The 72,089-nt window shown below is 37.3% G+C and overlaps 1 protein-coding gene and 1 pseudogene across 1 annotated transcript; one reads left to right on the top strand and one right to left on the bottom strand.

The window, feature by feature from the left end:
• The first annotated feature begins 30,091 nt into the window (after positions 1-30,091).
• On the top strand, positions 30,092-30,940 carry LOC149015972 (polygalacturonase-1 non-catalytic subunit beta pseudogene; annotated as a pseudogene).
• A 27,212-nt stretch (positions 30,941-58,152) lies between these two features.
• Positions 58,153-70,087, bottom strand: LOC149015971 (pentatricopeptide repeat-containing protein At4g35850, mitochondrial-like). Its single transcript, XM_089156026.1, has 5 exons — positions 69,856-70,087; positions 65,507-65,572; positions 65,327-65,404; positions 65,075-65,176; positions 58,153-58,654 (listed from the first exon to the last, which is right to left on the bottom strand). The coding sequence occupies exons 1-5, from the start codon at positions 69,871-69,873 to the stop codon at positions 58,562-58,564; spliced, it is 357 nt and encodes a 118-aa protein (XP_089012152.1). The 5' UTR covers positions 69,874-70,087; the 3' UTR covers positions 58,153-58,561.
• Positions 70,088-72,089: the final 2,002 nt, after the last annotated feature.

The following is a 72,089-nucleotide window of genomic DNA, read 5'->3' as shown; positions in this document are numbered from 1 at the left end:
CTGACTTCGACCGCCATGGTAGAGCTTGTTTTTATTCGTTTTCTCATGTAATTGGCGTAGCTTTGCTTGCTTTCTTTTTGGTTGGCGGAACATTCTCCTATTCCCTTTTTTGTTGGGAATTTCATCTTCATGTGTAAGGATGATACTACCGCCTCCAGGGTACAAAGGGTTGGTCGTCCTAAGATCATATTATAAGCTGACAAATCTCGGACGACCATAAAATTTGTTTGGATGACCTTGTCTCTGGGGTGTTCACCGATACGAAGATTTAATCTGATGGTGCCCTCTGCTCGGGTTGAGGTTCCTGTAAAACCGTATAAGTGCGTCCCACAGGGGATCAGCATTTTCTTGTCTAGTTGCAATTTATAAAAAGCCTCCAATGACAAGATATCTGCTGATGATCCTGTATCTACTAGGACTCTATGGACTTCTGTTCCGGCCATAGTGACTTTGATGACAAGGGCATCGTCGTGGGGAGTGTTTACCCCCTGTTTATCTTTGGATGAGAAGGTGAACGGTTCTGAAGTGATCTTCTCACCTAGTTTCTTAAGCTCGGCATTCCCCACATATCGTGCTTTTCTTTTGGCTTGTCTACTTGATTCCTCAGTTGGGCCACTGAACACGGTAAATATTGGTGGTCGTTTTTGATTGTCTCCTCCTTCCCGTGGTTGGGACTTGTTTTGGCATATTTCTTTGCTTGGAGATCTATGCCTCTTCCTACCCCCTTCTATTTGCTTTTGATCAAGCTGGGTAGGTAGGAGGTATTTCATAAGCCGCCCTTGATCGATGATTCTGTCAATTTCCTCTTTTAGTTGTCGACAATCATCTGTCCAGTGTCCGTGATCTTTGTGGAAGTTGCAATATTTGCTTTTGTCTCGATTTCCTGGACGAGAATGTAGCTTTTCGGGCCGCTGGAAAATTCCTCGATCTTTAATCTGCATCAGGATTTTTGATCTTCTCATGGCCGGTAACCTTTCATATTCAGGTCGACCATCCCTGATCGAGTCTATGGTCGGTCTTCTGACAGGTTGGTACTTTTCTTTGTATGTTCTTGTCTCCATGGTTGGATGCTCCTTCTTTCGAGATTCAATTGTTTTTGATATCTCCGCTTGCTTGTGGCATCGTTCACGGAGATCGTCATACGTTTCAGGCATATCATTCAAAAGTCTCTCAAGTAGGCCTTCATGGCTAAGTCCTTGATACAAGGCGTGGAAGGCTATCTTTTCATCCAGATTTTCAATCTGCGTGGTCAATTTATTGAATCTCTCAAGGAAATTTCTAATGGACACCGTTCGCCCTTGTTTTACAGCGAACAAGGTTTCTTCTCTCTTTTTGGTTTCTACTCCGCTTTGGAAACGCAATAAGAAAGTCCGACCTAGATGTTCGAAACTTTTTATTGTGCCATGGGGCAGAGCTTGGTACCAATCTAATGCAGCTCCAGTCAGTGATGCTGAGAAACTGCGGCACATAGCTGCTTCATTATGTCTAGAAGTAGACATGACAGACTTATAGTGGGTGATGTGATGTTTAGGACACTTCGATCCGTCGTACGCTTTGAAGGTCGGGCATTTGAAACCTATTGGCATCTCTGCTTCCGAGACGCTTTTGATGAAAGGGTCCTCCTTTAAGACGGCATATAGCTCTTCTTTTCCCAGTTTTAGGACTTTTTTGACCGTCTCGTCAAGGTCGGTGATGCGCTTATTCATCTCGTCATCCCGCTTCTTTGAACCATTATGATTCTTTTTGTCCTTTGCGGCTTTTTCTGGATCTGTGCTGCTTCCTCGATCTTCGTCGTCTTCGACTGGAGGATTCTTTTCTGGAATAACCTCTTTCGAGGCTCGAGATTTTGCCAGCTCTTTTTGAGATTGTTGAGGGATCTGATCGATCACTGGTGGTCGGTCACGCCTGCTCCCCTCGGGACTTCTTTGTTTTTTCTGAGAATCTGCTTCGGGAGCAATTACGTGTTGCATGGCCATCTTGATCAACTCACCTAAGGATGAGATTTCTTTTCTCATCTCAACTTGTTCCTTTTGAACCTCGACAATTTGATGCGTTGTCGCATATTGATTTGCTTGAGTGTCTGGAAGAGTTGGAGAATCTTGCTGAATCTGGAGTTTGGGAATTTTTTCCCTTCCAACCTGGTCGACCTCCTTTTCTCCGCCAGACACCTCTTCGATTACCAAACCTGATCTCGTCTTCATATTAGCTTTTTGATCAAGTTCCCACCAACGACCCCCATTTTTTGCCGCACAATCCTGTTCGTCCCTTCAGCCGGTTGAACCTGCAAAGATGAGCTCGACCGTGGAGGTCGAGTTTTCACCTCCGACGATCTAGTTATAAATCCGACTAAGGAAGGCAAGAAAGTAATGAACAATGATAATATGAATAGTGATAATTCTATTCAGCGTACCTTTCTCCTGTGCTCCTTTACCTTTTTATAGATTTTCTACGTATGAGTTTGAATGGAACTAAAACCTTAGTAAGTCGGTGGTAGTACGACTCTTAGTGTTTGAGTGGAACTCAAACTTTAGTAAGTCGGTGGTAATACGACTCTTGATGATTGAGTGGAACTCAAACTTTAGTAAGTCGGTATAGAGGCGAATCTTCCTGAGTACGATTTATTGCCTTACCGACCTCACTTGGTCTGGTTCGTATTTGACCGACCTGGTTGGTCTACCCAATCAGATTGATCTTTCTGACCTGGATCGGGTTAAACCGAACTGGTTTAGTATGGTTCATATTTTCCATTATCATTAGCGTTTGACATTTACTAAAAAAATCTTGAGCATTTGATATTCTCTTCCGACAGCCCTCAACTACTTTTCCTTATCTTCCTCTTCCTCTCATCTATTAATAAGATGAATGTATTTACTATTTTTCCCTCTCATTATTAATGTTTTTGCTTACATCCATTTAAAAGTGTGTTAGGGTTTTACAATTTTGAAATGAATTTTTGTTGACTTTCAATATTCATTTGATATGAGAAACAATAATTTATCATGATAACAGGTCTAGTGTGAGATCAGGGCATCGAAACAACCTTTGAGTAAAAATTTATAGGGTTAAAGTTGTTTCAAAAAATTGTCCTTTGGACTTTACTTACGTAAAAACTTTTGGCACAGGGTTCGCCTTTTTCTCGATGTTCAACCAAAAATAATACATATTTTCTCATGTAATTATGATATATTTATTTAAGGTGATTATGACGGAGTTAAACTTTATATCATTCTATTATATTTTTGTTGACCTAATTATGCTATATAATGAATTTTTTTTAAAGAAACTAATATTTTACACCATTATTGTGTTTATTTTATTTACATATATCATTTTTGTATTAATTATCCAATAAACAATCTTATATTAATAAGATAGGCTTTGATTTCTTATGATTAAACCGTCTTAAATTAGTTATTAAACCAGTTGCATTGAACATGCATAATGCGTAAAATTTTTTATGTATAAGTTGATGGGCCCAATGTATCACAACTTTGATTTATTTATTTTTTCCGGTCATTCAACTTTTTATTTATTTATTTATTTATTTTTATCTCTAAGTGCCCAATTCTTAGTGTTTTTTTTTTGGTAAATCAATTTTCATTAAGAAAAGCAAAAAAACACAAGGAATCTTGAATCACAAATCTAATGGATGGCCAACATGTCCTAGTGGTAATAGACATAGCCTTCTTAGCTAAAGAGTAGACAAACATATTCTCCTCTCTAGAAACAAACCTAACATTACACTCTACAAACTCAGCAGATAAAGCAAGAATATCACAAGTGACTGTCTCCACTTCCACTGCTGGATCTATATCTTTTCATTCGATGATTACCACTAAATCCATAGAGTCCGTGTACACGGGGGCGGAATCAATATTCAACATTGGGGGGGGGGGGCAAGAATGAAAGTCCAGATAACCTTCCTGTTCATGAAGTACTAATGTTTTTTCACAATGTGAGCCTTTATAAGACTCACAGAGGGTCCCACTTTTGAATTATTTTATTATATTAAGGAATAAACTCACATATTTTGTAGGACCCACACATATTTGGAAAAATAGGTAAATTATTAATAATAATATTTTTTCAGACAAAATATAGGTAAATTAAAGCAATAATACAATATATATACATGACTTCAACCCTAAAAAGTTAGATGAAACCAAAATTTTCTTTGGTAGAAGATGCAAACCGATGGTAGTTATACCTTACTATCTATAAACATTTTATTCACAATATAAAATCAAATAGCAAAAAATTGCAGGAGAAATAAAGAAATAGAGAATATAAAATCAAATAAAAAGAAAAACCCAAAAAAAAAAAAAAGAGAAAAAAGAAACGATAAATAAATTGAGAAAGAAAAATAGTACCTAATTGTGGATTTTTGTTCGCACTTGCACGGATATCGTCCGTGCAGGCTGCAACTCCTTGCCATGTGTTAAATTATAATCTAACGATTATAAGAAAGGGTATTATAGTAATTGTACAATCTACTTATAAATAAATGTTATAATTTACAAAAGGTAACCTTAGTAACAATCCAATTCACAAAATAAACCCAAAAGCTAATCAGAAACGAGATTGTGATTGTGGAAACTCTGACGGACTGCCCTCATCACCAGTGACCAAATCCATCAAATGTGATCATGAATTTGTTCTTTCATTTCGATTTTGGGTCTGCACTTCTTTCTTTTTGTCTTATTTGAGGAGAACCACATAGAAAGAAGAGTTCTACGGTTTACCTTCCACTCGAGAGCTGCTTTGCTTGGCTCGAAATTTAGGTTTTTTTATTGGCCGCATGAAACGGTATTGGATTTTTTGACGTTATTACTTCGTGTATTTAAACTTTTATGGAGCTTCGATTTGTTCTCTTTCTCCCAATCCAGTGGTCTCTCTCAAGGGTAATATTCGAATTTGAGTTTCATGGGTTTTGTTCATCGTGTTGTGCTCTTTGTATTCTTTCACCCAAATTTCTTTTATACTGAAATAATCTTCAATCTCTTTTGCATTCATTATGGTGAATCTTTCATGATTTGTGTTTTATTCAGACCTTTTACAATCACATCAAGGTTAGGGTTTTTCAAGAGAGAAAAAAGTGTGAGTCGTAGGGCATTCGGCTAGGGTTTTCACAATAAAAAAGATAGTTGTTCGAGCTGAAATGATGAAAAAATCAAAGATATTGGAAGTTAAATTGCAAAATTGGGTCTTTAAACTAAAACGATGAAAAAATTAGAGAGATCCAGTTGTGATGGTGGGTTTTGGGAAAGGTTTAGATTTCTCGTTTCTTGTACCGTTTGGCTTTTTGGGGTTCATTAGGTGAATTTGAGTTCTTGAACGATGAGTTTTGTAAATTTTAAAGGTTCTTTTACTGTAAATGATACAATAACGAAAGTACCCTTACTTTCTAGTCGTTGGAAGAAAAATTACACGTGTCATGTTTTTGTGCCTGCGTCGGTGATATCCGCGCAGGCGCGAACAAAAATCCCCTAATTGTGGAGAAGATTTTTTTTTTCAATTTTTTCTTAATACACACTTATAAAAAGGAAAGAGAATAAATAGGAAAAAAAGAGGATATGGTATGCCTCTTTTAGCATCCGTCCGAATCCGTTTAGTAGAATCTGCTCCTGAATTCGCATCTGCATCTGTTTAGTAGTATCTGAATCATTCTGATTACTAATAGGATACGGATATGGTATGTCTCTTTCTTATCGATTATTATCCGTCCGATTAAATTATCCAATTAACTTACTTATTTGGATTTCTTATTTATTTTTTATTTTTATAAATTTTTACTTGAGATATGTGACTATTTTTGTAGGTTTTCTACTAAAAGAACTACCAAAGTTGTCGAAATCTCATATTTCAAACTTAACCTCGCAAACAAAATGGTAAAGATGTCAACAGGTAGTCGAATACTTATATTTAATTTGTATTCATGTTCATTTAGAATAATCTACTTAAGGAAATAATTATTTAGAATAATCTACTTAAGAAAATAATTATCATATTGTCATTCGAATCTGACTGAATTCGTCCAAATAGCGATAGGATATCATCCGAAATATAATAGAATGTGGATATAGTATTACCATTATCTGATCCAAATCTAATTCCTTTACACCCCTAGTTTCTAATTAAGAATGACGTTTTGAATATATAATAAAATTTTATTTTTATTTTTATTTTTATTTTTATTTTTATTTTTAAATTTCCTCTTTAACCTATGTTTATAGAAAGAGAAGAGAATATATAAGAAGAAAAGATGAAAGAGAAGAGAGGGGAGAATAAATAGGGATTGCGGAGTTAGTTTTCAATTAGGAATGATATTTATACCATTATTTTACCTTTAAAATTATTCTCAATATTGAAGGGGGCAAATAGTGATATTCCATATGTGAGACGAGAAAAAACTGAAAAATTTTAATATAAAAATTAAAAAATTAAAAAAATAATATGATTTTTAAAAAAGTTAGCCCCCCTCCCGGGCCCCACTGTGGTTCCGCTCCTGCGTGTACACTAATTTTCTTCATGATTCCTTTGTCACGAGCCCATACTAATCCTTCCCTAACTGCCATAGCTTCACCATGTAACACCTTTGTGAAGTTTGCTGGTTTTGATTCAGCATGCATCACTTGGCCAGCATAATCCCTTACAACAAAGCCCAAACCTCCCTTGCCTCCTCGACTGAACAGCCACAGCAGATCAAGACCTCATCTTTGAGCTTGTTGCTTCTCAAAATTACATCAGCAGCTGGTAGATTTTTCCCATTGAACAGTAGTTGCCTTACCATGAAGATGATCATGGGTAAATATAGATGGGTCCAACACTATGTGTGGTTCAAAAGTGTAAAAAAAAAAAAAAAAAAAAAAAACACATTGTTTTCCTGACGGGGAGGTGATCCAGACTCTAGAAATACAATCACGAATGGAATGGAACTTCCTGCTTGGCATCATTGCCCCACCCTCCTTTTCCTTTGGAGTCTTTATAGGAAATGAAATCTCCCAATAAAGCCCAAGGGGTGACTAACCAAAATTTTCATAATTCGAATATCCTTCCACAAAGGCATTTTACCACTATCGTTATTAACTCCATTAAGAAAAGTAACTTCCACTCATTTGTGCAAATAAAGAAACTATTCAGCTGAGTAAATTGATTTGAATTAGGGGTGTAAATAGATAATCAAAATCTGTTTTTGAGTTCACATTCATATCCATTAGGGTATTTGAATCTATTCAATTACTAATAGGACACAAATATGATTATAGTACCCTTTCTATTTGGACTTGTTGTCTTATTTTTTATAAATTTTTAACTTGAGATATGTAATTTTTTTTTATATATATTTTCTACTAAAATAAATATTGAAGATGTTAAGTTTTTAAAATTTCAAATCTAACTCTCACAAACAAAATGGAAAATACTGTCAACAAGTAGTCGAAAACTTTTAGTCAATCTATATTCATACCCATTTAAAAAAATCTACTTAAATAACTATCTGACTATCATTCAAATTTGACTAAATGTTGTAAACGATTAAGGGATTTGCACGCACACCAGAACTGTTGTTGTAATCACAATACTCCTTTAGAGCTGAAACGTACATGAAGTACTTTCTTTAAGGTATTTAGACACCCCGAATTGTGCAATACGGGTTCTAAAAGTGTCTTCACCCCAAGATCAGTCAACCCAAACCTTTAAGGTTGCACCCCAAAAAGGTTTACTCAAGGTATAATTAGGTTATGTTCATTGCTGCTTAACAGAATAACAGGGAGAGAGAGACCCCAAGATCAGTCAGCCTCGCTGCTGCTTAACAGAATAACAGGGAGAGAGAGAGAGAGAAAGAGGAGAAGGAATTCTGTGTGTCAAGAATGAGCACGAAATTGAGTTTATATAGAACCCCAAAGGCTGTGGGTGAAAGGGTACCTTTCAGCAAGGTACCTCCAGCTGACCTCCCTACAGGAGAGTGGCATAGCTGACCTCCCTACTGGAGAGTGGCATCTTCATGTATTCACCCAATAGTGGGCTTTCCAGAATAGCCCATGACAAACTGGGCCTTCCGGATCAAGTCCCAAGTCATATAGATACATTAATCATGGCAGGGTCACTATGGGGTTTAGGCAAATTAATAATACATGGGCTCTTACTATATATGAACCACATAATCAGATCCTCTCAACCCGATGTGGGACTAAATAAAACCATGGATAAAAGACACAATTAAAATAAATATTTATCTAAAGTTTTAAACATATTTACAACATTGAATCCTTCCGATAATCTATTATATTATCACTATCCGATTCAAATCCGGTCTGTTTACACCCTTAATTTGAACATGGGAGTGTTTGAATGCCAACACAACCATAGAGATGTCAAACGACGTAGGCACTTGATAAAATGGCCATTTTGTACAAAACAGCCGAAAAACGACCAAAACCAGATCGCTTCAACTAGATCGTTCTTCCTTCCAAAACCAGCTTTCTTCACCAAACAACCAGCCATTCTGTACAAAACAAAAAGCCCATCCACAGCCTTGAACAACATTTAAGAAAATGCCGGCAACCCAGTGTTGGATTAGCCAAGGATCCAAAGTGAGTTTGAGCATCCTGTAGTAGAGGAGCACCTCCTTCATTCCTGGCCTGGCCATTTAACAATCCAATCCAGTAAATAATGACTGTCAAAGCAGATGATAGTATTACCTTCTGATGGCTAAATATAATTCTGTTTCTGGTTTCTCAAGTCCCAAATATAGTAGCAAGTGATAATAACTCAGGGAATTCCCACACATCCCGTATCTGAGAAAAACAAATCTAAGAAATAAAAGTAAAAGAAGAGAATGTCTGAGGTGAAGTGATAAGCAAAATGCACAGGGAAACCATCCATTCATTGGGCGGATGTTCCACCCGTTAGAATTTATAAAACTGAAACGAGAGAATGTCTTGAGCAGAAGTGATAAGCAAGAAAGAATTGTGGAATGCATGATCCCTGGAACCCAAGTATCATAAGCTACAAAACTATTCTTGCCATTCCCAATGTGTTTTAAGCTGGTGGCTCTCGGTTCCGAGGCTATTTCAGATTCTAGAGCCAAACTTAGATTCTTACAAGTATTTTCATTCCAGAAGCGGCTAGAGACAGAATCCAGTTTGTTACAAACCTTTACAAGTAAAAATTTGGAATAGAAGAAGCAAGAACAGACCTTATCAGAACCCGTGTTCCTGCAGCAAAGCTATGACAGTGAGATTGGAACCAAAAAGGTACGTGAGAACCCAGATGCTCACTAGAGAGTGGCATTGGTTGTATCCTAATAAGTTTGCAAATGTCCCCCTGAAGCTGTTCCTGCACATTAGAGCTAAAATCATTGTTTTCATACGTACACTACATACCGAAGTTGCTCAACATCAATTTACAAATTCAAGTTCATAATTGTATGTTATATCTTGTTAGTGCACAGTCCATCTTCCTAGGCCCCAACCCTTTTTCCGAATAAGGTGAATGAAAATCAAATCTTGAATAGCTAAACATTTTTCATATGGTGTTTGTCAAAGAGATTGAGAAGATCAGAGCATTAGGCATGGTAACCAGTCATTTTTACTCAATGAAGCTACTCCATAGTCGATGCCATTTCTATCTAAATCAGCATGCTTAACTATTTTCACAGTTAATTTAATCTATTGTCAATCACAATTGCATAAAGGATCACATCACTCTTGATGTTAATACTGTCATCCTTTTTGATGATGGTTCATAACAGGTAGTTAAACACTCCATAATTACCTGAGGTCAATTGGGTTCATTAATATGTCTTCTCATCCTATTCTGTTGCTTGCATAATTAGATTGACATCTTGTCTTAAGCAGGACTTGTACCGGAATATTATTTCCCAGCCAAATTACTAAAGATCATTTCACCATCATTTGCAGAGTCTGGTATGAATTACATTTATTTTCCAGTTTTTGAAAGGCTAACTAAGTGATTTTTGATCGTTCAAATGTAAACAAGCTGGACTAGAGTCATTAGACTGAGGTGCATTGTTATTTGGATGACAAGAAAATTCTGTTTAGAGAAGATGATGAAACAGATATCAAGGATGATTTTAGTCATTCAAGTTGGCATGCATTCAGTTGAAGCATTGGGTTAAAATAGAAGATGAGAATGTAAAGGTTAAGCTTCTGAATCCAAATTCAAATCCACCATAACTAATTCTATATTGATCTTATCTCCAACCAATCAAGAGAGTTTGAGTTATGGTTAAAGTGTCAACAAGTTGTAGAGTTTGATTGTAAACAAGTTGTAATTCAAATTCAAATTCAAATATTCGAATTGTAATTCAAATAACATTAAGAGCAAATTGCACTGACACCCCAAAATAGAGACCTTAAAGCACTGCCACCCCACTTTATATTTGAAAAACACGTAGGTCCTATTTTGTTAGAATGATTAGTTATATTATTGTAAAGACTATTATACCCTTCTTTATCATATTTATTCTCCAATAAATCTTATTCTCATTTATAAAAAATAAAATAAAATAAAATAAAATAATTCATGGACGTTTAAAATGGTCAAAATAGCCTTACTTATATTTAAAACATTTAAAATGATTCACTCAACCCCTAGGTGGATGAAGGGATTCTCTCCCGTCACCCATCTTCTTCCCTTCCCACACCGAAAATACTCACCACCATTGAAAATCGCCTGCTACCGGCGACGACTAGATCCCCTCCCCGCCGGCGACCACATCCCGCCCTTATTTCTCACACCGTTCAAAACCCTAGATCTCTTACCATACGACCCAACAGTGAAATCACCGCAAACCAAAACCTAACAAGGAAATCACCGCAACCTTTGGATTTTCAGTTTAGGGATTCAAATTTCTCTTCTATTTGACATATTATATATGTTTTTCATTTTGAATCCCTTCTTGGTTTCACGAAGCAAAAAACCTCTTGATCTCTGCATCAACACCAAAACAAAAACAAGACCTGTATGTAGATCCCAAATCAAACTCAAGACCTGCGGAAATGGTCTGAAAAACCAGGAAAAAACTACTAAAGAATTTGCATTTCTCTTAACGCCTACGAATCAATCCCTTCTTGGTTTTAATTGATTTTGTTTTGTTCCTGACTAAAGAAAGTGTTTCGATCGATCAGGATTACAATTTAGGTTTCGTTTGTTTGTCATCTAGTTAGGGTTTTTAGCAATATAGGTTCGATCTTAATCAAGTTTGTGTTTTCTCATTACACATGCAGAGACTGTCACCCTTGAGGTCGAGAGGAAGGGTTGAAAGAGAAAGTAGAGGTGAGGGAACGATTGCGATGGTGAAGGGCATAATGATGAGGGTTTGAGATGAGGAGAGATGCAGTGGGAGGTGGAGACGGAGCTTCTCCATTCCTTGGAGACACGAGAAGTTGCTACCAGATTCAGCAGTGTCAAGCGTGTGAGAACCATGGCCTCCAACACATCTCCATGATGATGATGCTGATTCTTTTTCTTCTTGTTCTTGTTCTTGTGCCGTTGCAGCTGCTTCTTCATCTTCTTTTCTTTCCTTGTGATTATGGCCTACGTTGGACCTAACACCAACAAGCAGAGAGATAAAGGGGTTGGACCTAACACCAACAAGTAGAGAGAGAAAGGGGTAGAGGTAGAAGATGGGTGTCCCTTCACCCACCTAAGGGTTGAATCCACCTAAGGGTTGAATGAATTATTCTAATGTTTAAAATACAAGTAAGGATATTTTGGTCATTCTACATGTTTATTTGGATTTTTTATTTTTTTCCTCATATTTTGGTAAGGGTATTTTTGGAATTAAAGAAAAATAAACAATGGATTAATAGTTTCACTAACAGAATGGACTAGTATGTTTAATGAATTGGGGTGTCAGTGCTTTAAAGCCTCTATTTTGGGGTGTCAGTGACTCACGAATTTGAGTGTGGAAGAATTCTCTCTCAATTGAGTTCTCTCTCAAACGAAATTCTAACTTGCTATAAGTTTTTAATCCTTTGACCACCGTCTACATGATCCTTAGGACCTTCTCTTCTCCCCACAATGAGCGTATTTGCTTCCTCTAGCTCCACCACTGCCATGGCGCTCCTCTGATTTCACTTACCAACATCGTTTCTCTCCTACCTGTAAAGCTTGATCGTAGCAACTATCTCCTATGGAAATTGCAATTTCTCCCTTTACTTCATACACATGATCTTTATGGATATGTTGATGAAATTAATCCAGCTCCTCTGCAGACCATACCCAATCCCTCCACCACATCACCCACACCAACCTCCAATCCTAACCTTGCATATTCTCAATGGTGCAAGCAAAACCAGATGATCTTATCTTGGATCATCTCCTCCTTTTCTGAAAGTGTTCTTTCTCAAATCGTTGGTCTCACAACCTCCCATGTTGCTTGGAGTTCCCTTGAATGAACTTATGCCTCACAATCTCAAGCCCGTATAATGCAACTGAAATACCAACTCTTGCAATTCGCAAAGGCCACTCTTTTATGGCCGAGCATGTTCAGAGGATTAAATCTGTTTTTAAGCATCTCGCCGCTGCTACTCACTCAATTTCTGATGCTAATATTATCCTCACAATGCTTCTTGGCCTACGTCATGAATATAAATCCTTTGCCACCTCTATTACCTCTCGTCTTGACCCTCTTCCCCTTGATGATTTCATAGGCCTTTTACTGATCGAGAACTCTCAAAGATCAAACAAGACAACAACTTGACTTGCCTTCATCAAAAGTTAATCTATTACCAGATCAACCCCCCAAACCAAAATCGTGGCCCCTCTCATAGCTATGGTAGAGGACGAGCTCGAGGTTACTCCAATCGTGGTCGACATGCAACGCATCTTCTCCCTCTCCTCCCTACCCCTACAGTTGGTTGTTAGATTTGCAACAAAATTAATCATACAAGGGTGCAATGCTATTTTCGCTATGCACCAAGTGCCAATGCCTCCAAGTTGAATTCCTCCCCAGAAGCTATTTTGGCAGCACCCAGGACTTCATTTGATCCTTCTTGGTACCCGACTCCAGGTGCCAGTCATCATGTTACGTCCAATGTAACCGATATATATACAACAATGCTTTACCGTGGTACTGATCAACTTCACATTGGTAATGGCTTAGGTTTGCATATAAAAAAATATTGGAAGTGTTTTTCTATCAACCCCTTTATCTAAAGTGCTACATGTTCCTTCTATTTCTAAAAATTTGCTCTATGTGAGTAAATTTACACGTGATAATAATGTTTATGTGGAATTTCATCCAAGTTCTTGCTTTGTGAAGGATCTTGAAACATGGACTTTTCTACTTCAAGGATCAATTAAAGTTGGCCTCTATCGCTTCCATCCACCATCTGCATCTCCCTCTGTTCATTTGAGCGAACGTGTGTCTCAAGAAGTGTGGCATGATCGATTAGGGCATCCGTCGAATAGAACTTTGGACTTTCTCTTTCACAATTCTAGCTTGCACCAACCTTCATCTCCTTCATCAGTTTTGTGTGTCCCTTGCCAGATGGAAAAATCATATAAATTACCTTTCAAGATGAATAAATCAAGGGTCGTACCTCCATTCCAGTTATTGCACACTAATATTTTAAGCCACTCTCCGTCACCATCTACACAAGGTTATAGTTATTATATTTCCTTCTTGGATGATTACAATAGATTTACATGGCTTTTTCCACTTGTACGTCGCTCTAATGCAATTTCAGTATTCAAACAATTCTATTATCATGTAGCCAATGTCTTTCATACCAAGGTTCAATTTTTTCAATCTGATGGTGCCAAGGAATATGAATATTTTGATTACTTTTTAAAGAGAGTGGTATATCTCATCAGTACTCATGCTCCACACACTTTTGAACAGAATGGGAGAGTGGAATGGAAGCATAAACATATAATAGAAACATACCTCACTCTTATGGCTCGTGCTTTAGTCCCTTTTATTTTCTGGCCACCTGCTTTTGAAACGATCATCTTTTTAATTAACATAATGCCTACACTAGTACTTGGGAATAAATCTCTATTTCAGGTGTTATATCACAACGATCTAGATTCTTTATTTCTCAAAATCTTCGGATGTGCATGTTTTCCTTGGTTACTGATGAACACATTTATGTGTGAAATCTTATGGCATAAAGCATGCATTTTATACACTTAGAGTGGAGTTACCTTGGGTTTTATGTCGTTTTTGCAGATTTTAGGACTTTTCAAGATTTAAGCAAATATTTGGAGTTTTAGGCTTGAATCATGCTATTTTACATGTCAAGAAGTTCATCCAAATTCTCAAATGCGAAAATGGGCCCGATCTGGAGCATGATGGGCTAGAGATGTGTGATTATGGGCCAACTCCGAAATATTGAAGAGATAAAGAAGGCAAATCTGATCTACGGCTGGGATTTTAAATCAAATCTATAGAGATATTATTGAGAGAGTCCAAATGGAAAAGAGTCCTTGCATACCTCAATATCTTATTTCCTATCTTGGATTTAATTAAAGAAAGAAAAAGAGGAAAAAGAATTATATTCAGAAAGAAAAAGAGGAAAAATCCCGTTTTTGAATGCCTCTGTCCAGTTTCGATCAAACCCTTCATCGAACGGTCATCCGATGTTCGATCGTTCTGATTTTTGGAGGAGAGCTTCACGACTACTTAAACCTCAAATCCAACGGTGGAATTATGCATCTGATCTCTCTAAGTTGGCGCGATTACTACGTCAAAACCCTAATTGGCTGAGTCAGATAGAAACCCTGAGTTTTATTCAAATTCAGCCGTGCTTCATATCTCATGTAAACTCTATAAAAGGAGATCATATTCCATCAAAGGAGAACATGTTCTAGAGCTTAGTCGAAGCATTCTTTCTTCTCTCTTTAGTTTATTAAGGCTTTCTCTAGTTTTCTTTGCTTGCATTAGTGAGATTTAAATTTCTAGATTCAATGTTTAAGTTTAATCTTTTTAATGCAATTTAAGTTCAAGCTTCAAGTTCAAGTCTCAATTTTTTTAGATTTGTTTTTCTCTGGGTCTAGCAATTGCAGATTTAGATCATTCTAGATCTAGATCTGGTTGTTAGGGTTGGTTGAGATTCGAATCGTTTGTTCAATTCGCAAGTAAGTAACTTTCTTTATTAATCTTCTCTCCTCCCTCCATTCCCGCTTCTATCTACCCCTCCATATTCTTAATTTAAGATTTACTTTCAGCATTATTTATTGTTCTCCCTTCCCCTGGATCCTTGATCAGAGATGCCTACAGTCGTGCCTCTCTTTGGTTAAGGCTTCCTTTTCCTTTAATTGCTTTGTTTATTGCTTTGTTATTTACTTTCTGCCTATTCATTCATCATCTCGGACCACATAACCGGAGCAAGCCTACAGTCGTGCCTCTGCTTCTGGTGACGGGTGGTGTTGCATCTGCATTTTAGCTATTTCCTTTTCCTTTTATTGCTTTGTTTATTTCTTTGTTTATTGCATTGTTATTGTTTGCATTTTTTTTCCTGTCTTTTATTTATGCATTGATTGTGTTTAATTTATTTTTCATTTCAAATCGATTGCATTAGACATATAGATTAGGATCGTTTAGTTTAGTTAATTAGTTAACAAAAAAAAAAATTGAATCATTCCATTCTCGCATTACTATTAAGAAGTTCAATTCTAAGTGGCATATTTCCTTGAGATCGACCCGTTAGCTACACGATACCGTGCGCTTGCGGTTACTTTTAAATTTCACAGACAAGTTTTTGGCGCCGTTGCCGGGAAGGTATTAGTCCACTTTGTTTTTCTAATTCTTAGGTAAATCGAAGTGATTTAAAAATAAAAAAATAAAATTCAAAGATATTACTCTTAACTTGAGTAGAAACAAAAACGTATAGTAGTCCCATCTCTACTGCAGAATCCCCAGGATTCGATTGTAGGTGGCTCCGAAGACTATACGGATTCCCTTGTCATCAAACCTATAAGCGCTCGGCTATACGGCAACCTTACAGCTTTGGAATCATTGTTTCAATCTTTGTGGTGGGAAATTCATTACTTTCCCTTCGTTTTTGTTATTTTCTTTTCTTTTATTCTTTAGTACTTTATTTATTTTTTTTATTTAAAAAAAAAATTCTCATTCTTTCATAAGAGCCATTAATTGCATTAAGTGGTTAGTGCATGTGTGTCTGGACTCGTGATTCTACAAATAGAATTGTCCGAGTGTCTAACTTGACCATGGAAGGTCTACCTCCACCACCTCCACCTAAGAGTCTTAGGGATAGATTTTATCCTACCCGATCTGCACAACCTTCCTGTATACGTTTACCTGAAGTGAGGGGTAATAATTTTGAGCTCAAATCTCATTATCTATCTATGTTACCCCAATTTCATGGGCTACCTGATCAAGATGCATATTTGTTCCTTAGGGAGTTTGAGGAGGTTTGTGTCCTTATGAAGGTACAACAACTTACTGATGATGCCGTAAGACTACAGTTTGTTACCTTTGCATTAAAGGACCAAGCCAAAAAGTGGCTTTATAGCTTACCTAGGGATAGCATTATCACATGGGAACATTTACTGTTCTATTCTTGAAGAAATTCTTTCCTTTCTCTAAGACGAACAAAATAAAAAATGATATTCTTCAATTTCGTCAGAAACCCAATGAGTCCTTTGCTAAGATAATGGAGAGGTTTCAAAGCCTTCTCCAAGAATGCCCTCACCATGGTATAGAATTATGGCATTTATGCCAAATAATTTATGAGGGTATCGATTACCAAACAAAGCAACTTTTGGAATCAATGTGCCCCACAGGATTTACATCATTCACTGATGATTCCGAAGCTTGGAATTTTCTTTTAGACCTAGCAGATAGAACTAGAGAATGGGAGTCAACCTAAGAGTCTGAAAGGACTAGTAGGGGATATTTTGTTGATAGCCAAGTTCATAAGAAAGTACAAATAGATAACATTTTGAAAAAGTTAGACACTTTGGTAGTTAAAGCTGCACCACCAAGTTAAGCACATTTTATTGACAAATCTATTGCTATGTGTGCATGGTGTCAGTCTCCTACACATGTAATTGAGGAATGCCCTAGCTATTCTGGAGGCCAACATGAAAATGTCAGTGCGATGTTTCCAAACCCGTACAGTAACACATACAATCCTGGGTGGAAGAATCATCCTAACTTTTCATGGTCTCAAGGGCAAAACCAAAATGGATTAAGCAATTATTCCACACAAAATCACTTTGGTGCCCCTCAAAAGCAAAATGCCCAATTTTCTTATAATCCAAATATCCAATTCCCTCAAGCCCCAAATTTCCAGAATGCCAATTTAGCTAGGCCTGTCAATCCACCTATTGTGCCTTATATGCCTCACATTGCACAAAATCAATCATCACCAGGTTTCAACAGAGGTAACAATCCAGAGTTTTCTCGTCTCTCTTCCTTAGAGAAGAATATGGAAGTACTTTCCAGTACCTTCATGACTTCTATGCATAATATGGAAAAACAAATTTCCACTCTTGCAAGTGCTTTGTCTGAGCGAGAGAAAGGTAAAATGCCTAGCCAACCTGAGTTAAATCATAGGATTCAGATTCATCAAAGACCACCAAATCAAGTCAACCAAGTTGAATCCTCCCATTCTTCTTTAGCTTCAATTAATTCTGTGTCTGCATTGAGAAGTGGGAAAGGGTATTTAACAGGTGAGTCATATATTAATGAAAAGAGTGAGATAGTGACCACTGTGATGAGGAGAATGTTCAAGTATCTCCTAATGAGGGTTTGTTTGAGAAACCCATAGAAGTTGAGGATGAGCCAGTTGCTTTAGCAGTACCTAAGTTTGGAGAACCACTATCAGAAACTATGAGAAAAGAGCAAATTTCAAATGAGAATTCTTATGTTCCTAAGGCTCCTTATCCTAGTCGTCTAGTGAATAAGAAGAAGACTGCAACGATGTCTTCAAAAAGGTAGAAGTGAATATCCCTCATTTGGATGTCATATCTCAGATCCCCGCCTATGCAAAAGTGTTGAAAGATTTATGCACTTATAAAAGAATTACTAGCATTCCCAAAAAGGCGTTCTTGGCAGGTAACATTAGTTCCATAATTACTCAACCTGTAGCAGCCAAGTATAAGGATCCAGGGAGCCCCACCATAGCTTGTGTCATAGGCAATACACACATTGAACATGCTTTACTTGATCTTGGTGCAAGTGTAAATCTGTTGCCTTACCATGTTTATAAGCAACTAGGATTGGGAGAATTGAAAGCAACTAGAACTACTCTTCAAGTGGCAGATAGGTCAGTTAAGATTCCTAAAGGGATGGTTGAAGATGTTTTACTGAAAGTGGGAGAATTTATTTTTCCAGTTGATTTCATTGTGCTAGATACTAAACCTTTTTCAATCAAGGATGAAATCCCAATAATTTTAGGAAGACCATTTTTGGCTACTAGTAATGCATTAATCAATTGTCGAAATGGCCTCTTACGATTATCTTTTGGAAATCAAACTGTAGAGTTTAATATGTTCAGGATAGGGAAACAACCACAAATAGAAGAAGAGATCAATATGCTTGAGGAATCTTTTGATTTTCCTAATGATGTGATTACAAACTTTGAAATTGATTTTGATTTTGAATTTCAAGAATGTATGGATATGTTGGATGATGATAGTGAAACTTTCTTTTCTGAAGTCTTAAATTTTTGCACACCTTTAGAGCCTATTGAACCTCTATCCATCTCCATCACCACTCCCAAGCCCTCAATAATTGAACCCCCTCAGCTAGAATTGAAAGAGTTGCCTTCTAATTTAAAGTATGCTTTATTGGAACAAGATAATACTCTTCCTGTCCTTGTTGTCTCTGATTTAACTTCTGACAAAGTAGAAGAGTTGATCACACTGTTGAATGATAATAGAGAAGCATTGGGTTGGTTTGTCACTCATATCAAAGGTCTAAACTCTTCCATTGAAGAGCATCATATTCATCTTATGAAATATGCAAAACCTTCTAGAGAACCTCAACGTATGATGAGAATTTTCTTTAACATTGTGAATGTTTTTCTGGAGATCTTTAGAGATGATTTTTCGATTCACGGTTTTTCTTATTTGGAGTGCCTTCCCTATCATACATTGATATTGAAGATAAGACTAAAGCTTCCCATGATAAGCACATCTTGACTGAAAGGTATACCCCTCATTTGTCTTCTTTGTTTAGCATACATGCATTGAGGACATTGCATTACTTAAGTGTGGGGGGGGGGGGTTATAGCTGCGTTGTAGATTTTAACTTTGACTTTTGGTTATTATACATATTCTTTCAATTGCTATGATGTGTGAAATGAGAGTGATTTTGGTACTCATCATGAACACATAAAAACCCTGTTGAGAGGAAGGTAACTTGTATATATGTTGAGATGAAACTTTCCTTAGAAAAATAAAAGGCCCTTAACTTAAGGCGTTGAACCATCTATGAGTTTTGTGGGTCCTTGTTTCTTTGGCTAGAAGTTGAGATCAATTTTGTGTATGGCATGACAAAAGAAGAAAAAGAAAGAAAAAGGAAAAAAGAAAAAAAAAAGAGTAGAAAGTAAAAGTTGAATTCCTTGGAACTAGACAAGGCACTCCGACTAAGGAATCGAGGTGACTTGATCGAAACTCTTAGGAAGGAGATTATTGAAAAGAACTCTCGCATCACTGTCTATGTGGGCATATGTAAAGCAAAGCTACAAAGTAACTTGGGTTTCTGGTGTCTGCTCCACCATGTTATTCAAGCCAACCGTAGTGGAGTAATGTAGAGTTCACTACTCAAAAGCAAAAAAAAAAAAAAAAAAAAAAAAAAAAGAGAAATAAATACAAGTGTCATCAATGCCTTGGTAAAATTGTTTGGTCAAAAATACTTCAAAACCTTAGTCCTTGGTCCCCTTACTTTATGAGTGGTTTTGCTTAAAGGAGAGTGTACTTGAAAGATATAAGGTGAGTTTTTGATTGAGATATATGCTAAGTCTCAAGAATCAATATGGGGTAATAAAGTTCAAGTGTGTGGGATCTTAAATCATTGGTGAGAAAATTGTCATAGCTATTGATCTTGTATGAGTACTTACCAATTGTTAGAGTTAGAATTTGCAATGTTTTATTTTGAGCTAAAATTGGAATTTTGGATGTACATTCACTACAAACATCCACGAGACAAAACTCGTCCTCTAGGGGTAACCTAGTGGTTTAAAGGCCTGTTGCACATGCTAAGTGTAATCGTGATTCCTACCAAAGTGAGTTAGGATTTATTTTGTTGCACTAGTTTCTTACTTGCATTTGAAATTTCTTTAATTTTTGCTTGAGGACAAGCTTAGTTTAAGTGTGGGGGAATCTGATGATCACATTTATGTGTGAAATCTTAGGGCATAAAGCATGCATTTTATACACTTAGAGTGGAGTTACCTTGGGTTTTATGTTGTTTTTGCATATTTTAAGACTTTTCAAGATTTAAGCAAATATTTGGAGTTTTGGGCTTGAATCATGCTATTTTACACGTCAAAAAGTTCATCCAAATTCTCAAATGCGAAAATGGGCCCTATCTGGAGCATGATGGGCTAGAGATGTGTGATTATAGGGGTGTCAACGGTGCGGTTTGGAGCGGTTTCGGGCTGGGCTTAACGGTTTCGGGCTGAAAACCCCCAGCCCAAACACAGCCCATTTAAAAGATAACGGTTTCGGTGCGGTTTCGGTTTGGTGCGGTTTGGGTTCGGGTTGGTTAGCGGTTTGGGCTAACGGTTTGGATTCGGTTTGGGCTAACGGTTTGGACTAAATTAAAAATCAATATTGAAACTTATTTTTATTTTTCCTCAACTCTTTACACAAAAAACTACAATAGAGAGAGGAAGAAGACTCCAAGTAAATCTAGTGATGGCATTAGCTTGATGCCTTGATCCAAACACCCCCAACCCCAAAAAAATAAAAAATTTAGATTCTTCTATCATGTGTAGGTCAACCTTACAATCTTCACCCAATGAAATTAGATTTATATGAAGGCTCAACTTAAAATTACTTGTGATAAGAAATAGATTTGCTAGAGAGTGGTAAAATGTGAAAGTAGCTGAACTAAAATTGTAAAAGTGAAAATCCTTTACGAAACAGTGAAAGAAATTCTGCAACTAAAAGTGAAACCAGAAAGGCAGAAACGGTAAGGATTAACCAATTAAGGAATTAAGGCATTAGGTTCTTTTTTGTTTTTGGTAGAAAACTAAAGCGGTAGGTTTCTAAAATTAAATGAATAGCCAAATAGGGTTTGCTACCGTTTTGGTAAAATTTAAAAATTAAAATAATGAAAATTTTGAAATTTAAAATTTAAATTCTCAAGAATATGAAACGTGGGGTGGGTTGAAGTTGAACAATGAGTTAATGCGCCATAACTGTAAGGAATAAGGGTTTTTTTTTTGAAAAAATTTATTTATTCAAACGGGTTAATGGGCTGGGGTTCGGGCCTACCGGTTCGGGCTAGCGGGCCGCACACGGGCTGGCCCGGACCAGCCCGAAACCGTTCGAGCTGAGGGTCTTCAGCCCAAACACAGCCCATTAAGGTTCGGTTCGGGCCGGTTCGGACTGTAACGGACCGGTTTGGTCCGGTTTCAATGGTTTGGGTTGAAAATTGACACCCCTATGTGATTATGGGCCAACTCCAAAATATTGAAGAGATAAAGAAGGCAAATCTGATCTACGGCTGGGATTTTAAATCAAATCTACAGAGATATTATTGAGAGAGTCCAAATGGAAAAGAGTCCTTGCATACCTCAATATCTTATTTCCTATCTTGGATTTAATTAAAGAAAGAAAAAGAGGAAAAAGAATTATATTCAGAAAGAAAAAGAGGAAAAATCCCGTTTTTGAATGCCTCTGTCCAGTTTCGATCAAACCCTTCATTGAACGGTCATCCGATGTCCGATCATTCTGATTTTTGGAGTAGAGCTTCACGACTACTTAAACCTCAAATCCAACGGTGGAATTATGCATCTGATCTCTCTAAGTTGGCGTGATTACTACGTCAAAACCCTAATTGGCTGAGTCAGATAGAAACCCTGAGTTTTATTCAAATTCAGCCGTGCTTCATATCTCATGTAAACTCTATAAAAGGAGATCATATTCCATCAAAGGAGAACATGTTCTAGAGCTTAGTAGAAGCATTCTTTCTTCTCTCTTTAGTTTATTAAGGCTTTCTCTAGTTTTCTTTGCTTGCATTAGTGAGATTTAAATTTCTAGATTCAATGTTTAAGTTTAATCTTTTTAATGCAATTCAAGTTCAAGCTTCAAGTTTCAATTTTTTTAGATTTGTTTTTCTCTGGGTCTAGCAATTGCAGATTTAGATCATTCTAGATCTAGATCTGGTTGTAAGGGTTGGTTGAGATTCGAATCATTTGTTCAATTCGCAAGTAAGTAACTTTATTAATCTTCTCTCCTCCCTCCATTCCCGCTTCTATCTACCCCTCCATATTCTTAATTTAGGATTTACTTTCAGCATTATTTATTGTTCTCCCTTCCCCTGGATCCTTGATCAGAGATGCCTACAGTCATGCCTCTCTTTGGTTAAGGCTTCCTTTTCCTTTAATTGCTTTGTTTATTGCTTTGTTATTTACTTTCTGCCTATTCATTCATCATCTCGAACCACATAACCGGAACAAGCCTACAGTCGTGCCTCTGCTTCTGGTGACGGGTGGTGTTGCATCTGCATTTTAGCTATTTCCTTTTCTTTTTATTGCTTTGTTATTTACTTTCTGCCTATTCATTCATTATCTCGGACCACATAACCGGAGCAAGCCTACAGTCGTGCCTCTGCTTCTGGTGACGGGTGGTGTTGCATCTGCATTTTAGCTATTTCCTTTTCCTTTTATTGCTTTGTTTGTTTCTTTGTTTATTGCTTTGTTATTGTTTGTATTTTTTTTCTTGTCTTTTATTTATGCATTGATTGTGTTTAATTTATTTTTCGTTTCAAATCGATTGCATTAGACATATAGATTAGGATTGTTTAGTTTAGTTAATTAGTTAACAAAAAAAAATTGAATCATTCCACTCTCGAATTACTATTAAGAAGTTCAATTCTAAGTGGCATATCTCCTTGAGATCGACCCGTTAGCTACACGATACCGTGCGCTTGCGGTTACTTTTAAATTTCATAGACAGTTACGACCTTATAACAAAAACAAGCTGCAATATCGCTCTAGGCAATGCATTTTTCTTGGATACAACAACTCACACAAGGGATATGTATGTTATGATTCAACTCTTGGCCGATCCTACATCTCTAAACATGTAATTTTTTATGAAACTAAGTTCCCTTCGCAACTCAACCTCCCAACCACCCTTCCCGCTCTCACTCCACTCCCACCATAGTTACAACTGATATTCTCTTTTCAAATACAAATTCAAATTTTGAAATCTCCCATCCCACCTAAAATTACAATTCAAATTCAAAATTTGAATTTTCCCACCCCACCCAAACTTATAATACAAATTCAAATTTTGAACTCTCCTTTCCCATTTGAAATTCAAATTCAAATTCAAAATTTGAAAATTTTGAAACTCTATCTCAACCTCTCACGGCACTCGAAAGCCTAGCCCACAACCCACCTGAAAACTTAGCCCGAAACCCACTCGAAACCCTAGCCCATAACCCACCTCCACCATCCCAACCAACTCAATCTCAACCTTACCATGTGCAAACCTAATCCAAAATGGATCATCCTAAACCCATATCTAAATTGAACCTCTTAGCCACCTCTCTTGCTGATAATCCTGAAACCCAACTCACCTCATATACCACTACCAGTAAAGACCCCAAATTGAGGCTTGCTATGAGCAATGAATTTGATGTTGTCTTACATAATGGTACTTGGAGTCTAGTTCCTCATCAGCCCCACATGAATTTGGTTGGAAATAAATGGGTTTATAGAATCAAACGAAACAGTTATGTCTCTGTTTCACATTATAAGGCTCATTTGATTTCCAAGGGATTTTATCAATGTGAAGCAATTGATTATTTTGACATTTTAGTGCCATTGTCAAACCTACTACTATACGCTTGATTCTATCACTTGCAACTGCCCAAGGATGGACTCTTCGTCAATTAGATGTTCAGAATGCATTTTTAAATGGTGAATTATCTGAAGAGGTGTACATGGTTCAACCATAGGGTTTCATTGATCCAGAGAGACCTACTTATGTATGTCACCTTCAGAAAGCTTTATATGGTTTAAAACAGGCCTCATCGGCTTGGCAGTTCTTTATTCACTTTGGGATTCTCACTGTCCTCATCTAACATGGCACTATATTTTCATACTTCAACAATCAAACAATCTATCTTCTTGTATATGTGGACAACATTGTCCTCACTAGATCTAGCTCTTCCTAGGTTAATTCTGTCATTACAGCCATTGGCAAGGAATTTGCCATACAAAATCTCGGTGACTTAAACTACATACTTTTTAGGGGTCGAGGTCACTCGCTCATCTCATGGTTTACATCTCTGCCAGTCAAAATATTCTTCAGATCTTTTGCGAAAGACCAATATGCATGAAGCCAAATCAGTAGCAACCCCGACCTCCATCACCAAAGCAACCTTTGAGGAACCTTCCCTCTATATCCGTCCCAGTATAGAAGTATAGCGGGTGCCCTTCCAGTATTTGACTCTCCCCGATATAGCATTTGTTGTCAATAGGGTTTGTCAATATATGTATCGCCCTACAATTGATGATTGGACTGTAGTTAAACGAATTCATCGTTATCTAAAAGAGACCCATCCCATGGGATTCTATTTCGGCCCATATCTAATCTTTCTCACTGCCTTTAGTGACGCCGACTGAGCCGGTTCAACTACTGATCAACGATCTACAAGTGGCTATTGTGTCTACTTGGGCCCTAACTTGATCTCTTGAAATTCCAAGAAACAACCCACTGTGGCCCACTCCTCTAAATAATTTGAGTACAAAGGGGTTGCTAATGCTACCGCTGAGTTGATATGGTTATGTTAGCTATTACGTGAACTTGACGTTGTCACTTTTTCACCAACTCCATACTGCGATAATATTAGAGCTACTTACCTTGCTGTTAATCCGATTTTTCATGCACGAATCAAACACATTGAGATTGGCTATCATTTTGTGCGCAAACAAGTCGCCACAAAAAATCTTTCACTCCAATTCGTTCCCACAGGAGACCAAATCGCAGACATTATCATCAAAGACTTGTTTGCTCCAAGATTCAAAATTTTAAAATCCAAGTTCACTGTCTGTTCTCAACCAATGACCTTGAGGGAGAATGTAAATGATAAGCCTCTGAATTCGAATTCAAATCCATCATAACTAATTCTATTCTCGATTGATCTTATCTCCAGCAGATCAAAAAGAGTTTGAGTTATGGTTAAAGTGTCAACAAGTTGTAATTCAAATTCAAAATTTTGAATTGTAATTCAAATCATATTAATATACATCTCCCACTCACAAATTTGAGTATGGAAGAATTCTCTCTCAAACGAAATTCTAACTGAGAAAAAGAAATCCTTTTTCTTTATGCATTTATATAAATTTTGGGTAAAGGTTAAGTGGTCTAGTTGTATCTTTAGAATATTAAATATGGCATATCCAATAGTGCTGAAATCTCGAAATATGTAAAACCCAAAACCCCTTCTGTAATTTTTTTTTTTTATCCAAAATGAAGTTGGCCTAATGGCAAACAAATCCTTCAAAATCTAGTGAAAAATATGTAATCTTTAAAAAGAAAAAAGCTGTTGAAAAGGCAAGTGAATATGCCAATATGGGGGAGGCTATATGTCACACCCCACCCGCCGGTCTCGGTTACCCGCCCAACAACCCGTGGGAGTGATCCGTCACAGGATCCACGGTTTAGTCTATCAACAATAATAAATACAAATATAGACAATCAAGAGCAATAAATGTTCAATAAATGAATTAAAGAATTACAGGAGTCCAAATACTCCAATAACAATAATAAATGAAAGAATAATGAATAAAACGAATATGAGTTCAGCGGAAGCAATCAAAAGATTATATCAGTTTCTTTCCAGTTTCCTTTTCTAAGGTTAAATAGTGTTTTTCATGAATTTCAAGATAGGGTGTCCTCCAGTTCTTCTCCATTCACTGAGCGAACTTTCTAACCACTTTTCGTCTCTGACCATCAATAGGTGCGATAAGCGCACTCCATGCACCCGCAGGAGCTCCCGCACAAGCTATTTCCATTTCCAACTGCCGGTGCCACATCCTCTTCATACGGAATGGTTCCTTCATAGGAAACCAGTCCATCTTCTGGTACAATTCCTTCTTCTGTGCAGGCTAATAAACATATACAAAATAAATGAGTGAGTTCTAAAGAACTCAGTAAGAACAATTACAAATCCCATCAATTATCCAACAAGCATAAATGCATAAATGATATGAATGAGTGCAAAGTATGAATGATATTATGATTTCTAACTATGCAGGTCTCTAACAGCTGACATGCTTTAAGATATACACCAGCTCTCCTCTGGGTAAGTCTAGCCACATTGATCCGGCAAGGACTGGTTACCTCTGTGGGGATCCTGGGCAAAAGGAAAAGTCCACACCTGACTCTTAAACCATGGCTGGGGTTAAGTCAACACTCTCTCACCACGACCATTGGTAATGAGTACTGGCGCATGTCGGGGTTTCTAATCCAATGCAAAATCATATTGGTAACATGTCTACATGAAGTCCAGATACATCCCCTATGGCACCAACCAACTTGGTTCAGTATCCTTCGCAACCTAGGAATGAGAATCCTCACGGACTGGCTACCGCTGTTGAATTCCACTCCTTAGATCATCCACATATTATTGGGGCAGAAGCTCTCAAGACTCCTCACGACACCCGGTCCGTTCCTTAGACGTCCATGAGCCCAACCCTAACATATGCAACCCTACCATTTATATGACTAACAGTGGACCAACGTCACATCACTGTCATCACGGGTCACTCGGTTTCAATCCCCCTACCGAAAGGGTAGTAGCATGTGGGGTACCTAGCCATGCAATTCTAGACTCTACTAATAATGTCATCAAACACAGTCATGACAGTGCTGGAGACATCAGTAGGCATGTGTCCCATTCCACAGCTTTCTGATATCCCAAGCTAAGATATCCCAAAGGAATACCTCATCCATCAGAACCTCACACTATGTATCATCAGTATATTACAATCATAACCAACAAAGTATATATGTAAACAAGACAAACAGCAGTAATATAACAAGATTAATATATAAGACATGACTACAACAGCATATATAAAGAAATTCTAATTCTAACAGACACTGGACTAGCATGTTCAAGTCTATTCATAAGATAGGATTGAATGTCCTTACCTGCATACAAGTAAATTATCCGTAAAAAGAGATCCGTAAACTATTACAAGACTTTCTTTTCAAACAGAGTATACCTAAACACAGGGTTACAATAATATATAAGTTAATTGAATCAAGGTGGATCAAAACCAAAAGTCAATTGGTCACTATTTACCAGCCGGTCGCTCGTGCCGGTTGCTTAGGTTGAGCGACCGCCACTGGTGACCGCCCCAAAAAAGGAGAGTTTCAACCCGAAACTCAGGCTTCTAATCACCCGTTTTCAATCCGGATTTCGAGTGATCATGACCTAAATCTCGAATCTAACACTCCTAAAGCCAAAGGGTGAAGGAATCCTAACAATTACCATCATTGGATTACCAAGAACTCTCCCCTTGACTGGATTATCCTTTTCACGAAAGCAAGGTTTCGTTTTCGGATGAATCGCCTCTAGAAGATTGGAAAGAGAGTCACAATTGAATCAAAAGGGTAACCACAATGATCAGGGGATGGGTTGATACGAAATTGAAAGACAAAGGAGATAAAGGATGAAGGGTGAATCCATTACCTCACGTCAGAACACCAGAAAAAGGGAAGGACTGATCTCCAGATCACTGCCAACACTTCAGATCCACTTTCGGCACTTCTCCACAGCCGTCTGACCTCCAAAAACAGTAACCACGAATAAAATATTCGTAAGTTGGGCGAGGGTTACCTTTTATGAAGTCAGGGGGCAAAATAGGGTAAAACCCCGAAAACAGACTGGGCGGTTGCTCCAGGCGGTCGCTTGGTTTAATCGACCGCCATTAGCAACCGCCCCCATGTAATTTTCCATACAATGGTGCTTTTTCTAGGGGATTGATATCCAAGTACAACCTAGCCCTAAAGAAAAGATGGGGGAGATCTTACCTTCATTCCGGACATCTCCGAACAACACTTGGCTTCCAGAAGACCAACTACCATGCAAGGCAGGCTCTTCAGACAGGAGATCCAGATCCATGGGTTCAGGGTATGGATCATGGACTTCTATCCGGACACTCCACAACTTTACCCGACTAGACCTTCTCTCGGACCTGCAATATGGATCTCGGGTTAGAAATACGGGGGTTGTTACACTATATGCTTCGATTTGAGTCTAAAATTTGACGTGTGATCAACCCTAATATTTGTGGAAATTTTTTTTGGCTTCCTAAAGCTTTACGTCAAAAAGATATTTACCATGAAAATTCTACAAGAGAATACAAAATTTCCATAAATGACAACTGCCTTGACTTTCCTATATCTTCATGTCAATTCTTGTTACGATTAAATTTTCGAGTTTCACCTCTCAAGATTTTCTTTCTGTGGTCTTGCATTCTCACTGGAAAGTAGAGCAGCAATTTGTATTGTTCTTATAGCCAACCATGTGGCAGGTTATGCTACCTTCAAAATAGATGGTTAAGGTTCTCCACAAAAAAGAGTTATTTTTACTAAATTAACTCTTAAATATGTTTTCGTCAGAGATACAAAATTCAAATTTTAGGAAAACTAGGAGCATGATAGGAAATAATTTGTCTACAACATTCTAAATGGGAGCTTCAGGTCCTTTTTGGTGAACACTCTTTTCTAAGTCATTTGAATTGTACTTTTCAACCCTTGTATTTTCAATTATATTCTCTTTGACTATGATTGTCTAACTTAATATACAATTGAGGGGGTAGTTTTCGTATTTAAAAACTTGAGGTTTGAAGAAGAGTTGAAATTTAGCTTACATGGTAGTCGTAAATAGAAGCATTCCACTCTTTCCTATGTTTTTCCAAGTAAAAAGCTAATTTGTTGGTATTATGTCAAATCTGGGGAAATAATATAAGTAAGTCATTTTACAACTCTTAAGGAATATTCAATTAAAGGAAACCTGTGAATCTGCCGCTACAACAGTGTAGCATAATCAAATGGCTTCTCAGCATTGTTGTTGTTAGAGGACAAAGAAAAAGATAACCAAAAGCTGAATCCCTTCTTCATATATTTGAACACATTCCTTTCTTCTTCTTCTTTTCCCCTTCAAAATTCAATCCCCAAAACTCATCAGCTGGAGACTATGACATAGACAAGAAGAGGAACTTGATGGGAGCAGACGAAGCAAATAAGAAATGAGAAAGCATTAGGAAGTTAGAATTGGCTAGAACTTACTTAGTAAAATAGTTTGGTACTTGAGAAATTTTCTTGGTAAAATAGTTTGGTAGCTTTGAAATAAGCTTCTATTTATTTAATAAAGTTTGGTTGCCAAACAAATCACAGACCATCACATCACATTCCAATTTTTTGGGCCTCATTCATCTAGTGGAGCAAGACCAAGGGAGATTCAACATTTAACACCAACAAAGATGTTGATCAGCTGCAATTTTTTCCTGTTTGTTGCTATACCAAACTTCCCTCATATATAAATTAAACATCCCCCCTTTTACCCAACTCATAGCATTCTTTACTTCAGTTCCACCAGTATGCAAGCGATTTTATTGTTTGGACTTCTGATAGTAGCATACTTCAGTGTGAGAAAATAGATATCTTCCTATTCTCTTTTTATTTGAATGTGGTTATTTCTTCTTTTCATTTTACTTTTATTATTTGATTTTTATTTAACCCTTCCCCCTAACAAATGAAATTATAGGGTTCTCGAGCTGAACATGGTTTCTTACAATATTGGGAAGAGCATATTGGTCTTCCACACCCTCCACAATGGTTAGTGGAAAAGGCTTCTCCGTTAGGCCTCCATCAGATTGCATCATTTTTGAAACTAATGGAGAAAAATGAATTGGATTCTCACTTGCATTCATTCTGCAAGCAAGCTAATGTTGCTTGTTCTACAAATGCACAAGTGAAGAAGATAGCGGATGACATATACACAACCCCGGCCGCCAGAGCCCAGTGGAATGATGCCAAACTAAAATATGATGGCCTTCCCATTAAATCCTCCTTAGTTTCCCAAGGAGGAGGATTGCTGTTTTTCAGAAAGTCTATGGTGAAAGAGGGAGGTTTCATGCTTATGCCTGATCTAAGGGACCCAATACCATATAAATCATTCTTACCACGACCTCTAGCATCAAAAATCCCGTTTTCTCTAGCTCGTATCAAAGAATTGAAAAAGATTTTTGGTGTGGAGGATGAGTCCAGCACATATGGATATATTCAAAACACTCTTAAGATATGTGAGAAGAGCCCCAACCAAGGGGAGCAATGCACTTGTGAAACTTCCGTTGAGGATCTCATTGATGTTGTTGCTCAGAAATTAGGTAATCATGTAGGCATATGGAGTACTGAGAGCGCTGGAGGATCTTATGAGAATGTCACAATTGGAGCTGTGAGACTTGTGTATGAGAACCTATTTGAACCACCAATCATTTGCCACAGTCAGCCATTTCCATTTCAAGTCTATTATTGCCATGTTTTACAGAAAGTGAAAATATACGTGGTTGATATACAGGCTCAGAAGAAGATGAATCGAGTAATCATGGCATGCCATTATGATACATCGGATTGGAACCCAAATCATTTTGCTTTCAAGCTCTTGGGTTTTGGCCCAGGCCAAATTGAAGTATGTCATTGGGTAAATGAAAATGGAATTGTATGGACAAAAGCTCTAGGATAAGCAACATGTTAGGAATTCTATTATCTACTAGTTCTCTTATTTTTACTTTTGATGAAGCTCTACCAGTTCTCTTGTTTGTATTACATGTTAATTCTGTTGCTATTTGTAAAAGACTTGCTCGTGATTGAAGTAATTGGCTTAATCATTCATGTAATAGGTTGTAAATTTATATATAGTAGTGGGAGTTTTCACTCCATGGGAGTCTTTATAGTAGTTACATGAGATTGGGTATAGTAGTTACATCATACTTAAATTGGGTAACGTGTTGGAGAAGGTATGTGTTACAAGGTAGATTAGATAAAGTAGAACTGATCAAGAGAGATTTGGATCAGGTGAAACTCATGGTTGAGATAAGGTGAAATTCAAGAAGATTGGGTAAGGTGGGACTTAAAGACCCAATTATTCACATTTCACTAAGTTGGTTAATACCCTCTCCCAAACTGATGGGACTATTCGTCACATTGAGTTTGGTTTATAACTTCTTGAACCATGGTGCAATTAAGCCTTTGGTGAATAAATCTGCAATTTGATCATGAGTGGAGATGTACTGCACCTACAAATCCTTGTGAGTCACATAGTTCTGAATAAAATGATAATCCACTTCAATGTGCTTCATCCGTGCATGAAAAAAAGGATTGGCTGCAAGACTGGTAGCACCTATATTATCACACCAGATGAGTGGTACATTGCGGATGAAGATGCATAAATCCTTAAGAAGTTGACAAATCTAGGATAATTCGCCAGTAGTGACAACAAGGGCACACTACTCAAACTCTGTACTTGAGTGTGAAACAACAAGTTGTTTCTTTGCTAGCCAAGATATTAGGTTTGGCACTAGATAAATATAGTATCTAGTGATAGATCATATGTATCAACATCTCCCACGCAATCAGCATTGGAATAACCAGTAATGGGAAATGGTCAGCCCTTGGTGATTAGAAGTCCTTGATTTATAGTCCCTTTAAGATATCGTAGTATTCGTTTAACATACTTGATTAACCGAGTAAGTAATGTTAGGCCGTGTGAGAGTCAAATATTGTAGAGCACCAACTGTGCTTTTATAAAGGGTAACATTATCATAGGAATCAGCATCATGGGCAAACAGCTTGGAACCAACAGTCGTAGGAGAAGCCATTGGTTTTGCTTCTGTCATTTTTGTTCTTGCTAATATCTAAAATATATTTTGACTGAGAGAGATGAAGATTGGAAGAGGTACGTGTGGCATGAACTCCCAAAAAATGATGGATGTTGCCAAGATTCTTCATAGCAAATTTAGTCCCTAAGCTATGGAGGTGAGATTCTATTGATCCAAATGAGTTACTTGTGAGTATAATATCATCAACATAGAGTAGAAGGTACATCCGTATATTGGATTGATTGTAACAAACAATGATGAGTCTGTGGTAGATGCATAAAATCCTAGCCCCTAAAGAAATGTGGTGAATCGTTGGAACCTAGCACGTGGTGCTTGTTTGAGACCATAAATCATGTTGTGTAAGCAACATACATGATTGGGGTATTTAACATGAGTCAACAAATCCCTGTAGTAGGGTCAACTTCTTCATCCAAAATACCATGGAGAAAAGCATTGGTAACATCCAGTTGATTACTTCGCTAATTGTTGCTCACTGCAATTGATAAGACGTTGTGAACAATGGTTGGTTAAACAACTGGGTTGAAGGTATTATCATAATCAAAACCAGCTTTGCCACTAATCGTGCCTTGAATTGATCAACGGTGCCATCAGATTTTTGTTTGACACGATACACCCATTTGCACCCCACCACGTTATATGTTGGCTTTCATGGGACAAGAGACCATATCCCATTACGAAGAAGAGCAGCAAATTCCGATGACATTGCAAAATGCCAATCTAGTGATTTATTTTCTTCTGAAAAACAACTTGGTGCCACCAGTACAGATGCTTCAAGGCCATTATAAGAGGATACTTTCAAGCACATAGCACCTTGGCTTTCCCTGTTCCATCCTTTGACTGAGTAATCATTGAGTGGGTGTTGGTGTTGGTGGTGGTTGGTTTAGATCTAGGTGCAATGGTGGATGAAGGAATGGTGTTGGGTGAGGAAACTGTGGTGGATGATGGAACATGGTAGAACTAGGTGCATTTGTAGAGTTGTGAGGTATTACATGATTGGTTGTATTTGTGGGTGGGGTAGGGGGTATGGAGGTGGGTATATTTGGCGGTGAAGAATTAACAACAGAGGGCCCACAAAGGTTTAGTTGGGTTGGGTCAAAGGTATGGGAATTGAAGTTGTGCCAAGTTGAACCCAAGTAAACCTGTGTTCTCTAGGAGCCACTATTAAGGGTTTTTGTCTGGTGCGAAATGGGAATGTCTTTTAATCAAATACAACATGCCGTGAATTATACAATTTTTCATTAGTGCGGGTTATAGCATCGATAACTATGATGATTTAAGTTTTACCCAATAAAAAATGCAATGCGCACTTGTCCAATTTATCTTTTTAATATGGCCGCAAATATGTATATGAAGCACATCCAAACACCCACTGAAATTGGTAGTTAGGGTACCTTTCAAAAATAATTTCATAAGGACTACGTATTGTTGAAATCTTGAGAGAATCCTAACTTATGTCCTGTGTGACATAGCAGGGCTTTATTAATAGTAAGAGTTATGAATGAGAAAGTACAATGTTCCCCAATGTGGGACTAAAAAACATAAAATAAAGACTCTTTAATAGACCAAACTTCCAACTGGACTCAAACTCCTAAGTTATGACTTACATATGACTTACAACACTCTCCCTCAAGTTGGTGCATAGATATCTATCGTGCCCAACTTGCTAACAATACTACTAATCAACTTGACACTCAAACTTTTTGTGAATATATCAACAAGTTACTTGGGAGAGGTAACAAAAGAAATTTGAACCAGACTGAACCTTTTCTTTAATAAAATGTCTATCAATTTTCACATGTTTGGTCCTATCATGCTGAATTGGATTATGGGCAATGCTGATGGTTGATTTGCTGTTAGAATATAGCCTTGTACGTCCTTCAGGTATGCTCCAAGTTCTTGAAGAAGACCCTTCAACCATAACACTTCACTATTACCTTGAGCTAAGGCTCTAAAAATTCTGCTTCAACACTTGACCAAGCCACTACAACCTGTTTTTTGCTCCTCTAGGACACCAAGTTACCTCCACTAATTACAATAGCCAGAGGTAGACCTCCTGTCATCCGGACATCCAGCCCAATCTGCATCAATGTATGTTTCAACTCTAAGATGTCTTTGAGAAGACATTAAAATACCTTTACCTAGAGATACCTTCAAATACCTCAAGATACGATACTGCATTAAGATGTGAAAAATAAGGATCATGCATGTAATGACTTACAAGGCTGACTTCGAAGGTGATATATGATCTAGTATATGACAAATAAATCACCTTTCCAACTAATTTTTGGTAGCTGGTTTTATCAACTGGTTCTCCTTCCTTAGCTTTCAAGTGATGATTAGGCTCCATTGGGGTCTCTACAAGTCTACATCCAACCATTCCAATCTCTTCTAATAGGTCGAAGGTGTACTTTCTCTAAGAGAGTGAGACACCATTATTAGAGTAGGCCAACTCTAACCCAAGAAAGTACCTAAGTCTGCCCATATCTTTTATCTCAAACTCTGTCCCCAAGAATGTCTTCAAGGCTCTAATTTCCTCTTCATCGTTTCCTGTGATGACTATATCATCCACATATACAAGGAGTATTGTAGTATGACATTTATCCCACTTGATAAATAGCATATGGTCTGCATTACTTTGCTTGTAGCCATAGGAGATCATTGCTTTGTGAAATCTTCCAAACCATGCCCTACGAGATTGCTTTAGACCATATAGAGCTCTCTTTAACCTGCACACTTTCCCATGGGTCTCTAAACTAAAATAACCAAGGGGCACATCCATATATACTTCTTCCTTCAGCTCTCCATGTAGGAAAGCATTCTTCACAATTAATTGTTGAAGACTCCACCCTTGGTTTACAACACATGAGAGACCAACCCAAACAATATTCATCTTAGCAAGAGGAGCAAATGTCTCTTGGTAGTCAATGCCATAGGTTTGAGTAAAGCTCTTGGCTACCAAAATTGCTTTATATCTGTCAATGGTCCCATATGCTTTGTGTTTTATTACAAAAATCCATTTGCATGCAACAGTTTTCTTCCTTGCAAGCAAGGATACTAGATCCCATGTCTTATTTTTTTCCCAAGGCTTGTGTTTCCTCATCCATAGCTTTCTTCTAGTCTAAGTGAGACATTGCGTCCTACAATGAATTAGGGATAGAGGCGGAAGACAAAGAGGAAATAAAGCTCTGAAATTCTAGGGATAGGGAATGATATGACACATGGTTAGAAATGGGTGTTTGGTGCAAATGCGTGGCTGTTTTCTTAATGCAATGGGAAATCAAGATCAGAGACAGACTCATCAGGAGGAATGGTTGCTTCAGGACTAGGATCTGGTGCTTCCAATTGTTGTGGCTTAGAGGAGGGTTTTTTCTTCCTTTGGTAGGTCTTCAAAGGAGATCTTGATCTGGTGCTTCCAAGTTGTGAGCTACATTCACAACTTGGTTTGAATTGATTGAAGCACTAGAATCTCAATTTGGCGACCACAGCGGGAAAGAAGATAATGTGATTGGATCGCAGTCATTGGCAGTGGAGCAATTGAAAGCAGAGAACCACAATGTAGCTCCAGTCTATGAAGGGATCACCAAAAATTCAAGCAATGTTGCAGTAGTGGTTTGAGTAGAGTACCACGAGGATATCAATGGAGAGATGGTGCAGACAAATCCTAGATGAGCAAGGAAATCGCCGGTGGTGGTAAGGAATTCGATGAAGGTGATTTCGTACCAACAGATTCACTTGAGGAGACTAACGAGAAGAATTGGTTGGTAGATCCTCCGTATCGCAAGGACGTCACAAGGAACTTGGTCTCAAGAATCAAACACCCTCTTAGTATGAATCACCCTATAGAGGAATTGCTCTTGGAGTGCATGAACGGGTGTCCGGATAGAATGGATCCAATTACAGGAATTCTTCTAGTTGTTGCCTATTGTTCCATGCTTGAAGCTAAAGCTGATGGGGTAAATGGTGATTCAAGCAGCGACATTACCTTGGTGGATCGAGCAATGTGCTCTAAGAATGAAAAGAAACTACATTTGGTCGATAGCTAGACTGTGTAGGAGATTGACAAACTGAGTACAGAAGTTGCTGAACCACTTACTTGTTCATGTTCCATGGGTGATTCCCTTTAATAGACATGTAACATTCACATGATGACATGAAATCTATTTTATTTGTTCGTTGATGCAAATTATGGAAAGTCAATGATATATGTCTTTATGTATTGAACAAAAATGCATAGGATTGGATGCCAGCTTAATGACTTGATTGAATTGCTTGAATTAGAATGCTGATAGTATTCTTGAACTATTAATCATGAATTTGAAATGATGCTCATGCTTGTTAAATGTAGAATTGTCATGCTCTCATATTTAAATGATTGAATTGCATGAACTGTGTTCAGATGAGACTGAATGATGATTGAAATGAAAAAGATACATTGAGATAGATAGAGCATGGTAACGCAATGCTGAATTGAATATGATAAGAGTAAAAGAAAAAGAAATGAAAATGTAATGGCTTCTGTAAGTCCTGGTGCTTAATGTACCCAAATGGGAGGGCATGAAGCAAACTAAAAAGTGAAAAGATTGAGTCTGTGCCGATGGCAATCCATGAGGTGTACAAGGCTTTGTGCCTAGAAGCCACTTCGGTGGTGAAGGGATAGAAGCCACTTTGGTGGTGAAGAGACAGAAGCCACTTCGGTGGTGAAGAGAAATGTATATCCTCTGGATTTTCCTAGGCTCAAGACTATAATGTCAGAGTAACTGAAATGAAAATAAATGAAAGGAACATTGAAATGCATAATGTTATATGACTTTGATGTGATAATTGATGCATGATGAATTGCCTGACTTACTTACATGGTTGTCTATATTGCTTACTGGGCCGCAAAGCTCACTATTGAAAATGTTGATAGGTCCTCAGATACGTGATAAGGGCAAGGGTGCTGCCACCTGACAGTACCTTTAAAGTTGAAGATGGAAACCTTTTTCTTTTTGTTGCAACTAATGTTGGTTTAACTGAACTGTGAATGTATATATTTCATTGAGATTGTATGTACTTTATAGACACTGTTGAAATGTCAAATGTAAACATAACAGGGCTTTAGACTGTGTACATATGTTTATGAGTCAAACTGTCAAACTGGTTGTTTGTTTGTTCTTGAGAATGTTTAGTTTAGCATTTTGTTTTAGTAATTTTTAAACAAGTTGGTAAATGAAGGAACTGTCACGTGCCCTAGTTAAATGTCCATAATGTGGGCCCCACCAAGCTTGTGAAAACTGGGGTCTTGATAGAGGTGGTCTAAATTCATACCAAGGGTCATCCTTAAAGCAAGGTCGTTTCGGGGGCGCGTGAATCAGGGTGTGTCAGGTATGTGTCGTTTGCATCCCAAGGCATGATTAAAACAAGGGTTCACTAGGAGGGATTGCCACACAAAGTTTAGATCAATTAATGGCCTTTAGAGGCTCGCTCTAAAGAATAAATGGAGGCATAAATTGAGGAAATCTCGCCATTGGAGAGAGAGATTGGTTGGGTAATGTACCCACTGGCAAAGCCTTCTTGGCCAAAGAAGGATTCCACCATGAGGCAAGGCGGGCGATGTCACATCCCCCCAGCCGGTACCCTAACAGGCATACCCGGGTGTGTGATCCACAGCCCCGAAGATCAAGTATTGCGGAAATCATCCTCCCACATATGCAATAACATAATCATGAATAGATAAAACCATGTATAATATTATAAACAAAAGATCTAATTAGGAAATGAATATTAGTATAATCAGAGTGCGGAAAATGATACCAGATGTAATCACATAAAAAAGAAGTAGAGTGAGGCGGAAACTCACTCCACAGTTACAGAGGAAATGTAGCACGTAAGTCTAAAAAGAATTACAACTGAGTCTAAAGGAAAACAAAGAAAGAAAGTCAAACTGAACTACGAGTTTTCTATCCTATGGATAACATCTTCAAAATAGTGGACTTCATCAATCCAACATAGATGTTCCAACTCTACGTTACGTCTAATCGTAGTACGCAACTTAATCGCTCACGGGATCATCAGGGTTATCTTCATGGTTGCCAGCACCTTGCATGTAGTACGCTTCTTCGGCTTGCGTTTCATCGTATTGTCCTTCATAATTGTCAATACCTGTAGAATAATCTAACAAAAAGATTGTACAAAAAGGAGTGAGTTCGAATGAACTCAGCAAAGCAAGTTAACTCATAACAACATAAATAACATGCAACAAATCATAACAAGATGCAATGCAGTATGAAACAGATAATGAATGTATGCATCTAAATTCTATGTATGCTGGTCTCTATTGGCAGACATGCTTTAAGTCATAGCACCATACTTCTTTGGGAAGGTCTCAGTCACTCGACTCCAGTTGGTAATGGGTCCGTCATCCCTCTCGGACAATCCATGGCTAGGGGTTAAGTCACCGCTCTCTCACATCACCATTGGTCTAAGTACTGGCGCATGTCAAGGTTAAACCTAGCCCAATGCAAGTCATCTACTTAGTTACCTCAACTCAGCTCCAAATACGTCCATTCCTCCCCTCTCGGGATCCTTTCCGGTATCCTTCACACTAGAATTAGCGTATTCCCTCTCGGTCTACGGACTCATCAACCCTATAGGTCATCCACATATAGTAAACGGGAAGCTCTCATGTCCTCTCATGGGTTGGTTACCGGTCTTGAGCGCCCATGAGCCCAAGTCTATCCATATGCAACCCTACCCATAAATGGCCCCCACAAAGTGATATTCGTCCTCTCACGAATATAACTCACCGATCTCGAGTGCCCGTGAACCCCCATTGCTGCCAGGGGTCGTTCGGTCTTAATACCCTTTCGAATCGGGTCTGATATAACGGAGACATCCTAGCCAAACACTGCTAAACAGCCCTAGGTATGACAACCAATGATTCGGGAAAGTGTCAATGGGCAACCCCGGAAACATCCCATACTATTTCGGGTATTGTCCAAGGACAGAAGTGTCAAATGGACACCCCTCAATCCCAAACCATACTTAATCAAACACATTCTCAAGTCAGTCATGTCATATACAATCAAACACTTCATCATACAAAAGAGAATGTAAAAGCATAATCAAATCATTAAACAATATATAGTAATAGGCATTTCATATAATCATGAATAATGACAAGAAGACATAACTGAAGTGCTACTATACTTACAGTAGTACATCAGAAGTATAAAATACAAGAACAGTAAATAAACTCAGAGTTTCTTAAAGTAGAAACCAAAGAGTACGTGATCTATGTTATTATGAAATAAATTTCCTTACCTTAATTATCGCCAAAGATAATCCAAAAATCAAAGAGAGAGGCTCCAAACTTAGTAAGTAAACCCCTAACAATCATAGATATAACATTAGGAAAGATGCCTAAGAGATCAGAGAGCAAACGAGTCAAACAGAGCGAAAAACAAAGCTACTGTCTTCATTGGTCGATTGATTGGTCTACTGACCCAGTCGACCAATCAGTCGACCAATAGAGTCAGTAAGTACGAAGCAAGTACAAGATTTCTGATCCGAAACTCAATCTACAGGGTTCGGAACTTCACGAAACTTGGAGGAAAACTATATAATAGTATTCTAACACTAAGGGAGTAAAGATCGGGCACTAATAATGATTAAAAACATTACCTTTAATTTAAAATCATGGTTTCCCCATTTGGAGAAAAACCCTAGAATTCGATAAAAATACACTATGGAAATCACAGCAAAGACAAGGGATGATTTAGATCTCATCCAAGAAAAAGGTAATCAGAATCAATTACAAGTACGCCATGAAAATTAGATTCAAATGGTTACGAAATCAGATCCATAAGAAGAACTAGGGTTTCAAACGGATCTTACAAGAATTAGGGTTGAGATCTCTATGCTGATCATAAACCCTTAGGGTTGAGATCTCTATGCTGATCATAAACCCTAAAGAAAAGAATAAGATTATGGAAGAGATGGTTGCAAGAATGCAGCATCTTCTTCCCAATCTTAATCAAGAACAAGATCGAAGAAATAATAAATTACAATATAGAAGAGATACTAACCTTAGACTAGCAGATCGGAGATGAGAGACTTCAGATCTGGCAGAGGGATCTTCGAAATCACCGAAGAGAGTTTCAAACGAGTCTTCCCACGTTCTCAAAGTGTTCTGGAGGCAGAGGACACTTAGAAATACGAGGTGTGTTTAAATAGAGAGTGAAAAACCCTAAAATTGGAGTTTCTCGGATTTAACACACCATTGGTCTATTGATTGGTCTACTGACCCAGTCGACCAATCAGGTCAGCAAAGTTCAAACAAGAAAATGCCTTTGAACCAAGTTAGATAATACTCCAAGTCCTTCAACTAATCTCATCTTCAGACAGATGCAGCTTTCTTTCTAGATCTGCACAGACTTCCAAGTATGGGACTCCATCATCAACATCCATGGGTTCAGAGTCAAACACCATGTCTTCTACTGAGATGGCCCATAGTTGGCTTCTTCCTTTACTCCGGGTCTTCAGACCTAAAAACAACCGGATTTCCAGGTCAGAGTTAGGGTTAGGATAGGGCTGGATTTCACAGGCGATGGCCTCACTATAAGAGGCGACAGTGATTAAAGGACTCCTTGAATTGCTCTAACCAGGATCCATTACTCGAGTCCGAGGGAGAAGTGATGACTATATCAGCGGCAATGGTTTCTAGTGAAGAAAATGAAATCGTAGAAGACAAGAGGAAGAAGATAGAGCTAGACTGGGTGGGGTTCCAGTTGATACCTAACCTAGGATTGGACCGCTTGAGACCACTAGGCCAAGAAATTGAACCGACTGTGGGAACTGATGCCAACCCAAGAAGCGTATCGATTTCTGACTTTGGGCCAGGTGGTGAAATCACAACAATGGGCCCTGGTAAGTCCATTTAATTCAATTATCCAACACTCTTGCTACTTGGGCTATGGGCTGAAGAGGTGGAATTCGCCCCACAAGCTTTTTGAGGGAATTAATTCTAAGCCCAGCCCAGTAAATGTCTTTTTGTTTTGGGAAGCAGGGCCCAGCACTCAAAAAGGTGTTTTCCAAAATTCTTTGATTTTGGCATGAGTTCTGCTCTTGGTGTTTCTCCATCAGTTCTAGCCATAGGACTAGCTGTAGACAATGTTAATGGTGCCATATATTTTATCTCACTTGGGATAGACGGGGATTTTGCTTATAAGATTATAGATCTCATGAAGGAAGACAAGCTGCTATCTTGGCAAGGTGGCTCCATCATAATTATGCAGATTGAAAACAGATATGTAAATATTGTAAGGTCATATGGTGAGGAAAGAAAGAAGTATGTTAAATGGGCTGCAAGCATGGCTTTGGGCCTAGGTGCTAGAAGCGACGGTTTACAAGCGAGAGCAGGTGTTGGCTAAGGCATGTGAGGTGTGGCATTTGAACCTTGAGAACACAGTTCTCATAAGGGGTAGACAATGTCAAGGTTATAGTGTATATTGGAAAAACTCCAAATATATCAATTCAATTAATTGACGGGGGAAAGATTCCTTACCTGGATTCGCTGTCCCTTTTATGAAGTATTCGCAGTGGAAGTAAATCTGGATCCACATTCTCGTTCCACCACCAAATCTCTACTAGGATGATTCCACAATCACAAGGAAAGGGAAGTATTTCCACAACCCAAATGCCGTGTGGAAAGAAGATGGAAGAAAGATCTAAGGTAAAGGAAGGAAACCTCCAGTGAGTTTCTCCTTCCTGCGTTTCTTGGAGAAAAGGGAGAGAGAGATAAAACCGCCTCTTTTCTGGAAGAAATCTCGTACGAATGAAATCACTCTCCTCAAGTGATGCGGTGGTTACAAAATATATAACTTATATTCTGTAACCGCCCTAATTGTGAATTTCCAGATTTATCCTTGGGCATCTAATTTATTAATTATATTAATAAATTCTAATAGTGTAAATATTGTTGAAAGAGGGTCAGGGGTTAGAATGTCATTGTGAAACATGGGTCTAGTTTAGGGAATATGAGAGAATATAGGGGTAGAGAGGTCGTCATACACGACTAGAGGCATTACCCTAGTCTATAAATGTAACTAAGAAAGGTAATTGGAGGCAGAAAAGAAGGATATTCTCAATCTCCTAACTTCCTCCTTGCGTTTCTTCTTCTTCTTCCCCAAATTCTTCTTCTAGATTGTTGTTCACCCCTCTAATATTCCTCTGCTCTAAGCTTCAGATACAAGATCATGAGCTCCTTGATCATCTTGTTGGAAATATAGAATAGCTCATTGCTATTCCTAGGTTTAATTCTTTCAAGGGTTTTGCTTGGTGTCAAAAAATGAACCAAAGGAAGCCATAATGGTGTATTTACTTATCCAGTTATATTGTGAAGTACCTTAAGATTTATCGAGAGAAAACATTATTCAGAGTTTCTTTCTGTGTTTTTAGGTAGTAAAGGAAGAAGTTAATTTCTATATCCTGTTCTTTTGAGTATTTATTTGGGGTATGAATCCCATTCTCTTGTAAATTATCAGGTGTTGATATAGTATTTCAGATTACTTCTCCTTGTTTTTTTTTCATTACATCCTGAGTTTGAAATAAATACTGATAATATATAGCTGTGGGAGGCATATTTGGTTATTCTGTTCTATTTCTTTCTAGTATTCCCCTTTTTCTCCATATTTATTTCTTGTCTCTTTGTCTCATCCCCTCCCCTCCCTTCCTCTAGTTTATCGGCATAGTCGTGTGAGGTTCAAAGGCTTCGAGGGAACGTTTGAAGAGATTATTATGTGTTCAAACACTAAGAACAAATTTCATGCTTGGTTAGCAACTTGACCACAACAGAACTTATGTACGATGTCTTTAAGTCATCATGTCCATTTACTACAAAATATAAAGACCAGATCAAGGAAATATAATCTGGTATCTGAATTGGTGCTTCTGATTCTTGAGCCCTCTGCAGTTAACAAGTGGATTTCTAACTACGGGTTCAAATTTTAGCAACCTCTAGCTCTAGTATGAGTTGTCTGGAGTTAATTTTTCACCATTTCAGGTAATTAAATTTTGAAAAATTATACTTCACGATGTATCCAGTTCTGTATATTTCTACGTATGGCTTTTGGGTAGTTTCAATCTTTCATAAGATCCACAGTTGGAGTAGTTTTTATAGTCCTTCAATGGGGTTGATTTGTGAATTATTTTCTTTTTGGTTTTGTAAGTAAACCAGAAATTCGTTTGGCAATGCTGCCTTCTGTAATCCTGACTGTCAAGGGCCATCTTACGTTCTACTAAGAACAACCACTGAGGTTCACAATTGGTAGAGTCAACACTAGACAGTTATTACAGAACCTCATGAAAGACAGACTAACAATGACTAACAGATACACTCTAACCTGGGGAACTAGGAAGAAAGAATAGCATATGCAGAATCCTTGTTTCATTACTTTGAATTTGGTTAGATTCTAAGGACCTTAAATTATTGGTATCTAGGTTATCATCAGTGAGAAAATTTGTCATTGAAACCAACTTCGGATAATACTTAAACCATTAAAAGGGGTTGTTCCAAGTGATTTGTCTTTGAAATCAATTCCTTTAGGCAATTAGTGACCTTAAAACACTAATGTATTTTTTCATTCAAATCAATACATCAATGCATGTTGAACCGCTTTAAAAGGATGGGTGATATTTTTTTATCACGTGATTTTTAGCTAACACTTTTTTGCTTGCTAAATAATTTTTTTTAGAAGTTTGAATATTTTGCAGCTTTAATAATTGCTGAACTCGCGAACTATTGAAACAATGAACCCTGGGTACTTGCTTTCTTCATTGAAATAGGCTTCATTTTAGGTTCGTGTAAACTTGAACTATAAATTTAAAATATTCATACACATTCTATGTATATGTCGAAAATTCAACTATTATTGTTGATTAGTTTACTATATTCTTTGACGTAATATGGCAATATTTGAGTTGTTCTTTGCATTGTGCTATTAAGAGTTTTAATAAATATTTGTTATTTTTTGGATGGCTATACCAACTTATATTCTTAATATCTCATGCTTGTATAAGTTTGCCAGAACATGTATAGCATAAAAACCACTGGCAAGAATACACCCCAAAGAATTGGCATATATCCTTGCCAAGGTATTCTGCAATCAAAGAAAAGTTGCCCCATGCTCCAAAGTTTAGATTTGGTGATTTGGTTTATGGTGTTTCATATGTATTAGAGGTGAAATCTCCACAATGCAAATAAACAAAGTAGACTATAGCCAAATATGCCCTAGATCATAAGTTAGAAACGATAAAGAATGAAAGACGTCCACCAAGTAAACCATTAAAAAGGTGTTTTTCTAAAAGTTATTTGTCTTCAACATTAATTCCTCTACGGTGGATCAGTGACCTTAACACAATGGACTTATTATTCTATACTTGTATTTCTTTTATTCTACGATGTATTCTTTCTTCCAAACTAATATATGTTAACATCACTAAAATTCTTTCAAAGTCAGATAATATTTTTTTATTTGAAGCTTTTTTTTTTTTTTTTTTTGCTAAACATTTTTCTTTGAAGTTTGAATATTTGGAGCTTCATTAATTGTTGAACTTTTTTTTGAAAATAGCTGATTTATTTGAATTTAAAACCTCTCAAGATACATCCTACATTGTCTATCCCAGGGGATCAACATAAACTCTGTTGAGAAATTGTAGCTAGAGAAACTAGAGGATCTGCCACATTATTCACTTTTCTAAGACACGTTGGAACTTAATTTGATTAAAACCTGAAATCAAAATTCGAATGTCATTTATACAAGTTCTAATTTTCCAAGTTGGTTTTGCCATCATGTATGATGCCAGCTGAATAATATCATAATTGTCGCATCTACTATAACATTAGATAAGTTTAAACATCTTTCCCACATTAATGCTTTTTTTAACGCCAAACAGAGAGAGAGAGAGAGAGAGAGAGAGAGAGAGAGAGAGAGAGAGAGAGAGAATTGAACTAATGATGTTGATTGGAACGCCATAGGATTTCATTATTTTTGTTGCTCCAAAAACCTGTTTGACAGCGCAAGCGATCTGACTTGGAAAAACGTGCTCAACCCTGGTCTGACGAGGAATGCCTCCGATGATCAAGCTAATGGAAGCACACAGCCTTGGAAGTTGAACAGTAATTGTTAGAACTCTGAATGCAAGGAGAAATACTTGAAGAGTGCATACTTGATTATGGCTGAGTGCTAGGTTTATATAGGCTTTAGGAAGTTACCTATTTAATATATCCCTAAGATGGTACTATGGTAGTAGTTGAGCCTGACTTAGACTCCTTGAGCAATGACTTGATTGGAGTCCTTGGTCGTGATAGAGACAGAGGAATTTTTAAGGATAAGAAGGAAGAATTTGGAGAGATGTAGACGAAGGTGTGAAACAGAACAGAGAGCTTAGAGTTGAAAGTAATATTCTATATCTTCTTTATCTCGCATCATGCTTATAAAGCCGATAATCTGGTAGGTTGTTACAACATAGCTCATGCTGCCTAACAAATTAGCAACAGCTGTATCATTTCCCCAATTTCCATACTTTCTCTCCTAGAGATATCCTTCCACTATTTACATAGGTAATCCCTCAAATACCCTGGAGTTTGTCTCATTCTTGAGGCTCTACGCACGACTTGACTGCCAGGTGTGTTCTCCTTTCCCTCAGGTGTCATTGAGGCGGTTGGGATTGTACCATTACTATCTGCAGCAAGAGGAACCTTGTCCTCAAGGTTAAGCTGTGGAAAATGACGATGCGAAGTCTGCAAATTGACCTAGGTAGCATCTTCAGGCGGCAAATCACGCCATTGAACTAGGACCAGAGGAACGGTGGTACTACTGCGAAGCAAGGTACGATGTTGAAGAATGGCGAGAGGGACTGGACAGGCTACCGGAAGGGGCACCGGAGATGTTGATGAAGATGCAGGGGGTTCGCCAATAAATTTCTTCAGAACAGAAATATGGAAGACAGGATGGATGAGGGTTGTCAAAGGTAAATCTAAGCGATACGCCACCTTGCCAATACGACCACAAACACGAAAGGGCCCAAAGAAGTGCTTGGAAACCTTCTGGTTCAAGCGATCAGCGACAGAAATTTGGCGATACGGCTGTAATTTGACCAACACCCAATCACCGACTTGAAACTCTTTATCAATACGGTGTTTATCAGCCTGATGCTTCATTTGAGCTTGAGCACGCTGAAGACAGAGTTTGAGGCGAGTCAGAGCAACCTCTCGAGCAGTCAATTCTTGCTCGATGGCAACATTGACGGTGCTACCTGGAATATATTTTATCAAAGCTGGTGGTGGACAACCATATAAGGCTTCAAAGGGAGTATTACCAGTGGAAGAGTGATAGCTGGTGTTGTACCGCAGTTACGCCCAGTGAGGAATTGAACCCATCGAGAAGGCTCTGTTTCGACAAAGGATTGTAAGAACATTTCCAAGCAGCAATTTACTACCTCTGTTTGGCCATCAGATTGTGGGTGGTAAGTCGTGCTAAGGTTGATGGTGGTGCCTTGTAATCGAAATAACTACTTCCAAAAACCACTCACAAACAAGGGGTCGCGATCACTAACAATTGCGCGGAAGGCCATGTAGACGAATAATTTCAGAAGTGAACATCGCTACAGCCTTAGAGCTGGAGAAGTGAGTCGGCAAGGCATGGAAATGAGCATATTTGCTGAGTCGATCAACTACGACCATAATAACTGTTTTGCCGTGGGAACAAGGTAGTCCGGTAATGAAATGCATAGAGACATCATCCCAAAGTGCAGTAGGGATCGGCAGGGGTTGTAACAGGTCCAGTGGAGCTGTTGTCGCCATCTTCATATGCTGGCAAACAACACAGTGAGCGACATATTGTTTAACATCCTTTTGAATGCCCTTCCAAAATACATTAGCACTGATGCGTTTGTAAGTTCCAACATATCCTGAGTGTCCTCCAATCGGGCTGTCATGGAACTCCTTCAAGAACTGTTTGCAGAACAGGGAACCTGCTAGTAAAACAAGGCGGTGCCGGTGGTATAGAAGGCCATCATGAAGTGTATATGTAGGGTACAGGTGATCAATAGTGAGCTGCCCAATGAACACTTGGCCCTTTTGGCAAATAGTTGGTGGGCTCGGAGAGTAGCAAACACCTGTGTCAAGTGGGAAATGTGGGCGGGCCAAGATGGGCTATAGACCAAGAGGTCATCAAAGAAAACTAAAACAAATTGGCGGAGGTAAGGGCGAAAAATGTCATTCATCATGGCTTGAAAGGTAGAGGGGGTGTTGGTCGAAAAATGTCATTCATCATGGCTTGAAAGGTCGAGGGGGTGTTGGTGAGCCCAAATGGCATGACCAAGAACTCATAATGTCCCTCATGAGTCCGGAAAGCCTTTTTGTGGATATCTTTCACCAGTACGCAAACCTGATGATATCCTGATCGAAGGTCCAATTTCGAAAAATAACAAGCGCCATGCAATTCATCAAATAACTCATCAATTGTTGGGATGGGAAACCGATATTTAATAGTAATAACATTTAGGGCCCGATAGTCGACACAAAATCTTCAAGTACCATCTTTCTTCTTAACCAATAGGACGGGAGATGAAAAAGGGTTGTGACTGGGCCATATGATACCAGATTGTAACATGGTGGTCACTTGTCTCTCCAACTCATTTTTTTGAAAATAAGGGTACCGATAAGGTCACACCTTAACCGGCTGACTTCCGGGCTGTAAGGGTATGCTGTGGTCTTGAGTGCGTGGTGGAGGAAGCCCAGGTGGTTCAAGAAAAATATCCTCATAGCCCGTGAGTAGCTGTTGGATTTTTGGAGCCCAATTTTCCGAAAGGTTTACTGGGGGCCCATCCATAGATAATAAAAATAAGGTATCCTGATTATGGGCTTGTAATAAACCCTTCAGCCCGTGATAGTGAATGGGTTCGGATGATGGACCACCTATACCAACTAATATAGTTTGATTGTCATCCACGATAAAGGCAAGGGTTCGTTTGGTGTAATCAAACAATACTAGGCCCAGCTGGGCCAACCACTGTACTCCCAATATCAATTCGGCCCCAACTAAGGGTAAGACATAAGCTTGGATCACTGTGGTATAGTTCTGGATTACCAAGGGCAATTCTGGAATTTGACCTTCACAAAGTAAACGGTTACCATCTCCGACAAGGACCGACATACTCAGAGCAGTGGTAATGACCATTCCTAATCGGCGAGCAATATGGGTTTGCACAAAATTGTGTGTGCTCCCACCGTCAACTAGTATCTGCAGAGGATGTCCATTAACATATCCAATAAAACGAAGAGTGGTTGGAGTAGATATACCTGCCAATGAATGATAGGAAATTTCAGTGGTTAACATAGAATCCATGTCTGCTACGGCTGTGGTATTTGTTAGATCATCAGGGCAAGCAACTCCTTCTGGATTGTCGTCGTCATATTCCAAGAGCAGCAAATGCCGCATCTTACAACGATGGCCGGGAACATATTTCTCGTCTCAATTGAAGCAGAGTCCTCTTTCCCTTCGCTGTACCATTTCGGTTGTGGATAACCGTTTAATTGGGATTCTAGCGATTGCAGGTGGAGAATAAGGTTTTGGTTGGACATAGCTGCCAATGGTGTTAACTAGTGGCGGAGTTCGTGAAGATAATGGTGTGGCCCGAACATATGAGCGTTTGATTTCGAGAAATTTTTTCTCATGAACTCGTGCGAGCATTACAGCATCCATTAATTCCTTTGGGCAAAAAGCCTTGACCTCGCTCTGTATATCAGATCGGAGGCCGGATACAAAGAAACTAACCAAGCAATCGGTGGGTAAGCCTTCCATGCGATTAGCAAGCGCTTCAAATTGGGCTTGGTAATCTGCGACGGTTGTCGTCTGGGTCAACTTGGTGAGAGAGGCTCTCGGATCATCAAAGTTAGTTGGTCCAAATCGTATTTCAAGTGCTCGAGTAAAGGAGGACCAAGTAGTAAAGAGATTAGCCTTGCTTACCCATTGGAACCACTGTAATGCAATCCCTTCCATGTGAATTGAAGCTAGAGTGAGGCGTTGGTCATCTGGAGTTCCATGTATTTCAAAAAATTTCTCAGCTCAAAAAATCCACCCGATGGGATCAGCACCATTGAATCTGGGAAAATCGACGCGAGCAGCTCGAGTTTGGATTGAACTGGTCGAGGTGATGTTGTGGTTAAATGGAGGAGATCCCAGTATTCCTCTATTTTACGGTGGCAGTGAGCCTGACGCTACTCTCCCATCCATAGCTGTTAATTTTGACATAATTTCTGCGAGCATAAGTTTCTATTCGGCCAAGGTATTCTGTTGGTTTGCGAGAACATTGCGCTGTTTAGACATTGAGTCTTGTAAATAACCAATCTGGGAGGAGTGGTCAGTGGAAGCATTGCTCAACTGTCGAAGGATCTCTTCAGCTTGCCGTGCTCGGGTTCCTTCAACCATATCCGGCAGGTCAGACCAATGATAGAGACAGAGGAATTTTTAAGGATAAAAAGGAAGAACTTGGAGAGATGTAGACGAAGGTGAGAAACAAAACAGAGAGCTTAAAGTTGAGAGTAATATTCTATATCTTCTTTATCTCGCATCATGCTTATAAAGCCGATAATCTGGTAGGTTATTACAACACAGCTCATGCTGCCTAACAAATTAGCAACAGCTGTATCATTTCCCCAATTTCTATACTTTCTCTCCTAAAGATATCCTTCCACTATTTACATAGGTAATCCCTCAAATACCCTGGAGTTTGTTTCATTCTTGAGGCTCTACGCACGACTTGACTGCCAGGTGTGTTCTCCTTTCCCTCAGGTGTCATTGAGGCGGTTGGTAATTGTTGAACTTTTTCTTTCTTAGTAAGAAAAGAGCAGGCTTATTTGAACTTATTACTTCTCAGAAGAGTACATCCTAAAATTATCTATATCAAGGCCAACATATGCATTGGCGAAGGGAATCCAAAGAGAGAAAAACTCTGTTGAGAAATTGCAGCTTGAAAAACTAGATGATTTGCCACATTATTCACTTCTCTAAGACATGTTGGAACTTAATTTTATTGAAGCTTAAATCCAAAATTCGAATGTCATTTATACAAATTCTAATTTTCTAAGGTAGTTTTGCCATCATGTATGATGCCAACTGAATAATACCAGAATTGTCACATTCCACTATGACGTTAGATAGTTTAAACATCATGCCCACACTAATGTTTTCTTTAATGCCCAAGCTATTAAAGCAATGTGCCGTTGGTATTGACTTTCTCCATTAAAATAAATTTTATTTTAGGTGATTTTTGTAAGCTTTAACTATTTATTCAAAATTTTCATACACATTCTACGTATATATAGAAAATTGAAGTAATAGTGTCGATTGATACACCATAAGATTTCAACATTAGTATGCATTATGCTATTAAGAATTTTAAATTTTTGTTATATTTTGGATGGCAATACCAACTCATATACCTATTGTCTCATGCGGCATGTGTAAACGTGAAGAATACGTATGGCATAAAACCACTAGCAAAAATACATTAAAAAAATTATTCTCCATGTATATGTAGAAAATTGAACTGAGGGTGTCTATTTATATGTCACAATGTTTGATATAAGATAGCATACATGTTCTCCATGTATCCTTTTTATACATTATGTTATTAAGTGTTTTAAAAAAGAAGAAAAATTTACAGTAATACCAAATCATATACCAATTATTCTCATCTAGCTTGTGTACGTGTGTCAAAATACCTATGGCATAAATATCACTAGCAAAAATACATCCAAAGAATTGGCACACTCCGACTAAGGTATTCTACAATCAACCAAAGGTTGTCGAATACTCAAAAGTTTATATCTAATATTTTGGTTGATGGTGTTTTATATGTATTAGATGATACGTTTGTACAACGTAAAAAAGTAGAGTATACTATTGTCAAATACACCGTAGATCATATTGAAAAGATGAAGAATGAAGGATGTTCACTAAATAAATAATTAAAGTGTGTTGTTTTAAAAATTATTTGTCTTTGACATCAGATCCTCTATGGTGGATCAATGACTTTAAAACGATAAACTTATTATTTGGTAATTGTCTTTATTTTCTTTTTCAATGTATTTTTTCATTTAAATTAGTATATGTTAACATTGCTAAAAAACACTTAAAAATTGGTTAATATATTATTTTTTTGTTAAAAGAAAGTAAGCTAGAATTATTCAATTAAGAGTGTCCAACTACTTTAACATGTATACTACCTGCATTGCTTATGTACAATCTGATTCTGCTCGAATTTTTATTAACTCTTATTCCCACTCAAAATGCAATATCTGCTAAATTGTCATGAATTCCCCTTATAGTGCTAAGTCAGAATTTTAAAACAAAGAAAACGCCCATAATAGAGACTATTGTTTACCTTGATTATGATGTTCATCCTGAGTGACCATTTTCCGAAGCTAAAGCACGATAATCATTAAAAAAAACATACAATAATTATATACAATTCAAATGTAAGTTAGGATATTTATTCATCTTCTCTTAATAATTTTGATGGTTCATTGCATGATGAACATTATGAACTATCTTCCTCTCGTCCACACTAACTATTTGATCATAATATTGTGCATGGCAAATCAATGTTTGTTCTTTTTTGCATTGATAATTCTTTTTTTTTATTACGTGATTATTTTTTCTTTTTTCTTTTTTCCCTTTTTTGGCGAAACATTTTTTTGTTTGACGCTAGAATATTTTCAAGTTTTATTAATTGTTGAGCTTTTTCATTTTAAGCCAACATTGTCAAGCTTTTTTAAATATAAACTAGAATTGTCACCTATAACTTAGATAAATGGTATTGACTTTTTCATTGGAATAAAATATATATTAAATTAGTTTTGTAAACTTGAATTATTCATTTAAAGTTTTTATACGCACTTTATATATGTGTAGAAAATTGAACTAATGGTGTCGATTAGTATGTCACAGTGTTTGCTACAAGATAGTGAGATCTGATTCTTTGTATACATTATGTTATTAAGTTTTAAAAATAAATTTTATTATTATTTTTTGATGACAATATTAACTCATATAACAATCATTTCATCTGACTTGTGTAAGTGTGCCAGAATACGTATGATATAAAGACCACTGACCAATATGCAAAAGTTCACTGGGTAGCGAACCGAGCGATATGGCAAAATATCGGCGAGATTTCGCCGCCTTGTATGATAAATTTCATCCAAAATAAAATATTAAAAATAATTGAAAAGAAATTCATAAATGCTCTACAGTTCCACGTAAGGCAAAACATCAATGCAAGGTGCAAGTATTAATGTAAAATATAAACATAATGTAAAGTTTAAAAAATTAATAAGATAATATAAAATATTCCTACAAAATGTTAATCAGTCAATGAAAAATTTAAAAACAATAATAAAATAATATTCAAGACAAAAATCTTTCTCTTTGTAACTCTCTCTCTCCCAATCTTCGTCCCTAATCTCTGGTCCCTACAACTATCTCTTCTTAACACCAAAATCTTTCCCTCTCGTTTTCTCTTTCTCTCTTTAGGAAGCTGCATATATTGCTTGTTGTGAGCGTGGTTTGAAATTAAATTATAAGAGAAGAACAAAGATCGAACAGTTTGATGGTGATGCACAACTAAAGACCGCCACCGGCCCCAATAGTAGCGAAATTTAGGTTTTATAGCCGATTTTCAGAGATAAATAGCAAAAAATTGCATAAAACTATCATCGATATCTCGCAGTATCGAGTTTCGGTGCTGTTTCGGTTCGCCAACCACCAAAACTCCCAAAATTCAATAATATTTCGCTAAATTTCAGCAAAATTGTATACCTTGCCGCTGACAAAATTACATCAAAATGATTGGCATACCCTTGCCAAGGTATTCTGCAAATCAACCAAAGGTTGCCGAATGCTCCAAAGTTTAGATTTAGTATTTTTTGTTGATTATGTTTTATATATAGTAGATTATACGTTTGCTCAACGTAAAGAAGTAGAGTATACGATTGCTAAATACGTCCTAGATAATATATTGAAAAAAAAAATGAAGAATGCCTACTAAGTAAGTCATTAAAATGTGTTGTTTTAAAAGTTATTTGTCTTTGACATCAGATCCTCTAGGGTGGATTAATGAACTTAAAACGATAAACTTATTATTCGTTAAATAAAACAAGCTAGAATCATTCAATTAAAAGTGTCCAACTGCTTTGACATGTACACTACCTGCATTGCTTTTGTGCAATATGATTTCACTCTAATTTTTATTAACTCTTATTCTCGATCAAAATGCAATACCTGTTGAATTGTCATGTGCTCCCCTTCTTGTGCTAAGTCAGATTTCTAAAACAAAGAAAATGTCCATTATTAGAGACTATTGTTTATCGTGATATATAATGTTGTTCATCATGAGTGACCATCTTTAGGAGCTAAGTCACGATAATCATTAGGAATACCTATAATAATTCATGTATAAGTTAAGATCTTCTATTCATCTTCTCTTGTTTTGATGGTTTATTATATGATGAACAATGGAAACTATCTTCATTTCCTCGACATTAACTCTTTAATCACAATACTGTGCATGACAAGTCAGTGTTCTTTTTGGCATTGATAATATTTTTTTATTTAGTGATTTTTATTCCTCTTCTTTCTTTCTTTTCGGGGGGGGGGGATTGCAAAACATTTTTTCTTTGATGTTTGAATATGTTCAAGTTTTATTAATTGTTAAAGTTTTTCGTTTTAAGCCAGAATTATTAAGCTAAAATTATGACATTCCACTATAACTTATATAAATGGTATTGACTTTCTTCATTTAAATTGACTTTGTAAGTTTGAACTATTCATTTAAAGTTTTTATATGTACTCCAAGTATATGTAGAAAATTGAACTAATGATGTTGATTAGTATGTCCCAGTATTTATTATAAGATAGTAAGATTTGATTATTTATATACATTATGTTATTTAGTATTTCAAATAAATTTTTATTATCTTTTTTATGGCAATATCAATTTATATATCAATTATTTCATTTGGCTTGTGTAAATTATCAGAACATATATGACATAAAACCACTGGCAAAAATGGACCCAAAGAATTGACATATCCCTGTCTAGTTATTCTACAATCAACCAAATGTTGCCACATGCTTAAAAGTTTAAATCTAGTATTTTTGTTGATGATGTTTTATATGTATTAGATGATATGTTTTCACATCGTAAAGGAGTATATTTATCAAATACACCATAGGTCATATATTGAAAAAGATAAAAAATGAAGGATGCCCACTAAGTAAACCATTAAAAGGTGTTGTTCCAAAGCTATTGGGATCAATTTCTCTAAAGTCGATCAGTGAGCTTAAAATGACAGACTTATTACTTAATATTTTTTTTTCTTTCCTTCTACCGATGTATTCTTTTATCTAAATCAGTAAATGTATGCATGCTACACCTCTTTAAAGTATTAGTTTTATTTTTTTATCAAGTGATTTTTAACCAATATTTTTTTGCTTGCTAAATCTTTTTCCAATTTTGAATGTTTTTGGAGTTTTATTAATTGTTGAACTTGTAAGTTATTGAATACTAACCCATAAGTGTTGGCTCCATTGAAATATACTTTATTTTATGTTTCTTTTTGTAAATTTGAATTATTGATTTAAAATTTTCAGACGTATTTCGTGTAGAAAATTAAACTATTGATGTAAATTAATTTTTTGTAGTATTTGATATAAGATAGCAAGATTTGATCATTTGAATGCATTGTGATATTAAGAATTTTGAAGAACTGTCTTTTATTTTTTGGACGGTAATATCAATTTATATTCCTATTATTTTTTGTTACTTGTATAGATGTGTCAAAACATGTAAGGCATAAAACAGCTTGCCAGAATGCACCTAAAAATTGGTATATCCTTGCCAAGTTATTCAAATCAACATAGGGTTATCTCATGCTCCAAACTTTAAGTCTAGTGTCCTGGTTGATGGTGTTTAATATGTATCGGAACCTCGAAGGAGATATTTCAACAGCGCAAAGAAGCTAAACAAATTATTGCCAAATACGCTACAGAGTGTATGCTTAAAAAGATAAAGAATGAAGGATATCTACTAAATAAGACATAAAAGAGTATTGTTTTAAAAGTTATTTGTCTTTAAAATCAATTCATATTTGGTGAATCAGTGACGTTAAAATAATAAACTTACTATTATGTATTTGTCTTTCTTTTCTTCTACCGATATATTATTTCATCCAAATCAATACATGTTAACATTGTTAAAATTCTTTAAAAGTTGAGAAATTTTTTTCACTACATGATTTTTATCCAATACTTTTTTGCTTGTTAAACAAATTTTCTTTTTCTTCTTTTTTTGAAGTTTGAATATTTTGGAGCTTCATTAATTATTGAATTTGCAAAACATTAAAACAATATGCCGTGAAAATTGACTTTCTTCATTGAAATAAGTTTTCTTTTAGGTTTGTTTTATTTTAAACTCAAACTAATGATTTAAATTTGCATACATATTCCATGGGTAAATAATTGAAATATTGGTATGGATTAGTTCACCACAGTATTTGACATAAAATAGTAGGATTTGATGATCTAAATGCTTTGTACTATTAATAATTGCAAAGAAATGTCTTATTTTTTTCAATAGAAATATTAATCATATTCCTAAAATTTCATGCGGCTTGTGTATGTATGCCAAAAATGTGTGATAGGACTTGCAAGAATACACCCAAAGAGTTGACATACACTTGCCAAGATTTTCTACAATCAATAAAGGGTAGCTCTATGTTCCAAAAGTTTAGATCTACTATCTTGGTTAATGGTGTTTCAAAATGGGGACGTTTAGATCTACTAGCTTGCTGTATGTTTGAAATGTTTGTATTAATGGGGACATTTCTACAGCGCAAAAAAGGGGAGCAAGCTATTGCAAAATATGCCCTAGAGCGCATATTAGAAAAGATTAAAAAATGAAGGATATCCACTAATTGCTAAGGTATGCCTCATGTGTGCCCCATTTTTTTATTTTTTTTTATTTTTTATGAATAAACTATCATCTTGTGGCTGAAATTAAATATGCATGCTTGATTTGCATTAGTTGGCATTTGATTATGTTGCTAATATTTGCTAATATTTGGACCCCCTACCTGTGAGAGTTTAGTATCAATTGGGTATTTTGGGTTTGAGTGTTTAGGGTTGGGGAGGTTGGATTTGAAAGTTGTCTAACAATGTTTGGTTCACCTACTTTTTTTGTGTGGTTCATCTAACCCTTCCCTTACCAATGTTGGATGTTTGGGATAGTTGGATATTATTGTTAATGTTTATGAATTATAGATGTGAATTTTTTTATCTCTTAATTTTTTTCGTTTTCCTATATTTGTGTTACCATGTCAGAACTTCTCATAAGAGTATAAAATCAAGCACAAAGAAGTTGGAAAAGTTCAATCTATAGTTGAAGTCTTCTTCCTTTTTTTTAGTTCCCTTCTATAGCTTAAAGCAAACCATTTCAATTTTTACCACCTCCTTTCTAAGAAATGCTGGTTGATATTTTAAATTGGAGGTCATTTTTGAAAAAGTGCCCCTCCTTAATTAGTTAGGACTTCTTTCTCCTTTTTTTTTTTTCTCCTTTTTTGCAAGTTTGTGTATTTGATTTGTATTGATGCTTATGTAGTGGTACTATGTAAAACATCTTGAGGGTAGATAAAGCTGGTTGAGTTGATCATTGAAGACTTTTGAGCACCTTAAATCTGTTTTGCCTACTGTAGTTTTGAATTCGATTGATGATAATGTCAATGGTCGATCATGCAAATGATCTTTTTCCTCCCATCTAATGAGTGAAGCAGATGCATTCTTACTTTCATAGGTTACATGTTGCAAGAAACAATATTTCGCAACTCTATTTCTTAATGAGCATGCAGTTAAGACAAAACTTGAGAAACCATCCTATTTCTTAATCAGGACCGCATCCACTGTTTTTCTCTTCCTTGTCTTTCAACGGTAAACTTTATACTGGTAGTGCAGGATTAAATAAGAAAGAGGCCGAATGTCTGGCTGCTTGTGCTGCTATTTTCTCCTTTTCCTTGGCTGCTCTTTCTGCTGTTATTTTCTCTCTCTCGCACACACGCAGAGCTACTGTAAATGTTATTGTGCTCTTTTTTTGTCACATTCTGTGATGGAGTTTCTTTTCACACATACAGTTTTTTCTACCATGTCCATCCTCAAATTTCTGTTACATCAAACATGCACGTATATTTGAGTTTTACTCAAAAAGTTACTGTTAGCATCTTCAATCGTTGGATACCAATACAAAAGCGAAAAAACAGTCATGAGACTTGGTTGAGCTCAACCCTACACATCACCCTCAGCCCAAACTACATCAACCCAAAGCCTGAAAATTCCAATCCTGACTTATCCTTAGGGTTCAAAATTTCAGCCCTCAACATTTCGGGCTTAAGATGACTTCATATTGACAGGGCCAAACTTATACCCTAGTCTGTCCGCAACCAGTCCATATATAACTTAGTTGGGTAAGAAAATTTGGCAACCAACCAAAAGTTGGTATCACTTCGCAAATAGATATTTGTATCTCTCATACCCCTCTATCACACATTTGATCATTTCAGGCACTAAAGAGGCTTGTGCTCCCCTCACACTTCACCAACATTTAAAAATCCCCACTTCGGCCACTGAGGTACAGCCCCTCATAAATATATGATAGAAAGATGTGAGAAGAACGAGACCTTGTACCCATAGGGTAGAGGATCCAAACTTATAAAAGGTGTAGAGTTAGAACCTCCTTGGAATTGGAAACTTTCCCCCATATAATAAGCTCTCTCCAAGGATGAGTAGGGTGTGCATAAGCTAGCACAAACACCAATCCCCAACACCCCTTACCACCCCCACCCCGGCGCACGCAGGCGGCAACAACAAAATGGGGGGGGGGGGGGGGGGGAATCTCTTGTAGGTTCTGGATCTCAAAGACTAGAGAAAGGCTCAATTAGTTGACTTGTAATACTTATTTTCAACAAATCCTACTATTCTTGGTATATCCTTTCCATTTCTTAAAGTAAAGAGGTACACTGGTGCCTAAATGGTTGTGGGTATCGGTATCACATTCGATAATACGTATTAGTTTTGAATCTCTTATCGAGACAGGAACATTACCATATCAGTTGCATGGGCATTCTAAACAGAAACTATGTACTCATGTCAAGTTATTTCGTTTAAATAACCAACCAAATCATCAATTGATATCCCAAAACCTAAAATTTGTGAGTGGAGGAGATGGTGAAGGGATCTTACATTTCAAAGGATTCATTCTAGTGCAGAACAGAAGAAATTCTGACACAGGTGACCCTAATTTATGCAAAAGCTACCCTTTTGGAACTGATAACAGAACATAATGTCATTAGCACTTGCAAAATTTCAAGTGGCTCAGTTTCTGCCTCTTCCAATTCTGCCACGTGTATTTTCGTATGTCCGAGTAACCAATAAGAGCCGTGGGTCATCTGCTGGTATTTCTCGATCCTGAAAATATAAGTCAAGAAAGTGAGGATACACATGTAACATGTAGGTTGATACAGTCATACAAGAAGAAACATTTAGATACAGATAAACAATGAAATTGGTGACTTCAATCAAAGTAGCAGCGAAAACATGAAATTTGGTTAATAAACAATTTATTGACACAATTTAATAAAAGCACAAACTAGTGATACTCATTATACATATGGATACATTTATTATCACATTTATTATTGTATGAGGCATTTAGGTTGTTTTGATCCTCAGGATTCAAAGTGGTTGAAGTTCTGTACCTCAGTTAATTATTTTCCTATTCTTAATACAGAGTCCCATATTGGAGTTGCTCAAACTAGAAACCAAAACATCTTTTTACCAAAGGATCATATAAAGAAACCTGGGAGAATAATGAGAACTCAAATATATTATATTAAGGGTGACGGTGATCTTCATCAAAGTAAACAAAAAAGGTGAAGGTAATTAATTATACAAGGGAACCACAAGAACAGCGGGAACTGAACTATATTAGGTTAAGGATGGGGGTAATAATTATACGAGGCAACCAAGAACTGGATTTTATGGGAATTAGGGTAATGGGGTTAGTTCTAAGTGCCAATTTACTGATTCTAGTGAACTATTACATTGATTTCAGCAAACCAAACAAGGTAGGACAGAATCAGCAGCGAGGTTACAAAATGAGGGAAACCATACTCAAGGAGTTCAGCCAGGAAGAGTCAACCTCATATGGATGAGTTCCATATTGGTGCAGAGACACTGAAATCAAAATTTGGACGGCTTTCTCACGGTTGGTTTGGTCTGTACTGGAAGTCACTTCTAGAGGAAAGATAAGACGGAATGGTTTGGGGAACCGGACTTGTTGAAAAAGAACAAAACATTGATACAAAGTTGATTGATGGTGAAACAGGGATGGATATGCAAAAGAAAGCCATAGAAACCACCTAGTCTTCCCACCACAAGGTATCAATTGGATCAAGCACAAATTCATTCGAACAGTTATTCCTTCAACCTTAATCAAGCACCACAAAAATCATTAATGAGAAGGGCAGAAAAAGACTGCTCATTAATCTTGTCCAATGCTCCCCCCCCCCCCTTTTCCTCTGCTTCATACAACCTTTATGCTAAAACACTCAGAAATAGAACCTTACAGTTTTAAAAAAGAAGGCGCAACCCAGTGTCTAACTAATAAGGTAACCTTAACCGACCAGGCCATGGATACATTGCTGGCCCTTTAGAATCCTAATCCAACACATCCAAAACACTGAATAATAATTATTTGCAACTCAAATAGAAGCAAATCAAACCAGTTTAATTTAAGTAACATAGAACAACAATAATACTCGAAGTAAATGAAAAAAAAAAAGGCAATCAATTTTACTAATACTGTCAATGAAGACGTCGTTCAAAAGCTGGGCTTGAGTATAGGATCCCATCCAAGATGATAATTGAAACCTGGACTTGAGGATGGAACCTCATCCAAATCCTTATAAGATAGCATGGTGAACAACATAAATATTTAGGTGAATAAAGGTGCTGCTAGCGTATTCTACTGACATATTAATTGAATGAAAGGTGTTTACTTACATATTTTATTTTCTAGATCGAATACAATGCAATTACGTACTATGTGATATGGTGATCTACCCGTACTAAAGTTGTCACCAAGGTACGAAATTTGACCGAAATTTGGGAATGTTTCGGTGGAATTTCGCCCCAGTTTGAGGGTAGTTAGGATCATTTGGGCTTGCTTTTTTGTGTCTAGCCTAATTTGAAGCCAAATAGACACACTAGGAGTGTTGCTTTTGCTTAAAACCTAACCTAAAGTGGTGTTCTTGATCGAAACATGCCCAGTTGTATGTTGGCAAAACTGGAAGTAATGTAGTACTGTATTTGATTGATCAAAACAGTAGCCAAATAAGATGTTTCACAGGGAATAATTTCAGATTTAATAGACTATAGATAAACAGAATTCAGATATAAAGGTAGGCTGAAAATCGGGGTGGTAGTACAAGGATATTAGCTAAGCAACATGGACTGAATAGGTCTTCAGAATAGGGGAGAACTATGACGAAGACATGGAAGGAACAATATGAGATAATTGAATGAAAAATACGAACAACAAAGTACACCTGGGCTTCACACCGCAAGGTGGATCGATTGGATCAAACACAAGGATTCTTTAAAGAGAAAATAGCTAACAAGCAATTTTATTTCAAAGTTAAGTGTTGAGTTGTGTCCTCACCTCTTACATGAGTCTCTTTATATAGCATTCTAAAGAGACATCAACATTAATGGTAATATCCAATCACTAGCTAACACCACTTACTTATTAATAACTCAACTATTACCTAACTCTTGACAAAGGAAAATTCCTTTGACAATGAATTCTTTTATTTTCAAATCACAACCACTTTTATTAACTTTTCAAGAACTAGACTAGGGCTTAGGTCTAGACCATGGAGATCAAAATATGTGGACTAACTTTAACCCTCTAAAACAGTCCTAGTCCATAAAAATCATGGGTTGATTTGGGTGATAGCTTTAGGCCTTTGATGGGTCTGACCCAATTGGTTTGCTTCTTAAATATGTCTTCAATTTTGCATCAACTCTCCCAAGCTTGAAAATATTCATCTCCGATGAATGAATGAATGACATGTAACGTTCATACAAATCGGGATTGAATTTCTTGAAATTGTCAGCATGAATCCAAGTACTATCATGTCGTGGACGACTCTTCCATTTGACGAGGAAAGCATGGTATCCAGTGACACGACGAGTGGTTTTGTAAGAGTCATCCAAAACCTCATCAATGATGTCAATGATTGGTGGCTTGAGTTGGGGCAGCATCAACATTTGTTCAATGTCTCCATCATTAGAGTGGTGTCCTACATAAAGATGTAAGTCAGCCACATTGAAGGCATTGCTTATGTTCATTTCTTTTGGTAGCTCGAGTACATAAGCATTTGATCCAATGTGTTTCAACACCTTGTATGGACCCATCTTCTTTGGATGGAGTTTGTTGTTGACCCCATGTTGGAACCTTTCTGAATTGACACGAACCATCACCATGCCTCTCGATTGAAACTCCACATATCATCAATGAAGATCTGCTGTAGCCTTGTAGACATCATTGTTGAGAGCTATTCTTCAAAGCATTTACCTCTGTGATATGGTGCAGAAACTCGTCAGCCTCAATACTCACGCATGCTTGTGGTGGCAGTGAAATGATGACTATAGGCCATTGGGGTTGAACTCCAAGTAGAATCTCAAATGGAGTACACCCTGTCGTATGATTAACTTAGTTGTTGTAAGCAAACTCAGCTATGTCAAGTATGGACGGCCATGTCTTCTCATAATCACAAACCAAGCACCTCAGTAAGTTTCCCAAGCTTTGACTCACCACCTCTATCTACTCGTCAGTTTGTGGATGGAATGCAGTTGAAAACTGTAAGTTTGTGTTAGTTTCCAGTCATAATGTCTTCTAAAAGTAACTCAGCTCATGTAGTCGTACAACCTCCTTAAAAAATATCTTTGCAATGTGAGATGCATCAAAGGTCTTGCGACATGGTATAAAGTGAGCCATCTTTGCGAATCCGTCAACCACAACCATGATGGAGTCGTATCTCTCTTTTGTTGACGGTAGCCCAACTACGAAATCCATACCAATATCAATCTAAGGTGCATGAGGAACTGGTAATGGTGAGTATAGACCTGTATTTTGCTTGGTTCCCTTGGCTAGCTAACAGACTTTGCATCTCTTGATTACATGATCAACATCCTTTGCAATATAAGACCAATAATACACATCGGTAACTTGTATGATAGTCTTATCCTTGCTTAAATGACCTCCCAAACCTCCACCATGCAACTCCCGTATGATGTAATGTTGTAGGGAAGAATTTGTAATGCATAACCAAGTTCCTGAAAACAAATACCCATCGTGAAGTGAGTATTTATGATGTTGCCTGCCTTGCTATAACTCCTTGTATGGCATGTTGAAATCTTGTCAGATGCATACTCATCACGTATTTGATCAATGCTAATTGGGCTTCACACCGCAAGGTGGATCGATTGGATCGAACACCAATCTTCCTTGATCAAACACAAGGATTCTTTAAAGAGGAAATAGCTAACAAGCGATTTGATTTCAAAGTTGAGTGTTGAGTTGTGTCCTCACCTCTTACATAAGTCTTTTTATATAGCATTCTAAAGAGACAACAACATTAATGGTAACATCCAACCACTAGCTAACACCACTTACCTATTAATAACTCAATTACTACCTAACTCTTGACAAAGGAAAACTCCTTTGACAATGTGTTCTTTAATTTTCAAAGCACAACCCCTTTTAGTGGATTTTCAAGAACTAGACTTGGGCTTAGGTATTGACCATGGAGATCAAAATATGTGGGCTAACTTTAACCCACTAAAACAATCCTAGCCCATGAAAACCATGGGCTGATTTAGATGATAGCTTTGGGCTTTTGATGGGCTTGACCCAATGGGCTTCTTCTTTCTTAAATATGTCTTCAATTCTGCATCAGGAAGTTTGGAACATGAATTTTAATCGATGTAAATATGAATATTATGCAAGCCAACACTAAGATTTTCATTAAAATGCAACAACACACACAAGTAGAATTCAATATACAAGTATGTGTTGAGTTCGATCCATCCCACGATCATGGAAGAGTACTTTAAATATTGAACATAAGCATGTCATGACATGGTAGAGATAAAGTTATCCATATAGTTCGTCACTGGCCTAGTTGTGCTAGTCCTAATGGATATCCAAAGATGAAGTCACAAATGATGCACCTGGTCCATATCTATACTCATGCAGACATGCTAGTATAATCAGCAAATGAACCACCATATCCATATTCATAGCCATAAGCCCTATATGGTACAACCCCTTGAAATTTCAAAATTTCACTAGAACTTTCGAGATTTCAATGAAATTTTCGAAATCTCACCAAAATTAGCGAAATATCGGTGAAAATACCAAAACCGAATCTAAGACTCGACCCATGTTTCCATCTTCAACCCTAGCTTTCGGGCATCATCTTCAGTAAGAACCCATGGTAGAAAAATTTGCCCAGTTTCAACGATATTTTGCCAATATTTCCTACCATAGCTTGTCACTGAAGATGATGTTTGAAAGCTAGGCTTGAAGATGGAACCTCATTCAAATCCTTACGATAGGTGAACAACACAAACCTTAAGGTGAATGAAGATGATTGCTTGTGTATTCTATTAGCAAACTAATTGATTAGGTGCAATGCAAAGTTCTTCATTCAAAAATTTGCCACATTCTTTGGGGACAACTATAGCTTCATGACAAGAAAGATGAGCATTGCCAAGAAGAAACGGATTCCCTCTAACATGGTGGACTTGAGATGAAATTCCTGCCCATGAAGGATCCTTCATCCATCAAGCTAAAGAACACCACCAGTACATTTCTACTAAGGGTTCTACTAAGGGTGCAATTTGACTCAGATGGCATTCTTGAACCTCATCCAAACTTGTCGGACTCGAGTTCATTTCACAGGACAGTCAATGCAGAACCACTAAATTATTTAGATCGGCAAGCTACCCTTTATTGCCTGAAACCCCAAAAAGAACTAGTCCAATAAGGGTATGACCTAAAAATTATATTATTTCAGCATCTAGTTTTAGTCGTTTATTTGTTTTAGTTTCCTATACAAGAGAGAGTCAGATTTAGAGAAAAGTTGCAATGCTATCCAAGTTGTCAACCATAGTATGTAACCATCATTTTTTGTCCAAATATCCTACCAAAAGTTGTATAATCTATTCCTAGCATGTAAGTATGAATCATAGAACCATTTTGCAATCTTTATTTAAAAAACGCATCAGTAATTAAATTCATCCTATCAAAAGATTCATAACATGAACAAAATCATTAACATCAAAGATTTAAGCCACATCAAAGTCCAAAACATCTTTCAAGTTCCCAAGTATAAAGTGTAAACCCAAAATATCAAATTTCCCTACTCCCTCACATTAGTATTCCGTATTCAGCCAATAATAACATTATATTTAGAATCTTTATATAACTAACAATAAAACAGAAAGACAAAATTGTAATAGCCCAGTTGCCTAGGCAGGTTAGGCATCCAAGGCGATGCCTTGCCAGCCAAATCACTGGCCTTTCATGCAATTATCTAAGTGGTTACCACCGAACATCCTAGAAAACTGCCTGGTCATCTAGTAATGCAATCTCTTCCCCCTTCCCCTATGTTTTCTCCCTACTTCATAATCCCCCATGTTTCCTCACTATTAAAACCACCATAGCAGAACAATTCTCTGGTCTGCATTATATTGGTATTCTTGCACAGAAGAGCCACAGTATCAGCAGTAAGGGGTAGAGGAGAACAGGTGACACACCTTTAGACCATTATAATAGGCCTCCACAGCAGGAAGGGACGGATTAATTTTACGGTGTTGCATCAGGTCCCAAATGAAATTAGCAGTTCTGTAATCACCAGTCTGTGTAAAATCATCAAAAGAACAATTCAGAGGAATACCAACAGGAATGAAATTAGCTAATAAATGAATCCTTATAAAACCAGAGAAGGATTACACAGAAAAAAATCTGTCCAAAATAAGTCCAGAAATTAGAAATAATATTACAAGTACCTTTTCACCTGCCGCTATAAGGAGCAGGTCATTACCCATTTTTGCATTCAAAAAGAAATTTCTGGAATTCATTTTTTCCTGCACATGGAAGTCAAGACATGAACGATGATTTATAGAATCAAGAATGATCCCAGTGTTAGAGGACCAATCTAGGTCAAGAATACAAGAAACCAATCGTACCAGGGTGTCTATGGCTAGCTGCATTCCCCTAGGAGTATACCCAACCATCGCTCCTTCTATAAGTGTCTACAGCCACAGAAATGCAACATTCTTATTTAGTTTTACATTACACAGATCAGAAAGAATTGAGTTGACCAGCATCCAATCCAAAATCAAGTCCCTATGAGTAATATTAATAAAGGCATGGAAGATTTCTTGTGGCTCCATAGACCATATTACAGTGATATAATTGGAGCCTTCAGATCCATTTCTCTTTTTCCTCTGTCGGAAACCTCTTCTGAGGCTTTTATTAATCCAACCCAGTATTTCATTTTGTCGATGGGTTCCTTCTATCTTTTTTTCTTCTCTTTTTTGTAAGTAACGATACAATTGGAAGTGGATGTTAAAGACGGTGCTTAAGGTAAATTTGCACTAAAAACTGAGGAATATAACAGCATCAAAGAAACAAATAAATTGTACTGTAATTGTGTTTCCAATATAAATTTTTGGTCTCATTACTTGGTTCTAGGCAACATCATTCACCTCACTAACCTATTTCTCAAGTGAAACCAGGATTTCAGAAAATCCACTAATATGAGGAAAAGGGAGAAAAATGTAAACCCAAACGTTTGGCAAAGCATATGATTTCTTGGGTGTTCTCAGGTATAGTGCCAAGAGATAAGTGCTCTTTTTGCATGCCCACTTTGTTGATTGTCCATAAAGGACTCTTCAGCATCGTCTCAATAAATTTTACTGATTTTGAAGCTTAACCTGATAATGAACCAATTCTGAAGCATTAAAGAACAGGCCCGGTTGACTACTAAGTTTGGTTTCCAGTTTTAGCAAGCAGCAGGACGATTAGTCTACTGATTCAGTTTAGATCGTGAATAAATTATGTTACACATACAGTGGAACCATATCAGCACTGACAGCTTAACACTTCCACCTACAAATATCATTTTGTTCATGCATTGGAAATGACTATATTTTAAGACAACATTTCATGCATATATATATATATATATATATGCTAATCATGATCAAATACATATTGCAGTACATGACTGTGCACATCTAAAACATAAGGCTTACTAATACCTAAACAAGACATAAATAGGCTTAATTCATACTCTCTTTTTTTTTTTTTTTTTTGTTTGGGGGGGGGGGGGGAGAGAAAATTAATTCATACTCTCGAGAGAATAAACAGTACTCTTAACTAGAAGCATACGAGCTTGCCATGTAGCTACAACATTTCCCCTTATTGCAAGTCCAGTAACCTCCAGTACATTTAACTAAAGCATTTGGTCAGTGCAATCTCAATTCATCAAAAGGTGTGTTTTACTGTCTTATATAGTCAGATGACCTTGACATTGTGTTCGTATGTTGGTAAACCCTTCCTAGACTAGCAAAGATATATAGATCTCATCTCGATATATGTTGTTCATGGATAGGAGTATTTAAATTGCTTTAGAGTTAAGCATGCCCAGTATGTACGTTTAACACCATTTCTAATTCCTTATATACTCCATGGTATCATCTACCAAATATGTAACATGCTGAAGTGCTTCTGTATACCTACCGTGAAATCTTCTGACGTAATTGTGGAAACTTTATTTCAAAGTTTTATTAGACTGATTCTGTTGTTCACACTTCACATATACCTGGTATTATCATGTCGGGAATGAAATTGGAAGTACAGCAGCAGAAATAACTCATTTTGGCAAGATTTCGAAACAATGGGTTAGCACCAAGGACCAAGATCTCAGTTTTGACAAGCCAGAAACAGAGATACAGCCAAAATAGGTCAAAACCAGGGGCTTTTGGGGGTAATATTTGACATTTGATAGGCTGGTCAGAACTGGTTGAAACTACCTAAACTTTGTGAAACATGCCGAAATTTGTCAGAACTGCTGAAATTTGATGGGTTTAAATTGGCAATAACTTAGCATTTATTGGTCAAAACTACCAAAATATTGGTTGCAATTACCAAAATGCACCCATACAAAGTATTGAAATTATCAGCAGCTCTCCTATTTTAAAAAGAAATATACATACCAACTGCTGTTAAGCAGTGACATAAGCAGGTTATTCCCCCCCCCCCCCCCCCCACACACACACAAAAAGAACAATTAAGCGCTATTATTGTAAGGATACTGCCCTTTAGGGCCCAGCACCCACTGCCCACCCCTCCCATTTTTTTTAAGGTTTATTTCGCATTCTTTTATTTATTTATTTTGGCTGCAGGTTTTCTGAAGATCGACAGTGGAGAAGCATTGGGGGCAAAAGGCCATTTCTCATTCTCAACAACCTCTAGCCAACTGTTGCTGTCTATTATTACTCATAACTTGTGAGGGAAATGGAGACTCGCAAGGGAAATGGAATTTTTCTTTTTCTTTTTTTTTTTGGGGGGGGGGGGGGGGGTGAGAATATCTTAACCTTGCCTTTTATAATTTAACTATTCTGAGATTTTTCTTTCCACAAAGATGAAAAGGGGAAGAAAGTAGTTTCTTGATCTGCAGAAAAAAGGGTTTTATTGGAGAACATAGTTGTCACGGCGATGAGGCGATGCAAGGCGGTTTAGGCTAGTTGAGGCAATGAGTCGATGAGGCACTTTTGAGGCGGTTGGGGCGTTTTAAGTGAAATTTTTAGTGTACATCTCATTCACTCCAATTCATTATAAATCTATCATATCTTATATGAAAGAAGAAAAAAAAACCTAATATTAGCCTACCTCAAGTCATCCAACATACTACAAACCACACATAGTAGGTCCTAAATAAAAAGCCGCGGGAAGAAAGGAAGAGAAGAAGTCATCTGTTGCGCGGCTTGCCAGAGTATCGTCGCGGGAATGGAAGAGAAGAAGAGAAGTAGAGAGGAAGAGAGAAAGAGATTAGGGATTAAAGTGAGAGGGAGAGTGAGACTCGAGTCAAGAACTTATTCTCTTTAGATTTTTTTTTTTTTTTTTTAACATTTGATCACATGTAGTGTCATTATAAATATGCATATAGGTTCAAACAATAGATACTTTACAATTGGAATCTACTAAGCAATTCAATATATGCCTTCAATTTGGCATCTTTCATGTGATTTAAAAAAGAAAAAAAAAAAGTGGACGCCTTGGGGTATAAGGCGTCCGAGGCTCTTGAGGCGACGCCTAGGCAATGCCTCATACCCCAAGGCGGTCGCTTTATTGCCCGAAAAACAGGCGACACCGATTTGAGGCACTCAGAAGGTGCCCGGATGCCTAGCCGTTGCCTAGGTGACGCCTTAACAACTATGTTGGAGAAAGGGTTTGATTATGACTAAGAAAGTGAATTTCGGCTTCATCTTTTATGTTTGACCAGAGAGAGACAGAAAGTTCAGTGGACAAGAACAGGAGACACAAACCACAACTACCTCCGGTAATGTAATAAAGTGAATGTCAGCTACATCTTTTATGATTGACCTTAAACAGTCAGTAAATTCCATTTCATAGATTAGCACCCCTTAAAAATCAGGTTAACTGTTGATATTTCCATATTTTGTGGGTGCCTTAAGGTAATAACCATCCTTCTTTTATGCCAATACTGCCAATAAACAAGTTCAACAAGAGTCAATAACACATGAACTATAGGAAAAAGGGCCATTCCCATTACTTAGTGTAAACTCCACCTAAGTGTGGTCTTGAGGACAGTGAGCTTGGAGAAGATCCAAACTTCAGCATTTTTGCACATGGTGGCCACTACTAGATGCGATCCTAGGCATTTTCCCAGGCAGCCTGGAACTTCTACAATTGCTCAAAGCAACGGACCCTTATGCAAGCTACGCATGGAAGCAAATCTTGGTTTCAACTGTCTTATCTTGATTTGCCAGAGGTCCGGTATGATAAGTGACCATGCAGTTAAAGAAACAGGTTTCAACAATAATTCAGAAATTATGATAGTTTTGACCAAAGAACAGCTTCGGCCAGTTATCAGTCCATCACAAGTCAAGTTCTACTGAGGAGAAAAACTTCTTTCAACCAGTTTGAACTAAATTCTGATTTCTGGTGAATTGAGACCTCAGTCGGCACCAAAGTTTTCGTCCTTGGAGCTAAAGAAGAATTACTTTATGCTATCGCAGAACAAAAATCTTTGCCAACCGAAAAACAAGTCTGAGAGAGGTAAAGAGCATTAGGGCTTCCCATGCAAGATGTTCTGGAATTTTATAATTGAAACTCAATTCTAGATAAGTCTAAATAAAGATTGTGAGTTCCGTGATACTAAGACTTCAGAAAATTTCAATTAATGTCCTTCAAGACATTAACTGCAAGAAGCATCAGCAGTAAGGATTAAAGTGAACAAGATAACTATTAAACATTAACAATGTAACTTATTTATTGATGAACTCACCACAAATAGCTCAACCATTGGCGGCCCTGTATAGTCCTCAAAACATTTAAGCCCACGATCAATGTCTCCAGAATGTAAATAGCATCTGCTTGAGACGACCCATGTTAATTAAGAAGAGAACGATAATAGAAACAATGGAATTGAGGGAACAGTTTAACCTTGAGAATATTATACAGAAGTATGAAATACACAAGCACGATACGGCATATGACATAAGAAACTATCTAAACCTGTTGACTAACTATAACATTAAGACTGTAAAAGCTATTTTAATATTCCCCCTCAGTTAATGGATATTGATCATGCCAAGCTTGTTAGAAATATAATTCACCCTAGCGCTTCCGGAAGACTTTGTAGATTTGCAAGTTAATCAATGTATGAACATGACAGGGAAAAACAAATCCCAGTCGCAGCTTTTGTTGAACAAAATCACAATCTACTTTCATGTGTTTTGTTCTTTCATGAAACAAAGCATTTGAGGTAATACACATAGCGGCCTTGTTTTCATGCTAAAACTGCATAGAAGATGTCTTTCAAACCCAAGCTCATTCAATAACCATTTCACTCACATCAACTCCTATGTGTCGAGCCATCGTCCATACTCTTGACTTTCCACGAGCCACAACAGTCTATTTCTTGCTTTTCCATGACACCAAATTTCCTCCATACATGCAATTACTCATGGTTGGTCTATCAATAGGAGACCCAGCCAGTCTACATCTGAAAACCCCTTAGCTCTTGCATGTCCATGGTTCGAGAACTAGACCACATCCAAGAGCCTTCTTCAGGTACCTCACGACACAGATCACAGCATCCCAATGAAATGTCCGAGAAGTAGACAAAAACTGACTTGCAAAACTCACTGGGAAGGCAATGTCAAGTAGAGTTTCTTAGGATCACTAGGAACCATGGTCAACATCTCGATCTAGGGGCCCATCTTGCAAACTCCAACAAGAGAGCTGGCTTGAGTTTTAGCCGAGTTGGTGGAATTTTTCTCCAAACTCAAGATCCAACTCGAGGAGTATTAATGGTTATTTGGGGCTGAACAGCCTATTGTGGTCCTCGTAGTCGTAGACATATTGGTGATCTCGTTTTTTTTTTAGGGGGGGGGATACATATATTTTGTGTAGATGTGAGTTCCAGTTCAGACCCCACGTGAGAAACCACTACACTGAAGTGAAGCCTTAAAACGGCATATTGTACACATCATATACTCATATATTAATGCTCAAAGTTCAATTCTCAAACGAGTCTGTTACATTACACATGCTCATAGTTCAAATTATAATACAATCATCAAAGTTACAACTAGAGAGTTAAGACTTGAGACCCTATGTGCTATAAGTGCATCATCCTGTCTCGCACATCATCAAGTCTCACAAAATGGAAAAAGAGAGATGCATTGCGGGATCTCAGTTTTCTGACCATGATCAACATCATCACTTGTAAGCAATGTGTTTGGACTTGCAAGCGTATCCAGAAAGATTCAGATCCTAATAATCTTCTTTTTGAACGAAGATGAATAACATACACTATAAAAGTAAGATTCCTTTCTTCAATTGAGCCACTTCCACCCAATAAATCTCTCTCCAAATCTTCAACTTAGAAATCCTGTTGTGGATGGACCTTCAACTTCTCTATCCTTGAAGGGTCATCTCCTTTAAATACAAAATCATCCACGTACAATGAGAAAAAATATCCCCACATCAAATGCCTGGAAAATACAGAATGATCAGTATTGTACTGGATTGGATTGGTCCAAACTCCAACACAACCTCAGTAAACTGACCAAATCAAGCTCAAGGATATTGTTTGAGCCCATACACATACTTCCTGTGTTTACACATCATACCATATCCCCTTGAACGAAAACCCCAGGGGTTGCTCCAAATGTACTTCTTTATAGAGATCCCCACAAACAAAGCAACTTTTTCAAATCCAACTGAAAAGTTAAGAGTACCAGCCAAGAAAATCAAAATGTGCGTAGGAGTATCCTTCACCACAGGAGATAAGGAGTTCACAAATCAATTACATACACTTGGGCATACCCCTTACCCATAAGGTGGGTCCTCAAGCAAGCCGAAAGACCACCAAGATTAACCTTAGCTGCAAAAACCCAATGACAAGCAAAGCGGGTTTTTTACCAGAACGAATTGATGTAAATCATTTCCAGGGGCAGCATAGGGCCTAGGGTTGCTCCCCCCCCCCCCCAAACTCTACGACCCCTAATCCCA

This window comes from Hakea prostrata, chromosome 5 (genome assembly GCF_041222555.1).
Source record: "Hakea prostrata isolate BN-2017 chromosome 5, UWA_Hpros_2, whole genome shotgun sequence".
NCBI lineage: Eukaryota > Viridiplantae > Streptophyta > Magnoliopsida > Proteales > Proteaceae > Hakea > Hakea prostrata.
The sequence above is the reverse complement of the archived record's forward strand: the minus strand, read 5'-3'. Positions and strand labels throughout refer to the sequence as shown.

Bases quoted from the DNA above. Each gene is read 5' to 3' on its own strand.
- LOC149015971 (XM_089156026.1), bottom strand. The intron at 65,405-65,506 runs GTACGATTGGTT...TTCCATGTGCAG, and splicing joins AGCTAGCCATAGACACCCTG to GAAAAAATGAATTCCAGAAA. The intron at 65,177-65,326 runs GTACTTGTAATA...GATTTTACACAG, and splicing joins TTATAGCGGCAGGTGAAAAG to ACTGGTGATTACAGAACTGC.